The sequence below is a fragment of the Tamandua tetradactyla genome, chromosome 14, assembly GCF_023851605.1.
Source record: "Tamandua tetradactyla isolate mTamTet1 chromosome 14, mTamTet1.pri, whole genome shotgun sequence".
Taxonomy (NCBI): Eukaryota; Metazoa; Chordata; class Mammalia; order Pilosa; family Myrmecophagidae; genus Tamandua; species Tamandua tetradactyla.
This window is the reverse complement of record NC_135340.1, coordinates 86,942,709-87,003,204: the sequence shown is the minus strand read 5'-3', so window position 1 is coordinate 87,003,204 and position 60,496 is coordinate 86,942,709. Positions and strand designations below refer to the sequence as shown.

At 42.5% G+C, this 60,496-nt stretch overlaps 1 protein-coding gene and 1 long non-coding RNA gene across 2 annotated transcripts; one reads left to right on the top strand and one right to left on the bottom strand.

Moving 5' to 3' along the window:
• The first annotated feature begins 30,484 nt into the window (after positions 1-30,484).
• Positions 30,485-31,740, top strand: TMEM121 (transmembrane protein 121). The gene has a single exon (XM_077126666.1). It carries the CDS (start codon positions 30,497-30,499, stop codon positions 31,451-31,453), a length of 957 nt encoding a protein of 318 aa, XP_076982781.1. The 5' UTR covers positions 30,485-30,496; the 3' UTR covers positions 31,454-31,740.
• Positions 31,741-33,260: 1,520 nt separating this feature from the next.
• LOC143656324 (uncharacterized) lies at positions 33,261-60,290 on the bottom strand. The gene is made up of 4 exons (XR_013162458.1): positions 59,669-60,290; positions 36,743-37,219; positions 34,241-35,690; positions 33,261-33,543 (listed from the first exon to the last, which is right to left on the bottom strand). It is a non-coding gene; the product is annotated as an uncharacterized LOC143656324 (long non-coding RNA).
• Positions 60,291-60,496: the final 206 nt, after the last annotated feature.

The following is a 60,496-nucleotide window of genomic DNA, read 5'->3' as shown; positions in this document are numbered from 1 at the left end:
CCCTGAATGGCTTGTACCATGTAAGGAGGAGGGCAACGATTTTCCTTGCAGGGTAGTAATATGCTTTAAAGTCAGGCAGTTAGAGAAAGAGGCCAGATTTGAGCCACAAAAAGGTTCCTGAAAGCGACTCTTGTGCCTTGATATGAGTAGTCTTAGCTTCTCCCCTACAGAAATAAGTTTCAAAAGAGCAAGCCTCAAAATCCAGAGCTTGGCCTATATTCTTGGGGGTCTCCAATGGTTGGGAGGGTACCTACTTTTGCCCGTTTTTAATTGGGTTGTCTTTTTCTTGTTGTGTTGTAGAATCTCTTTATATATGTTGGATATTAAACCCTTATCTGATGTGTGGTTTCCAAATATTGTCTCCCATTGCATAGATTGCCTTTTTACTTTCCTGAGAAAATTCTTTAATGTACAAAAATGTTTAATTTTGAGGTAAAACCATTTATGTATTTCCTTTTTCATTGCTAGTGCTTTGGATATAAGGTCTAGGAAACTACCTTCTATCCAAGATTTATAAGATATTTCCCTACATTTTCTTCTAAAAGTTTTATGGCCTCAGCTCTAATGCTTAGGTCTTTGACCCATTTCGAGTTAATTTTTGTATAGGGTGTGAAATATGGATCCTCTTCCATTCTTTCGCATGTGGATATCCAGTTCTCCAAGAACCATTTATTAAAGAGGTTGCTCTGTCCCAGATGGGTTGGCTTGACCACCTTATCAAAGATCAATTGTCCATAGATAAGAGGGTCTATTTCTGAATACTCAATTAGATTCCTTTGGTCAATATATCTATTCTTATGCTAGTATCATGCTGTTTTGACCACTGTAGTTTTGTAATATGCTCTAAAGTCAGGTAGTGTCAACTTCCTACTTCAATTTTCTTTCTCAGAAAATTTTTAGCTATTTGGGGCATCCTGCCCTTCCAAATAAATTCAGTTATTGGTTTTTCTATTTCTGCAAAGTAAATTCTTGGGGATTTTAATTGGTATTGCATTGAATCTATAAATCAATTTAGGTAGAATTGACATGTTAACTATATTTAGTCTTCCAATCCATGAACATGATATGCACTTCCATTTATTTAGGTCTTCCATGATTTCCTTTAGTAAATTCTTGCAGTTCTCTGTGTATAGGTCTTTTGTGTCCTTAGTTAAATTTATTCCTAAGTATTTGGTTGCCATTATAAATGGAATTTTTTTCTTGATTTCCTTCTTAGATTGCTCATTACTAGTGTGTAGAAATGCAACTGATTTTTGGGTGTTGATCTTGTACCCTGCTACTTTGCTGTACTCATTTATTAGGTCTAGTGGCTTTGCTGTAGATTTTTTTTGGATTTCCAACATCTAGTATCATGTTATCTGCAAACAGTGAGAGTTTTGCTTCTTCCTTTCCAATTTGGATGCCTCTTATTTCTTTTTCTTGTCTAATTGCTCTGACTAGAACATCCAGCACAATGTTAAATAACAATGGTGATGGGGGGCATCCTTGTCTTATTCCTGATCAGTGTTTATCCATTGAGGATGATGTTAGCTGTGTGTTTTTCATATATTCCTTTTATCATTTTGAGGAAGTTCCTTTCTGTTCCTATCCTTTGAAGTGTTTTCATCAAGAAAGGGTACTGAATTTTGTCAAAAGCCTTTTCTGCATCAATTGAGATGATCATGTGGTTTTTCTGCTTTGACTTATTGATATGGTGTGTGGTAGTTTAAAAGTGCTGTGCACCCCAGAAAAGAGATGATTGTTTAATCCTGATTCAGTATTTAGGGTGGAAACCCTTCTGATTAAAGTATACCCATGGAGATGTAATGCTCCCAGTTGTGGGTGAGGCCTTTGATTAAATTATCTTTTTGAAGATGTGGCATGCCTTATTGTGGTGTGGTCTTTTGGTTAGATGGAGATGTGACCCCACTCATTCAAGGTGGGTCTTGATTAGTTTACTGGAGCCCTTTAAAAGGGAAACATTTTGAAGAGACCTCAGATGTGGACATAGTCACAGATGTTTGGAAAAGCAGATGCAGAACAGTTGCTTCAGAGCTGATTGAGACATGGGTGTTTCAAGAAGCTTGGAGTGCTGATAGAGAGCAGGTGCCTAGACATAGGCCCAGTCCAGCAGACATTGCCAGATGCTTTCCCATGAGATGTTAAGCAAGCCAGACACCAGAGTTGTGCCCTGAAGCAGCTAAGTGAATACCCAGACACTTAGAAAGGAAACCACTGGCATCAGAAGCTGGAAGCAAAGGAACTGGGAAGAAGGACCAGCAGATGCCAGCTACGTTCTTTCCCAGATCGGCCTTCTTTGAGCCAAGGCATCTTTCTCTGGATGCCTTAGGACAGATTTATGGCCTTAGAACTGTAAAATTCTAACTTATTAAAAACCTTTTTTAAGAGCCATTCCACTCTGGTATGTTGCTTTTGGGCAGCATTAGCAAACTAATATATGGTGTCTTACACTAATTGATTTTCTTGTGTTCAGCCAGCCTTGCGTACCTGGAATAAATTCTACTTGGTCATGGTGTATAATTCTTTTAATATGCTGCTCGACTTGATTTCAAGTATTTTGTTGAGGATTTTTGTATCTATATTTGTTAGTTTGCTAGCTGCCACAATGCAATATACCAGAAACAGAATGGCTTTTAAAAAGGGGAATTTAATAAGTTGCTAGTTTACAGTTCTAAGGCCGAGAAAATGCCCAATTAAAACAAGTCTATAGAAATGTCCAATCTAAGGCATCTGGGAAAGATACCTTGGTTCAAGAAGACTGATGAAGCTCAGGGGTTCTCTCTCAAGTGAGAAGGCACATGGTGAACACAGCCAGGGCTTCTGTCTCAGCTGGAAGGGCACATGGCAAACACAGCATCATCTGCTAGCTTTCTCTCCTGGCTTTCTGTTTCATGAAGCTTCCCAGGAGGTGTTTTCCTTCTTCATCTCCAAAGGTTGATGGCTCGTGGACTCTCTGCTTTATGGTGCTGCAGCATTCTCTGCTCTCTCCAAATCTCTCTCCAAAATGTTTCCTCTTTTATAGGGACTTCAGAAACTAATTAAGACCCACCCAAATGGGTGGAGACAAGCCTCTACCTAATCCAGTTTAACAACCACTCTTGATTAAATCACATCTCCAGGGCAATGATCTAATTACAGTTTCAAACATACAATACTGAATAGGGATTAGCAGAAACGGCTGCCTTTACAAAATGGGATTAGGCTAAAACATGGCTTTTCTAGGGTACATACATATTTCAAACCAGCACAATATTCATTAAAGAGATTGGTCTGTAATCTTCTTTTCTTGTCATATTATTGTGTGGCTTTGATGTTAGGATGATGTTGACTTCACAGAATGAGTTAGGTAGCATTCTTCCCTCTTCAATTTCTTTGAAGAATTTGAGCAAGATTGGTACTAATTCTTTCAGGAATCCTTGTTAGAATTCACATGTGAAACCATCTGGTCCTAGACTTTTCCTTTTTGGGAGCTTCGTGATGACTGATTCAATCTCCTTATTGTGATTCGTTGTTGTGGTTGTCTCTTTCTTCTTGAGTCAATGTTGCTTGTTCATGCCTTTCTAAGAAGTTGTCCATTTAATCTATGTTGTCAAGTTTATTACCATACAGTTGCTCACAATATCCTCTCATTACTTCTTTTATATCTGTGGGGTCAGTGGTTATGTCCCTCTTCTGTTTCTGATTTTATTTATTTGCATCTCTGTCTCTCTTTTTTGTCAGCATAGCTAAGGATGTATCAATTTTATTGATTTCCTCAAAGAACCAACTTCTGGTTTTGTTGATTTTTTTCTATTATTTTCATATTCTCAATTTAATTGATTTTTGCTCTAATTTTCCTTATTTGTTTCCTTTGGGATTAGTTTGCTGTTCTTTCTCTAGTTCTTTCTCTAGTTCTTCCAGGTGAACATTTAATTCCTTGAGTATTGTTCTTTCTTCTTTTTTAATATAGGCAGTTAGGGCAATAAATTTCCCTCTCAACACTGCCTTTGCTTCATCCCACAAATTTTGATATGTTGTGTTTTCATTTTCACTTGCCTTGAGATATTTACTGATTTCTTTTGTAATTTCTTCCTTGACCAACTAGTTGTTTAAGAGTGTGTTGTTTAGTCTCCGTATATTTATGAATTTTCTGGCCCTCTGCTATTATTGATTTCCAACTTCATTCCATTATAAACTGAGGAAATGTTTTGTATAATTTCAATCTTTTTAGATTATTGAGACTTGCTTTGTGACTCAGCATATGGTCTATCCTTGAGAACGATCCCTGAGCACTTGAGAAAAATGCGTATCCAGCTGTTGTGGGGTGTAATGTGCTGTAAATGTCTATTAAGTCTAGTTAATTTAATGTATTATTCAAAATCTTTGTTTCCTTATTGATCCTCTGTCTAAATTTTCTATCCATTGATGAGAGCAGGGAATTGAAGTTTCCAAGTATTATTGCAGAGGTATCAACCTTTCCCTTCAGTGTTGTCAGTGTTTGCCTCATGCATTTTGGGGCACTCTGGCTCAGTGCATAAATATTCATGATTGCTATGTCTTCTTAAAAAATTGTTTATTTTATTGATACATAGTGTCCTTACTTGTCTCTTTTAATTGTTTTACTTTTGAAGTCTAATTTGTGAGATATTAGTATAGCTACCCCTGCTTTTTTCTGGTGTTGTTTATATGAAATATCTTTTCTTTTAGGAGTAGTTTAGAAACCAGAATTTAGACATCTGGGTGTGCTCACTGCTTCCAGGGCTTCACCGCTGCCAGGCCTTCTTAGTAAACACATACATACACCTATATCTGATTCTACATCTACATCTGTCTACCTCCCTACATATCTATCATCTATTTATAATACATAGTCAAAGTTTATCTATATCTACCTATTATCCCTTTGTAATTTATATTCTATTTCTAAATAATCTATATATAGTCATAATTTATCTATCATCCATTTATGCATTTAATAATCTATTATATTACCATGAGTTTCCACTGGTACCACAGGGTTTATTCTAGCCTTCCCTTTTATCTATTTATGACTCTATTCCCTGACAGTGAGAAGCCTGTATCCCCTCATACTTAATCTTTTTACTTACTTGTTCCATTTCTAACCCCCCTTCACCTGTGCTAAGTGTGCTGTTGAAAGCTTGGCTCCCAAAAAAGGGGAGAGGAAAGGCTGGAGAAACAGGAAGATAAGTCCAAATAAATGAATATATATGTGTTAGTTACATTCAGTTGTCAACTTGGCCAGGTGAGCATACCTAGTCTTGTTGCTGCGGACATAAGCCAATGGTACGTGAACCTCATCTGTTGCTAATTACATCTGCAGTCGGCTAGGAGGCGTGTCTGCTTCAATGAGTGACGTTTGACTTAATTGGCTGGTGCTTAAATGAGAAAGCGCAACGTAGCACAGCTAAGCAGCTCGGCATTCCTCATCTCAGCACTTGCATCTCAGCCCAGGCCTTTGGAGATGCAGAAAGAAGTCACCCCGGGGAAAGTTGTTGGAACCCAGGGGCCTGGAGAGAAGACCAGCAGAGACCACCTTGTGCCCTCCACGTAAGAAAGAACCTCAGTGGAAAGTTAGCTGCCTTTCCTCTGAAGAACCAACAAAATAAATCCCCTTTTATTAATAAGCCAATCCGTCTCTGGTGTGTTGCATTCCGGCAGCTAGCAAACTAGAACAATATATTAGTTTTATTTTTTTACACCGGCATGCACTTGAAATGTATTAGCCTTTTAATATATTGCTAAATTATATTTGTTGATATTTTGTTTAGGAATTTGCCTCTATGTTCATGAGTGACACTGGCTTATAATTTCCTTTTCTTGTTATGCTCATATCTGGTTCTGGTGTTGAGTTAGGATGACTTAAAAAATGAGTTAGGGACTATCCTCTGACTTTCCAGTCTCTAAACAAATTATTTTTTGGTAAAATCCAATTATTTCCTTTTTTGATGTTTGGAAGAATTTATTACTGAAGGCTTTTGGCTTGGAATTTTCTTTGTGGGAAGGCTTTTGTTAATGGATTCCACTTCTTTTATTATTACAAGATTATTTGATTTTCCAATTTTTTATTGTGTCAGTTTGATAAGTTGTATTTTTAAAGAGACTTGTTTATGACATCAACAATTTCAAATTATTGCTTATATAGTTGTCCTAATTTTCAGTGTGCTTGAAAAGAGTTGATGGGTGCAGTGTTCTATGTGTGTCAGTTAGGTCAATTTTGTTCTATGATGAAGAGACACTTGTAAAATCTACTGTGATTGTAGACATGCCTATTTTTCTGTTTAGTTGCCAACTTTTGCTTTCTATATATTGAAGCTGTGTTACTGGGTGCACATGAATGCAGGATTGCTATATATTCTTTGTACACTGAGACGTTCATCATGAATTTACCCTTTTCTCTATTGATTCTTTTTGCCTTAGTTCACTTTGCTAATAGAGCCACACAAACTTTCTTTTAGTTTGTGTTTGCATTGTACCTCTTTTTCCATTCTCTTATTTTAAACCTTTCTCATACTTATTTTAAATGTGTCTTATACAGAATATATTTGTTTTATGATTTAATCTCTTGACCCATTTGCATTTACAATAATTACCAGTATATTTGGATTAGATTAAATATATTTGTAGTAGATTAAATCTACAATCTTACCATGAACCTTCATGTAACCATAATTTCCAACAATTATCTACTCCTAGCCATTTTAATAGGTGTTCAGAGATATCTAACTATAGTTTAAATCTGTATTTTTCCAAAGTTGAAATATTTTCATGCATTGCTTTGCCATCTGTACACCCATTTGTGAAATGTCTGTTCAAGTCTTTTGCCCACTTCGAAATTTTTTTTTGCTGCTTACTGCTTTCTTATTGCTAACCAGTAAGCACCTGAGAAAATGCCCCAAATCATTAGTCATTAGCGAAATGCAAACAAAACCATAATGAGATACTACTTCACACCCACTAGGGTGGCCATAATAAAAAAGGCAGGTAATAAGAAGTGTTGGTGAGGATGTAGATACATTGAAAACTTCTTACATTGCTGATGGGAGTATAAAATGATGAAGCAGGATTGTAGGAAGATGGGGGAGTAGGAAGCTCCAGGAATCAATTCCTCCACCAAAACAACTACTGAACTCTCAGGAACTACTGAGTCAACTATTTTGAAACTCTGGAGACTAGTGGAACACTGTGAAACAGCCAAGGAAGAACTGGAGGAGAAAGCTGGTATACTAGTAAACATCAGTGAATTTCACCCACCATGCAGTTACTACCAAACCCTACATCCCAGATATGTGGCAGACAGCAGAAAGGACTGTAACTCTAGTTCAGTTTTCTGGTGCCAGAGTAGGCGATCAGGACTCAGTCCTCCAAAATCCCGGGGAGTGCATTCTGATTGCTGGTCACTGCTTTTGATCAGCTACTTCAGAGGGGCCAACTCAGAAGGTGACCATTGTTCCAACTTCCTTCAGGCAAAAGCAGCAGAGAAGTCATAAAGAAGCAGCACCTTTTTTTCCCTTTCTCCTTCCATTCCCTGTTTATGAGAAAGAGTAGTTTGGGAAATTCACAAATTGACAGCACCAGCCCTCAAGTAACAATAATAGAAAAAACAAACGAAGTAATCCCAGGAGGTGGGAGCACCAGAGTTCCAGCTCTATACAAAAATTCAAAACTCATTAAGAAACAAGAAACATGGGCGAGTCACAGGTCAAAAAATGAGTTTGCCAGAAACCATCCCAGAGGATGAACTATTAATCAAAAATTTTAAATCAACTGTCTTAAATATGTTCAATGAGCTATATAGAAAGAACTAAAGGAAATTAGGAAACTGTGGTATGAATAAAATAAAAAGATGGAAATTATAAAAAGGAGCCAAACAGAAATTTTGGAACAGCAAAGTACAGTCATTGAAATGAAAAACTGATTAGATGGCTTCAGCAGTAGATTTCAACAGGCAGTAGAAAGGGTCAGTGAACTTGAAGACACAATGATTAACCAGAACCTGGAAATCAACCAAACCTGGGAGAGAAAGGAGAAGATGCTGCAATAGATGCTACCATGTAATAGAAAAGTCAAGGATCAAAGATCGCTGGCCACCATTCCCAAATACCACAATCTTTGGGTAGAAAGCATCACTTTGCTGATGCCTCAATTTTGGACTTCTCTTGGCCTCAAAAACATGAACTATAAATTTCCATTGCTTAAGCCAAACCACTGTATGGCATTTGTTTTAGCAGCTAGGAAACTAAAACACTGCTTAAAGCAATCTAAAAATTTAATGCAATCCATATCAAAATTCCATTTTTTTTCTGTAGAAATGGAAAAGTTGATCCTCAAATTCATATGGAGTTTCAAGGGGCCCTGAGTAGTCAAAATAATCTTGAAAAAGAACAGAGAAAAGTTGGAGGCTCACACTTTCTGATATACTTACTAAATTTACTATAGCTGTAGTAGCGAAAGCAGGGTGATGCTGGCATGAGGGTAGAACAGCGGAATAGAATTGAGAGTCCAGATATAAATCCACACATCTATGGACAGCTGTTATTCAACAAGGATGCAAAGCCCATGCAATGGGGAAAGGAATAGTCTCTTCAGCAAATGGAGATGGGATGACTGGAAATCCATATGCAAAAGAATGAGTGTGGAGCCCTACCTCTCACCACATACAAAAATTAATTTAAGATGGATCAATGACCTAGATTTAAGGCCTAATACTATGCTTTCACAATAAAATATAGGGAAATATCTTCAGGACCTTGTAGTAGGCAATGGATTTTTAGATTTTACACCAAAAGCACAAACAAGAAAATAAAAAGATAGAAAAAATGGCCATCATCAAAATTAAAAACGTGTGCATCAAGGGACATTATCAAGAATGTGAGAAGACAACCTACAGAATAAGAGAAAATAATTGGCCCATATATCTGATAAAAGTTAATGTACAGAACATATAAAGAACTCCTAAAACTCAACAACAAAAGGACAAATAACCAATTAAAAAAGTCTAAGGATTTGAATAGACATTTCTCCAAAGAAAATATTCAAATGGCCAGTAAGTATATGAGAAGATGCTCAGCATCATCAGCCACTAGAAAAATGGAAACCAAAACTACAGTGAGATACCATTTTTCACTCATTAGGATAACTATTCTTAAAAACATTGAAAATAACAAGTTGGTGTGGTTAGGTTCACGTGTCAACTTGGCCAGGTTTTTGGTGCCTAGTTGTCTGGTCAAGCAAGCACTGGCAAGGGCATTTCATGACTGGTAAATTAACCAGAAGGCTAGTTTATTAAATGATCAGCACATTGATTGTATCCATGGCTGATTACATCTGCAGTTGGCCAAGAAGAGTGCCTCCTGCAATTACTGATGTTTAATCTAATTAGCTGAAGGGTTTAAAGGAGAAGTCAGAAGAGAGAATCTCTCTCTCCATTTCAGCCAGTCAGCATCTCCTGGGGGATTTATTGAACACCTTCATTGGAGCTGTCAGCTCATGGCCTGCCCTATGGAATTTGAGATTATGCATCCCCACAGTTGCATGAGACACTTTTAGAAAATCTCACATTTACAGATATCTTCTGTTGGTTCTGTTTCCTTAGAGAATCCTGACTAATACACAAATGTTCTCTGCAAGGCTGCAGAGAAATAAGAATACTTGTATGTTGTTGGTGGGAATATAAGTGGTGCAGCTGCTGTGTGAAACACTTTTCCTTAGAAAGGTAAACATAGAACTACCATATGACCCATTAATTCCACTCCTGCCTAAATACCCAAAAGAACTGAAAGCAGGGACTTGGACAGATATTTGTACACCGATGTTTATCACAGCACTATTCACAGTAGTCAAAAGGTGAAAGCAACCCAGCTGTCTATCAACAGATGAATGGATAAACAAAATGTTGTATAGTCATATAATGTAATTTTATACAGCCATGAGGAGACGTGAAATGCTGATACATACTACAACATGGATGAACCTGGAAGATACTATGTTGAGAGAAACTGTGTCCTTGACACAAAAGGAGGAACATGATTTCTGTTATATGAAATACTTAGAACAAGAAAAATTATAGAAACAGAAAGCAGAATGTTGGTTACCAAGTGTGGGGAGCTGCCTAGGGCATCGGCGATCTGTCGGCCATTTCGTATCCTGAAGCCATCTTATGTACTAACCCAGTTAAGTTTCTATGTCTTCACTTCTGCTCTGCCCTTCTCGTAAATCAGCTGACCTACTAGAGCGCCAGGGACCTTTCCGTATTTCCTTTTAAATCAGCCTATAGTATCAGAGAGCTCTTCCACATCAGCATTTACTCACTTCCTCCTTTCCTTTAGTATAAATACCCTCAACCCGCCCTCAATAAACGAGACTTGATCAGAACCCTGTCTTGTCTCCTTCTGTCGCGCCTCTTGTCCCCCCAATTCTCACTCCCTCTTTCAGGTCCTGGTTCGATAGACCTGTGGGACGGGTCAACCAAGGGTTAAATGAGTTTGAGTTTTGGTATGGGATGATGAAAATAGTTTTGAAATACTGGTGAAAGTTATACAGTATTGTCAATGTACTTAATGTCAAAGAATTGTCCACCTAAAATGGCTAAAGTGATTTTAATGCCATGTATATTTTATCACAATTAAAAATAAATGACTTCTGAAAAAAATGATGCATCTGCCTTGAAAAACAGTTGGCAGTTCCTCAAAATGTTAAATGTGATATTATTATATGACCCAGTAATTCCTCAACTAGGTACATATTCAAGAGAAATCAACATATATATCCACATAAAATCTTGAGCACAAACATTTGTATCAACATTACTCAAAATTATAAAAAGTAGAAACAAGCCAAATATCCATAAAGTGATGAATGGAAAAATAAATATGGTATGTCCACTTATCTTAGTTTTCCAGAGCTGTTGTGAGAAATTCCACACAACATGTTAGCATAAACAAAAATAATTTTTGGCTCATTGTTTTAAAGGCCAGAAGTTCCAAATCTACATACTGGCAAGGCCATGTTTTCTCTCAGGGATGTTATGTTCTGGTGATGGCTTGCTGCAATTCTTGGGATTTCCTGACTTGCATTCCTGCCTTTGTTACATGGCAAGGTCCTTGGTCTTCTCCTGTGGCTTTCTTTGATTTCTGGCTTCTACCTGTCTGGTTTCTTCTTCTACTGCCTATTTCTGAATTTCCTCTCTTTATAAGGCCTCTGTAGTAAAGACAGATTAAGACCCACCATGATTCAATTTGTCCACACCTTAACTAATAACATCTTCAAGAGGCCCAATTTACAGATGGTTTCACACCCACAGAAATGGGGGTTAAATTTAAACACATTTTTTTCCTTGGGGTGCATGATTCAATCAACCACACAATAAAAAGAGTATTAGTAAGCAATAAAAAGAATAAAGTAATGATACATGCAATAATATGAATGACCCTTGACAGTATTTTGCCTAGTAAAAGAACTCAAAAACAAAAGACCACTTATTATATGGTTTCATTTATATGAAATGTTCAAAATAAGCAAATCCATAAAGACAGAAAATAGATTAGTGGTTACCTACGGGTGGTGAAACTGATGATGTTGGGGAATGGGAAATGACTGATAATGGGTCTAGAGTATGTTTACAGTGATGAAAATGTTTAAAATTGATTATGAAATCTGTGAATATACCAAAAAACTATTGGGTCATATACGTTGAACGGGTGAATTATATATTATGTGAGTTGTATCTCAATAAAGCTGTTGAAAAGTCAGTTGGCCATATTTATATGGGTTTATTTCTGGACTTCATTTTGTTCCATTGGTCTGTGTCAATTACAGCACACTGTGTCAATTACTACAGCTTTACAGTAAGTCTTGAAATCAGGTAGTGTGAATCCTCCATTTTTTTCTTCTTTTTCAAAATTGTTTTGGCTATTCTAGTTCCTTTATATTTCCATATAAATTTTAGATTTTATATAAAAGCTCATGTAGGGATTTTCATTGGAATTGAGTTAAATAAGTAGGTGGCTTTGGGTAAGAATTGACATCTTAACTATATTGAATCTACTGGTCCATGAACATGGTATGTCTTTTCATTTGTTTAGGTTTTCTATGCTGTCTTTCATCAGTGTTTTGCTGTTTTCAGCACATAGATCCTGTAATGTCTCATTGGATTTATACCTAGGCATTTAATTTTGGAGGAGTTAATAAAAATGATGTTGCTTTATAATTTTGGTTTTCAGCTGTTCATTGTAGTATATAGAAACAGGATTGATTTTTGTATTTTGACCTTATATCCTGCAACCGTGCTAACCTCACTTACTAATCCTTAGATTTTATTTTTTTAGAATTCTTGGGATTTTCTTCATAAAGTTTCATTTAATGTGTGAATAGGGACAGTTTTATTTCCTCCTTTCTAGTCATATGCCTTTTAGTTTTCTTGTCTTATTACATTGGCCACATCTACCAGTATGATGCTGAATAGGGTGGTGATAGTGGACATCTTTGCCTTGTTCCTGATCTTAGGTAAAAGCATTCAGTCTTTCATTGTTAAATATGATAGTCATTGTAGCTTTTTTTTTTTTTTTGTAGATGCCCTTTGTTCAGTTGAGGAAGTTCCCTCCTATTTCTGGTTTGCTGAGAGTGTTTATTATGGAGGGATGTTGAATTCTGCCAAATGCTTTTCTCGGTTGATATGATCATATGGTTTTCTCCTTTAGACTGTTGATATGGTGAGTTACACATTTATATTCACGTATTAAACCAGGCTTACATTCCTGGGAAATCTTCCATTTGGTTGTGGTATTTGATTATTTCTTTCTGTTGCTTGATTTCATTTGCTAATGTTTTGCTGAAGATTTTTGTGATTTCTTGGTTGTCTTTTCAACTTCTGTGTGAAACCGAAGGGAGAGATGTTTATTTGGTGCACAATTTACATTTTGGGGTGTGCATTTCCTAATTTAACTTGTATAGTAAATTTTGTTAAACACCATAAGTATGTGGAATTTTCAATAGGGTGTCTTTTCCTTTGTTGTTGGATTTTCCTGTTTTTTCCTATGCAGAATTTTTAAATTGCTTTTTTATGTTTTTATTGATAACTCTTCACACACATATATTCCATACATGGTGTACAATAGCTCACAATATCATCACATAGTTGTGTATTCATCATCATGATAATTTTTTAGAACTATTGTATCACTCCAGAAAAAGAAATAAAAAGGAAAAAAACTCATACATACCATACCCCTTACACCTCCCTTGCATTGACCACCTGTATTTCTATCTACCCAGTTTATTTTACCATTTGTCCACCCTATTATTTATTTAGTCCTTATTTTTTTTACTCATCTGCCCATATCCTGGATAAAAGAAGCAACTGACATAAAGTTTTCACAATCACACGGTCACATTGTAAAAGCTGTATCTTTATATAATCATCTTCAAGAATCGAGGCTACTGGAACACAGCTCAACAGTTTCAGGTACTTTCCTCCAGGCACTCCACTACATCATAAACTAAAAAGGGTTATCTATATAATGCATAAGAATGGCCTCCAGGATAGCTTTTTGGTAGTGTTTGAAATCTCTCAGTCACTGAACTTTATTTTGTCTCAATTCTCTCTTCCCTCTTGTGGTCAAAAAGGCTTTCTCAATCCTTTGATGCTGGGTCCTGGTGAATCTCGGGATTTCTGTCTTATGTTTCCAGGGAGATTCATACCCCTGAGATTCATGTCCCTCATAGGGGAGTAGGGCAGTGAGTTCACCTGATGAGTTGGCTTAGAGAGAGAGGCCACATCTCAGCAACAAAAGACTTTTTCTGGGGGTGACCTTTAGGCCTAATTTTAAGTAGGCATAGTTTATCCTTTGCAGGAATAAGTTTCATAGGGGTGAACCTCAAGATTGCGGTCTCAGCCTATTTATTTGGTTGTCCCCACTACTTGCAAGAATATCAGAAAATCTCCAAATGGGGAAGTTGAGTATTTCCTTCTTTTCTCCCAATCCTCCAAGGGTACCTTGCAAATACTTCTTTATTCCGTGCCCAAATTACTCTGGAATATATTGGGGCATCACACTAACCTGAACAAACCAACAAGATTTCACACCCTATTCAAAATTCCACGTACTTATGGTGTTTAACAAAATTTACTATACAAGTTAAATTAGGAAATGCACACCCCAAAATGTAAATTGTGCACCAAATAAACATCTCTCCCTTTGGTTTCACACAGAAGTTGAAGTTTTAAAATATGGACTATATCATCTTTTGCTCTGTATTCTGATTTACTTTAGTCTTATCCAGATCAGTTGCATTCATATCTCGACTCAACGTTTGATCAGTTTTTCAACTTTTTAAGCAGTTCCTGTATGGAGTATTGCTGATTTTATAGTTACAGAGCTCTAATAAATACCTGAAGTTTCTGGGAGTGACCAGGTTATGAATAAACAGCGCGGTATCTCAGAATTTAGAAATAATAGTTATAACTTCTGATTATATGTGACTCATATGCAAAATAATTTTTTATTGTATTCTAGATATTTGAAGATTATGTTATGTGACTTTGGTTTTGTTTAAATCCCACTGAGAATGTTGATATGTAGTTGCTGGCATGCAATCAATTCAGTTGGGTTCAGGCTGTGAGTTTCAAATACCCTTGCGTGGGTTGTAGTTTGAATGTCAGTTTTGTTTTCAAAGCTTTGCAGTGTTTTTTGAATATGTCCTACTTGTGCAGTACCCACTGGCCAGTCTAGGGCTTGGGAAATGGGCAAATGTGTAGTCTAGTTCTCAGGGTCTTTGTTATACTAATGAAGATGAGACCCATACACGCACAGCTTATGGTCGAGCCCAGGATTGAAAAGCAACTTTAGGAGGTCACGTTCTATAGCCCCTTCCTCTTGGTGATTTTCCAGGCACTTTCTAGTTGTCTGGCACTCCCCTTTTCAGTCCTCTGGACAGAAATCTGGGCTCTCCTGCACATTCCCTGAAACTGCACCTGCGTGTTTGCCCAAGCAGTGGGAGGACAGAGGAAGGGAAAACATGGAGATTCATTCTACCCTTTTGGGATCACTGCTCCTCTGACTGGAGAGAAAAGTTCCTTTCCCTCCGCATTTTAGGGGCTTATGAACCCCCTTTGTCACTACTGCAGCTGTGATGGGGTTTCCTAGGGGTTGCAGCATGAGAGGATAGAGAAAAGTAAAGCAACAACCAAGAAAAACAAAAAACTAAAATAAATCCAAACAATTGAAAACCCGAGAACTCCCCAAGGGGTTCTACCACTTTCTGTGAGCATGAGGAGACCCCTTTCCTGGGTCAGAACTAGAGGGCTTTCGTTGGAGCTCTCTCTGTCTACCTCCTGGTCCTCATTTCAGGATTTTGGGCTCTCTTGAGTCCAGGCTAGGGAATATGGGAGAAAAACCAGGAAATTCTCCACCAGTTTGGTGGTAATTCAAATTCTTGCTCCCCCACCCCCAATCTTCCCATTACTATTTACTTTTCAGGGATCTCAAATACTTCATGCATACTGTCCAATTTCAGCAGCTGCACTCAGTGGGAGAGACAAGGTTGAATATATTTACCCCATCTTATCCAAAACTGGAACCTAGGAGATGTAAAGAACAATACAATGAACAGAGATAAACCTTTGATCCAGATTCAGGAGTTCTTACTATTTTGTCCCATTTATGCTATATGTATTGGTGTGTGTGTGCACACACGCGTGTGTGCATGCACATTTTATTCCGGACATTTGAAAATAAGCTGCAAGTATCATGATAGGTCATCATAAACGTTTCACGCATCTCCCAAGGATAGGGACAGTCTCCTATATAACTACAATACTATCATCACACCTAAGATGACTTCAGTAATTTTACACAACATCTTTCTTTTGGTGTGTGCTTGAAAGATACATTTTTCCCTGTCTTTTTACCATCTATAGTCTCATTATTTAAATGTGTCTCTTATAAGCAGAATTTATTTTGATTTTTTTTTTTGAACCTGATTGATCATATCGGAATTTCAACTGGAGCATTTAATCCATCTACATTACTGCTGATGTAGTAGAGTTTAAATCTGCCATCTTTTAAAGGTTTTCTAATTTTCAACTGGAGCATTTAATCCATCTACATTACTGCTGATGTAGTAGAGTTTAAATCTGCCATCTTTTAAAGGTTTTCTAATTTTCCCTCTCTTTGCTTGCTGTGCTAGTTTATATCTGTTATATACCCCCCAAAAGCCTCTGTCCTTTTCATCCTTCCTTGTGGGGGCAGGCCTAATCTTTTGATTAGGTTGTTTCCATGGAGATGTGACCCACCAATTCAAGGTGGGTCTTAATCCTTTATTGGAGTCCTTTAAGAGGTTTCAGGGAAAGAGAGAGCTTAGAGTGAAATGCCTTGGGAGAAACCAACAATGACCCAAAGGAAGCCCAGTAACATTATGGAGAGAAAGACCAGCAGACATTGCCATGTGCACTCCTGTTTGCAAAGGAACCCTGGATGTGAACGGCCTCTCTTCAGTAGAGGTATCTTCCTTTTTTTTTAACATGGGCAGGCACACCGGGAATCAAACCTGGGTCCTCTGGCATGGCAGGCAAGCATTCTTGCCTGCTGAGCCACTGTGGCCCGCCCTGGAGGTATCTTCTTGTTGATGCCTTAAGTTGGACATTTCCATGGCCTTAGTATATTGTAACTTGTAACTTAATAAATCCCCATTGTTAAAAGCTAATCCATTTCTGGTATATTGCATTTCAGCAATTTAGCAGACCAGAGCAGATTCTGTTTGCCTAGAGAACTCACTTGTCTTATTTCAGGTTGATTTTTTAAAATTCCATTAGTTTCTTTCTATATGTCTAGAAGTCATACTTTCTGTTATACTCTTTTAGTGGTTAGCATGGAAATGACAAAATAATTCCTTAATTATAAGAGTTAATCTCTAGCCTGCTCTCCATTTCTCTCTTGCTTTATATGCTGTTTTGCATTTTAATTTCATGTTTTTAAACATGTTATTTATAAATGTTATTACTATTATACAGTCCATATTCACTTAGATCTTCCCACATACTTTTTACTTTCCTTGCCCCCTGATTTTATTTCTGGAATTTTCTTTACCTGAAGTGTGTCCTTTAGGCTGTTTTGTTTTAGTGCAGGTCTGCTGTAGCAAACTGTCTTGGTTTTTGTTTCAAGAAAATTGTATTAGTTTCCTAGGGCTGCTGTGACAAATTACAGAAACTTAGTGGCTTGAAGCAACAAAAATTTACTGTCTTACTGTTCTGGAGCTCAGAAGTCTCTCTGGGCTAAAACCAAGGCTGGTTCCTGTGGGTGGCTCTGGGGGAGAATCCTGGCCTTTTCCAGTGGGTAGAGGCCACCTGCCTTCCTTGGCTTGCAGTTCCGACCTCCATTTCCAATGGCAGCAGCACAGCATCTTCAAATCCCTTTCTGACTCTCTTATCTCTCTCTTAAAAGCCCCTTGTGATGACATTAGGCCAACCAGATAATCCAGACTAACCACCCCCAATCCACCCTTAACACAATCACACCTGCAAAGTCTGCTGTGTGGTACAGGCCAGGCATCCACAGGTTCTGGGTGTCTTTGGGGCCTGTTATCCTGCCAACCACAGTGATTGTTTTCTTCCAACAGATTAAAAGATATCATCCCATTGTCCCATGGTTTTCACTGCTGCAACAGAGAAATCAGATGCCAGGTGAGTGTCTTCCATTCCATACATGGTGTTGGCTTAGAGAGAAAGAGGCCACATCTGAGCCAGGAAGGAGGTTCTCGGGAGTGACTCTTAGGCCTAATTTTAACTAGGCTTAGTCTATCCTTTGCAGGGATAAGTTTCATAAGGGCAAACCCCAAGATCGAAGGCTCGACCTATTGATTTGGTTGTCTGACTGCTTGTGAGAATATCAGAAATTCTCCAAATAGGGAAGTTGAATATTTCCCTCTTTCTCCCCATTCCCTGAAGAGGACTTTGAAATACTTCTTTATTCACTGTCCAAATCACTCTGGTATTTATCGGGGCATCACACTGACCTGTACAAACCAACAAAATCTCATGCCCTATTCAAGATTCCATGTACTTATGGCATTCAACTAAACTAACCATACAAGTTAAATTAGGAAATGCACTACCCATACTATAAATTTTGCACCGAATAAACATCTCTCTTTCTTTAGTCTCATGCAGAAGTTGAAGTTTTAAAATTTGGATAATATCATCATTTACTCAGTCTTCTGATATAGCTTAGTCCTATCCAGATCAGCTTCATTCATATTTCTACTCTATGTCTGATCACTTTTTCAACTTTTGAAACAGTTCCTACATGGGTTACTGCTGACTTTCATAGCTTCAGAGCTCTAACTCTGAGTCTCAGTTGTCACATAAATAACCCAAAGGTCTTGGGAAAAACCATGTTATATAGAAACAGCTTGGTATCTGAGAATTTAGAATTAACAGTTACACCTCCTGAATATATGTGACTGCTGTAAGAGCTTACAATCTAGGACCCTTTACGATATGCCCCAACTTGATGCCCCATGCTTTCAACTTTAGTTCACCAAAGTTTTATATTATAGTTAGTCCCTATGATTGAGGCATGATAATATTTGTGGTTTTTGTTCCTGACAGTTCATTCAACATACAGCTCTTATGGTTCATTCATCTAGCTGCATGCCTCACAAGTTCATTCCTTCTTGCAGCTGCTCAATAGTCCATTGTATGTGTCCACCGTAGTCCCCCCTTTCATTCTTCAGTTGTAGCACCCTTAGGCCACCTCCATTCATTGTGGATCCCGAACACGGCCACCAGAGACACCAGTGTGCAAATGTCTATTCACGTCCCACACTCAGCCCTTCCAGGTCTATACTGAGCAATGGATTTCAGGATCATATGGCAAACCCAGCCTTAGCCTCCTGTAGCACCACCACACTGCTCTTCAAGGGGCTGTGTGAGTGTCTTCCTTTTGAGACCATCTGACTTTTAAAAATATCTAACAGCTTTTGGCCATGAGCCCCGGCGAGTGCGGTGGTGACCGGCGGCAGAGCGGCCCGGCGGGTGGCGGAAGCTGCGTGGGTTGCCCCGTGACAGCGCCAGGGGCCCGAACGGTGAGCGCACTGTGCCTGCTGCTCTCCGTGGGCTCGGCGGCCGCCTGCCTGCTGCTGGGCGCCCAGGCTGCCGCGCTGCAGGGCCGGGTGGTGGCACTCGAGGAGGAGGGGGAACTGCTGCGGCGCCGGGGACTGCCTGGCACCCTGGCCGCCTGGGCCGAGCCGCACCTGGAGCGCCTGCTGCGCGAGAATTTGGACGGACTAGTCAAGCCTCGGACCATTCAAGAAGCCCCATCTGAGTGTGTCTGCCCACCAGGGCCCCCTGGACGGCGAGGCAAGGCTGGAAGAAGAGGCGACCCCGAACAGCTACTAGGGGAGTAGAAACGATACAGAACAGCTCCCGGAGCCACGACAGAGATCAAAAAGACAGCGTACCCCATCCTGGAACGGCTGACTGACTGGGAGAACCCGCTCCGGTGAGATCGCCAAGGGGTGCGGGCTTCCCCGGGCGGGGCGGCAAGCGGCCGGAGACCCTCCCTTCCTCCTTCCTGGGCCAGCTGGCAGAATTGGGCAGGCGGTCCCCTGAAGCCGTGGCGGCTGGCGCCCCCCCCCCCCCACGCAGCCCCCCGGACCAACTGAGAGAATTGGATCGGAAATCCCCAGGCTGCGGAGAACAGTGACCGGGGGGGGGGGTCCCTTTCCAACACGTGACTCCCCGTTCTGGCTGGGAACGGTGCACTCTCCCGGGCCATGGCAGCTGGCGCCCTCCCGCCACGCTTGGCGCTCCGGGCCGACTAGGAAATTCGGACAGGTGCTCTCCCGGGCTGCGGCGGCTGGCGACCCTCCCCGCGTTTGGACCCCCGGGCCGGCTGGCACTCTTCCAAGCCGCTTCGGCTGGCGAAACTCCCCCACGGCGAGTTTTCCAAAGTTAAAGGACCCACAGCACCTTTTACTAGTGGGACCCGCAGACAAACGTGTGCCACGAGCGCCACCTACTGGGCAGGATAAGAAAAACAGAACCCAGAGATTTCACAGAAAAATCTTTCAACCTGTGGGGTCCAACACCCAGGGAAATCTGACTAAATGCCCAGACACCAGCAGAAGATAACGGATCACGCTCAGAAAATTGAAAATATGGCCCAGTCAAAGGAACAAACCAATAGTTCAAATGAGATACAGGAGCTGAGACAACTAATGCTGAATATACGAACAGAAATGGAAAATCTCTTCAAAAACAAAATCGATAAATTGAGGCAGGACATGAAGAAGACATGGGCTGAACAAAAAGAAGAAATAGAAAAACTGAAAAAACAAATCACAGAACTTATGGGAGTGAAGGATAAAGTAGAAAAGATGGAAAAAACAATGGATACCTACAATGATAGATTTAAAGAGAAAGAAGATAGAATTAGTGATTTGGAGGATGGAACATCTGAATTCCAAAAGAAACACAGAAACTATTGGGAAAATAATGGAAAAATTTGAGCAGGGAATCAGGGAACTCAAGGACAATATGAACCGCACAAATATACGTGTTGTGGGTGTCCCAGAAGGAGAAGAGAAGGGAAAAGGAGGAGAAAAACTAATGGAAGAAATTATCACTGAAAATTTCCCAACTCTTATGAAAGACCTAAAATTACAGATCCAAGAAGTGCAGCGCACCCCAAAGAGATTAGACCCAAATAGGCGTTCCCCAAGACACTTACTAGTTAGAATGTCAGAGGTCAAAGAGAAAGAGAGGATCTTGAAGGCAGCAAGAGAAAAACAATCCATCACATACAAGGGAAACCCAATAAGACTATGTGTAGATTTCTCAGCAGAAACCATGGAAGCTAGAAGACAGTGGGATGATATATTTAAATTACTAAAAGAGAAAAACTGCCAACCAAGACTCCTATATCCAGCAAAATTGTCCTTCAAAAATGAGGGAGAAATTAAAACATTCTCAGACAAAAAGTCACTGAGAGAATTTGTGACCAAGAGATCAGCTCAGCAAGAAATACTAAAGGGAGCACTAGAGTCAGATACGAAAAGACAGAAGAGAGAGGTATGGAGAAGAGTGTAGAAAGAAGGAAAGTCAGATATGATATATATAATACAAAAGGCAAAATGGTAGAGGAAAATATTACCCAAACAGTAATAACACTAAATGTTAATGGACTGAATTCCCCAATCAAAAGACATAGACTGGCAGAATGGATTAAAAAACAGGATCCTTCTATATGCTGTCTACAGGAAACACATCTTAGACCCAAAGATAAACATAGGTTGAAAGTGAAAGGTTGAGAAAAGATATTTCATGCAAATAACAACCAGAAAAGAGCAGGAGTGGCTATACTAATATCCAACAAATTAGACTTCAAATGTAAAACAGTTAAAAGAGACAAAGAAGGACACTATATACTAATAAAAGGAACAATTAAACAAGAAGACATAACAATCATAAATATTTACGCACCGAACCAGAATGCCCCAAAATACGTGAGGAATACACTGCAAACACTGAAAAGGGAAATAGACACATATACCATAATAGTTGGAGACTTCAATTCGCCACTCTCATCAATGGACAGAACATCTAGACAGAGGATCAATAAAGAAATAGAGAATATGAATATTACTATAAATGAGCTAGACTTAACAGACATTTATAGGACATTATATCCCACAACAGCAGGATACACCTTTTTCTCAAGTGCTCATGGATCATTCTCAAAGATAGACCATACGCTGGGTCACAAAGCAAGTCTTAACAAATTTAAAAAGATTGAAATCATACACAACACTTTCTCGGATCATAAAGGAATGAAGTTGGAAATCAATAATAGGCAGAGTGCCAGAAAATTCACAAATACGTGGAGGCTCAACAACACACTCTTAAACAACAAGGGGGTCAAAGAAGAAATTGCAAGGGAAATTAGTAAATATCTCGAGGCGAATGAAAACGAAAACACAACGTATCAAAACTTATGGGAGGCAGCAAAGGCAGTGCTAAGAGGGAAATTTATTGCCCTAAATGCCCATATCAGAAAAGAAGAAAAGGCAAAAATGCAGGAATTAACTGTCCACTTGGAAGAACTGGAGAAAGAACAGCAAACTGACCCCAAAGCAAGCAAAAGGAAAGAAATAACGAAGATTAGAGCAGAAATAAATGAAATTGAAAACATGAAAACAATAGAGAAAATCAATAAGACCAGAAGTTGGTTCTATGAGAAAATCAATAAGATTGATGGGCCCTTAGCAAGATTGACAAAAAGAAAAAGAGAGAGGATGCAAATTAATAAGATCAGAAATGGAAGAGGAGACATAACTACTGACCTCACAGAAATAAAGGAGGTAATAACAGGATACTATGAACAACTTTACGGTAATAAATACAACAATTTAGATGAAATGGACGGGTTCCTGGAAAGACATGAACAACCAACTTTGACTCAAGAAGAAATAGATGACCTCAACAAATCAATCACAAGTAAAGAAATTGAGTTAGTCATTCAAAAGCTTCCTAAAAAGAAAAGTCCAGGACCAGACGGCTTCACATGTGAATTCTATCAAGCATTCCAGAAAGAATTAGTACCAACTGTCCTCAAACTCTTCAAAAAAATCGAAGTGGAGGGAAAACTACCTAATTCATTCTATGAAGTCAACATCACCCTCATACCAAAACCAGGCAAAGATATTACAAAAAAAGAAAACTACAGACCAATCTCTCTAATGAATATAGATGCAAAAATCCTCAATAAAATTCTAGCAAATCATATCCAACAACACATTAAAAGAATTATACGTCATGACCAAGTAGGATTCATCCCAGGTATGCAAGGATGGTTCAACATAAGAAAATCAATTAATGTAATACACCATATCAACAAATCAAAGCAGAAAAATCACATGATCATCTCAATTGATGCAGAGAAGGCAATTGACAAGATTCAACATCCTTTCCTGTTGAAAACACTTCAAAAGATCGGAATACAAGGGAACTTCCTTAAAATGATAGAGGGAATATATGAAAAACCCACAGCTAATATCATCCTCAATGGGGAAAAATTGAAAACTTTTCCCCTAAGATCAGGAACAAGACAAGGATGTCCACTATCACCACTATTATTCAACATTGTGTCGGAGGTTCTAGCCAGAGCAATTAGACAAGAAAAAGAAATACAAGGCATCAAAATTGGAAAGAAAGAAGTAAAACTATCACTGTTTGCAGACAATATGATACTATACGTCGAAAACCCGGAAAAATCCACAACAAAACTACTAGAGCTAATAAATGAGTACAGCAAAGTAGCAGGTTACAAGATCAACATTCAAAAATCTGTAGCGTTTCTATACACTAGTAATGAACAAGCTGAGGGGGAAATCAAGAAACGAATCCCATTTACAATTGCAACTAAAAGAATAAAATACCTAGGAATAAATTTAACTAAACAGACAAAAAACCTATATAAAGAAAACTACAAAAAACTGTTAAAAGAAATCACAGAAGACCTAAACAGATGGAAGGGCATACCGTGTTCATGGATTGGAAGACTAAATATAATTAAGATGTCAATCCTACCTAAATTGATTTACAGATTCAATACAATACCAATCAAAATCCCAACAACTTATTTTTCAGAAATAGAAAAACCAATAAGCAAATTTATCTGGAAGGGCAGGGTGCCCCGAATTGCTAAAAACATCTTGAGGAAAAAAAACGAAGCTGGAGGTCTCGTGATGCCGGACTTTAAGGCATATTATGAAGCCACAGTGGTCAAAACAGCATGGTATTGGCATAAAGATAGATATATCGACCAATGGAATCGAATAGAGTGCTCAGATATAGACCCTCTCATCTATGGACATTTGATCTTTGATAAGGCAGTCAAGCCAACTCACCTGGGACAGAACAGTCTCTTCAATAAATGGTGCCTAGAGAACTGGATATCCATATGCAAAAGAATGAAAGAAGACCCATCTCTCACACCCTATACAAAAGTTAACTCAAAATGGATCAAAGATCTAAACATTAGGTCTAAGACCATAAAACAGTTAGAGGAAAATGTAGGGAGATATCTTATGAAACTTAAAATTGGAGGCGGTTTTATGGACCTTAAACCTAAAGCAAGAGCACTGAAGAAGGAAATAAATAAATGGGAGCACCTCAAAATTAAACACTTTTGTGCATCAAAGAACTTCATCAAGAAAGTAGAAAGACAGCCTTCACAATGGGAGACAATATTTGGAAATGACATATCAGATAAAGGTCTAGTGTCCAGAATTTATAAAGAGATTTTTCAACTCAGCAACAAAAAGACAGCCAACACAATTACAAAATGGGAAAAAGACTTGAACAGACACCTCTCAGAAGAGGAAATACAAATGGCCAAAAGGCACATGAAGAGATGCTCAATGTCCCTGGCCATTAGAGAAATGCAAATCAAAACCACAATGAGATATCATCTCACACCCACCAGAATGGCCATTATCAACAAAACAGAAAATGACAAGTGCTGGAGAGGATGCGGTGAAAGAGGCACAGTTATCCACTGTTGGTGGGAATGTCAAATGGTGCAACCACTGTGGAAGGCAGTTTGGCGGTTCCTCAAAAAGCTGAATATAGAATTGCCATACAGCCCAGCAATACCCTTGCTAGGTATCTACTCAAAGGACTTAAGGGCAAAGACACAATCGGATGTTTACACACCAATGTTCATAGCAGTGTTATTTACAATTGCAAAGAGATGGAAACAGCCAAAATGTCCATCAACAGACGAGTGGCTAAACAAACTGTGGTATATACATACGATGGAATATTATGCAGCTTTAAGACAGAATAAACTTATGAAGCATGTAATAACATGGATGGACCTAGAGAACATTATGCTGAGTGAGTCTAGCCAAAAACTAAAGGACAAATACTGTATGGTCCCACTGATGTGAACCGACATTCGAGAATAAACTTGGAATATGTCATTGGTAACAGAGTCCAGCAGGAGTTAGAAACAGGGTAAGATAATGGGTAATTGGAGCTGAAGGGATACAGACTGTGCAACAGGACTAGATACAAAAACTCAAAAATGGACAGCACAATAATACCTAATTGTAAAGTAATCATGTTAAAACACTGAATGAAGCTGCATCTGAGCTATAGGTTTTTTTTTTTTGTCTGTCTGTTTGTTTGTCTTTTTTTTTTTTTTACTATCATTATTACTTTTATTTTTTCCTCTATATTAACGTTCTATATCTTTTTCTGTTGTGTTGCTAGTTCTTCTAAACCGATGCAAATGTACTAAGAAATGATGATCATGCATCTATGTGATGATGTTAAGAATTACTGATTGCATATGTAGAATGGCATGATTTCTAAATGTTGGGTTAATTTCTTTTTTTCCGTTAATTAATAATAAAAAAAAATCTATCAGCTTTTAAGATTTTGTATTTGATTTTTTTTTCTCTAAATAATGCTGGATGTTTGTTGGACTGCTTGAATCTGTGGTTTGGTACCTTTCAACAGATATGGAAAATTCTTGGCCATCTTCTCTTTGAATGTTGCTTGTGCCTGATTTGGTTCTCTCTTTGGGATTCTAATCACACAGAGATTAGGGATTTCACCGTTCTCTTTCTCCTATGCTGTCCTCAGTGTGTCTCATCTTCTCATCTCTGTGCTTCATTTGCGATGGCTTCTTCTGGTCTTCCTTCAAGTTCATGGAATCTCTTTTCGGTTCTGTGCAATCTGCTCTTAACCCTTTCTCAGATTTCTTAATTTTGGTTATTGTGTTTAGCACTAAACTTTCTTTTCAGTTCTATTTTCAAATGTGTTCTTGCGCACTGATGGTTCCTAGTTCCTGTCAAATTATCCAAGCTCATCTTTAGTTCTTCAACCCCAGTAAATATGGTGGTGTTTAGACTGCCGCTGGTAATTTTTGTGCCTGCTGGTCCCTGGAGGCCAGTCCATGAAGTGCCTTGTGTTTGAAATTGATGAATGATTTCAGGCCTAGAGCCGAGGCACTTTCTTCAGGGAAGGGCTTCTGATCCTTCTGCCAGGCACCAAGGGCACCACCAAGTTCAGTCAAAGCCAAAGACAGGCAACGAGTCTGCCCCTGCAGGCCTCTCACAGCCCTCCTTGGGACACCCTACCTCTCCAGGACAAGGGGACTTGAGGTAGCCGACTTGAGGTAGCTGCCCAGCAGGTCCGAGGCCTGGACCTCCTGCGCCCCTGTGTCTGCTCCCACCCGCCAAGTCTTGGATCATTGCCTGGGGATGTGGGAGGTCATAGGGTAGGTGGTCTTGCAGGACCACCAGGAAGGAGCTGGAAGCAGCAACCACAAGGACCTGGCTGCTTCCCATAGGGATGGAGTGGAGCGCTGGGGGCCGGCCCCTACTCCCAGCACCTGGACTTCCAGCCTTCCTGGCATGCTGGTGCCTGGCCCTCTACAGGTACCCTCTACGTTCAGGAGGTGGAGACAAGGCAAGCTGGCCTTGGACTGGACGTTGGGGGCTGGCTGTGCACAGGGCTCTGAAGCTTGCAGATTTAGGCTGAATATTGGGGGCAGCAGGGGAGAGGAAGAAAGGCTGCTGGGATGGGCAGCTGGCCTGCGGGTAGGGGGCAACTGGCATAGGGGTGGGGGCAGTCCCTCCCTGCCAGTGGAATGAAGAAGACAGGGAGCACGTGGTGAAGGTTGTGAGGAGGGCACAAAAGGGTGGCGAAGGGCTTTGGGCCTCCTCAGTCCCAGCCCACAGCCCAAGCTCTCCTCCCAGATCTGCTGGGGGTGGGCTACTGGAGGGTAGGGTTGCTGGTGTCACACACTGCCTGGGTGGGACCTACAATTCTGTCCTCCTTCCTCAGCACTGGCCAGGTTGGCCCAGGCCCTGGGCTGCCCCTCCTAGTCCCACGTGAGGCCATGCCACCTGGAACCTTTGGTGGCCTGAGATGGGTGTCTAGAGGCCTTGCTGAGGTAAACCATATATGATGGGGTTTCCGGGCCCTTCCTGGGGGCCCGTCAGCCCTTCTTCTGCGTGACAGCATGTGTGTGAGTGTGTGGGGTTCTGGTTTCCCCAGCCTGCCACCCTCAGGGCTCACCCCATAAGCCCCTCACAGCTTCTGTCTGCCTCTCATGGATGACCCCGGGTGGCCTCCGGTTGGCTCTTCCCTCTAGCCTCCACTGCACCCCCAAACCAGTGCTGACCCAGGGTTGTGACCCAGCCCACCTGCAGGACCCAGATACCTCTGCAAACTGGCTACCTGCAAAGACTGGCTCACCAACATGGGCTGACTGCTGGAGGCTATGTCTGGCTCCCCTGTTCCACAGCGCTGGGGTACCAAGAGCCCCTTCTCTCTCTAACCTCAGCCTCCTTCTATGTTAAAGGGCAGCAGGGACACTTCTGGGGGTGGAGAGCCGTGCAGGCACACCTGGCTCAGCAGGCAGTAGGTGTGCTCTGCTCCCAAGCCTTCTGGTTCACATAGAAAGGTGGCCTCCAGAGGTGAACAAATTGGGACACATGCAGATCACTTGGTGAGAACTCGGAGGAAACTCAGGGCGGGGAAAAGAGAAGCCTGAGCTGCCTAATCAACCTTGCCCCCTTGACAGCCTGGAGAAGAGTTGGAAGCCGTGCACCTCCCCCTTCCTGGGCCCTTAGGACAAGCCCAGAACGGCTGATATTTCTTAATGTAGGGGATACAGGGCTAGCCGGGGCCAGGACCTGTGTGGAGGCCCCACCTGCGCATCTTATCCTATTCCCACGGTGGCCCTCCCCCTAGACATGCCTGACTTCCACCCAGGTCCGGTGGGGCCAGCTGCAGCGAGCCCCACAATCCGCGGCCGCTGGGGATGGAATCCCGCAGGCCGAAGTTGAATGGAGTCTGCAAGTCCTGGCGGGCGGCCTGGGTCCAAGCCTGGGGGGCTGAATAGGCATTTCACAGTGTGAACGACTCTGAGCGGCGGGGGCGGGAGGGTGCACTCTAGGGACATCCGGCCTCTCACTGCCACCTGTGCAGGGTGCTCTCTCCCAGCCCGGCGCGGGGTATACAGGCCGAGGGGCGCGGGGCGGGGCTTCCCGGGCCGGGGCGGGCACAGCGCGCGGCCGGCGGGGTGCAGGGCGGGGGGGTGGGGAGGAGCCGAGCGCCAGCCAAGCGCGGCCTCCGGCCCAGCGCAGAGGCGCGCGGCAGGGCCGGCAGGGCTCGGGCGGCAGCATCTGGCCAGCGGCGCGGTAGGTGCGGGCCGTCCCGGGATGGGCGGGCCGGGCAGGGGCTCGAGGCTTCCGCCGAGCTGGGAGTGGGCCCCGCGCCGCTGCCGGCCCGGCCTGGGCGACCGCCCTATCCAGAGGCCCGCAGAGGCTGTGAATGCGGGGCTGGGGGCGAGGTGGTCGCTGCAGGAGTGAGGACTGGGACCGGGAGAACCGGGCACCAGGCCCTACGTGGGGGTAGGGGTGGGAGGCGGGAGAGGGGAACCATTGGTGGGGGGAGAGAAAAACAGAGACGCAACCTGCGGGGAGCAGCTAAATCCGCTATCCACCATCTCCGTCCTTTGGGGGCGGGGGTCGGAGAGGCAGCAGCCCCTTCCTCTCTCCCAGCCTTTCATGGGCACTGGGGGGGTGGTGGTGGTTCCGGGGTGGGGGCCCCTGTGAGGCAGGGATGCAGGTTGGTAGGAGCAGCGATGAAGGGCCTGGAGGCTCCACAGTCTGTTTTGTAAGTTCCGGCAGGGTTGGGGGCTCTTGGCCCGGCGGAGAGACGCCTGGGCAGGGCGGGGGAAGGGTGGTCAGGCCTCTGCGAGTTGGCCATCACGCTTGTCACTGACCAGTCACCAGAGCCCAGCACTCAGCCAGCGTCTGACGACCAACTGACTGCGGGGTACAGCCTGGGGAGAGGATGAGGAGGGAAGGGTGAGAAAAGCTGAGAGCGAGGAAAGGCCCCAGGTGAAGGTGTTGCCAGAGGCCCAGGTCAACCCGCGGTGGGCTGCCTGAGTCCCCTCTGTCACTCCAGCGAAATTAGAAGTAGAGCGAGTGTGCAGGTGGGGAGCAGGAGGTCACTAAGCTGAGGAGACAGGGATCAATGGCCTCCCCAAGTCCCTCAACTTGAGCTGTTGGGGCTCCCAGAGTGCCTTCTGGGAGGCGGGAGTTGGCGGGGTTAGGGGTGGGCTGTCCTGCTGGGTGCCTGGCCTGAGTCTTGCCCAGCTCAGGGGAGTGCGGTGTCAGCAGGGCCGGGCCTGGCGCTAGACAGGCACGAGTGACATCAAATTTTACATCCTTGTCTAGACAGGGCAGTAAAGGGAGGACCTGGCCAAGGGGAGCTGTGGAGCCAGGGGGGAGGGGGGCAGGGATGAGCTGGCCGGCTGGCTGCGAGCCGGCAGCCGGGTTCAGGTTTCATGTGGGAGGTGGATGTGGCACAGCTATGACAAGCAGTGCCAGAAGTGGCGAGGCAGGCGCAGGGGGCTGTACACAAGGTGAGAAGTGAACAGGCAGGGGCCCACACCTGCAAGGTGAGCAGGGCAGTTGTGTGAGGGTGCTGGGTTGTAGGGTGGAGTCATGCACAGCAGGAGATAGACCAGGGCGAGGAGATGCATTTAGAAGGGGATGGGGAGCCACGTGGGGTCTGGGTGGGAGCAGGGCAGGGAATGGTCCAGGTGGAGGAGGGGCTGAGACTGAGGAGCCACAGCAGGGGCAGATGAGGGGGCGTGCAGCGTGCAGCCAGGGAGAGGCTCCTAGCTAGCAGATTTATCAGGACACCAGTGGTCTTTCTTGGGGAAGAAAATCTGCCCAGAAACCCTCTCCCGAGGGCTTCCTTGGGCCTTTGACACCCTGAAGCCCGTCAGTGCGCGGGCTCTGTGCTCAGCAGCCTGATGGTGAGCGCAGAGGGCAAAGAGGAGCCCTGCGGCCACACAGAGCGGAGGGAGCAGGACCCCGTCTCTGGCCAGCGCGGCACCGGCAGACGTACGGGACGCCCAGAGCCCTAGCGGGAAAGGCCTCGGGCCAGCTGCTGGGGGTGGGGCAAAGGCCGCCAGAGCGCGGAGGGATGGCGGCGTGGGCCCGGCAGAAACAAACCACCAGGGATCGGGGGGCGCGCGCGGCAGGGAGAAGCCACTTCCGTTCCGTTTCCTTCCTGCGGTGGCGGGAAGGAGGTCTCGGGTCCCTCAGGCGCGGCTGCAGCGCCCCCTAGCGGGTGCGCCCAGCGATCCGGTACTTCGTGCGCGCACCGGCGCGTGCGTACCCCCGAGGCCCTCCGCACCTCTCCGGGGTTGAGCTCCCGGATAGGAAACGCACGGCTAAGGCCCAGCCCGTCGGGCTCCCGAGCTTCCCAGACCGCCCTCACCCTGTCTCCTCTGGTCGTTCTCAGGTGTCGAACTCGCCGGCTGGGGGCCAGGGCGGACTCCGCTCAGGTGGACCGGCCGAGCGCCGGGTCGCACCGCGCCATGCCTGCGGGCTGAACGCCGCCGAGCGCCGCCGCCGCGCTCCGGGCCGGCCGCAGGGCCTCGCCTCACCTCGGCGGGGGCCCACCATGGTGCTGCCGCCCCCGGACCGGCGCCACGTGTGCCTGACCACGCTGGTGATCATGGGCAGCATGGCTGTCATGGACGCGTATCTGGTGGAGCAGAACCAGGGACCGCGCAAGATAGGCGTGTGTATCATCGTGCTGGTGGGCGACGTGTGCTTCCTGCTGGTGTTGCGCTACGTGGCCGTGTGGGTGGGCGCCGAGGTGCGTACGGCTAAGCGCGGCTACGCCATGATCCTCTGGTTCCTCTACATCTTCGTGCTGGAGATCAAGCTCTACTTCATCTTCCAGAACTACAAGGCGGCGCGGCGCGGCGCGGCCGACCCCGTGGCGCGCAAGGCGCTGACCCTGCTGCTGTCGGTGTGCGTGCCGGGCCTCTTCTTGCTGCTAGTGGCTCTGGACCGCATGGAGTATGTGCGCACTTTCCGCAAGCGCGAGGACCTGCGCGGCCGCCTCTTTTGGGTGGCGCTTGACCTGCTGGACCTGCTCGACATGCAGGCTAACCTGTGGGAGCCGCCGCGCACCGGGCTGCCGCTGTGGGCCGAGGGCCTCACCTTCTTCTACTGCTACATGCTGCTGCTGGTGCTGCCGTGCGTGGCCCTCAGTGAGGTCAGCATGCAGGGCGAGCACATCGCGCCACAGAAGATGATGCTCTATCCGGTGCTCAGCCTCGCCACCGTCAACGTGGTCGCCGTGCTCGCGCGCGCCGCCAACATGGCGCTGTTCCGCGACAGCCGCGTCTCCGCCATCTTCGTCGGGAAGAACGTGGTGGCCCTCGCCACCAAGGCCTGCACCTTCCTGGAGTACCGCCGCCAGGTGCGCGACTTCCCGCCCCCGGCGCTCGCCCTGGAGTTGCAGCCTCCCGCGCCGCAGCGCAATTCGGTGCCGCCGCCCCAGCCCCTGCACGGCCCGCCGGGGCGTTCCCACGGGCCCTCGCCCACGCGGGACGCCCTGGACACGTGACAGGGGCCGCGGAGACCCGAGGGACGCCCCTGAGCGGGGACGGGCTCCCCCGGGGTGTCCGCTGCAAGCGCCTGGGCCACCCCTTCATCTCAGGAATCCCTCGGGCCACGGACCCTCAGGCCCTTGCGGGAGCGGAGTCACACAGGCCCTGCCCGCCGGCCCATCCGGGAGGGCAGGGAGAGCACTGCGGGCGGAGGTCCGGGTCCTTTGTGGAAGCCACTGGCCCCAAATTTGGAGCCACGGAGGCCTCTGCCATTTTAAAGACTCATGTTTACAATTTTGTATTCAAAGCCTCAAGGCTCTGCCTGTTTCATGGTCCCCGCCTCTAAGGACCAGGCCGGAGGGGCACTGGCAAGAAGGAGGGTGTGGAGGGAGCAGAAAGGGTAGTGTGTGGTGGGGGGTGGCCATTTTCGGACTCCGGAGTCCCTGGTGGGTGGCTGCTGTGCCCCTTTCCCTTCACTGTACCCACCTTTTGGAGTTCCTTGATCTGAACTCACTGCTCTTCCTGGGATACCCTGACGCCCCCACTTTAGCACGTCCGGGGTCCCAAGTCCATGTCCTTAGCCCTCACCCCCAGGCCTGGAAGTGCCCAGTGGACCTGGTCCTATCCATCTGTGGAAACCCCCACTCTGCCCTAGGGCTCTGCCAGCTCAGAACAGCCCCATGCGGTCAGGCCCCAACTTTGCTCCCAGTTGGACAGAGCTGCCCAGGCCAGGACCACGTCTTGTCCCCACCTCATCCTTGTTTGGCCCTACCCTGTCTTGGGCAGCTCTAGGCCCGGCCACACCACCCTCTGGCTGGCCAGAGGAAGCCTTAGGTGTGCTGTCCATGGTTGGGGCCCCATTCTCTGGCGCTGGCATGTGGCACTGAAGGGGACCCACCATGCCCATGGCTGTTTGGAGGTGATCATTGGATGAGCGATAGGTGCATCTCACCATCTCGTGCTGGGCATGTGCTCCTTGCATGACTTCCACTTCTGCGCTGTGCCAAGCACCGCCATCCTTTGTACAGGTGGGCAGAGGAAACTTCCTATCCTTGCTGAGGTTTTCCTGCCTGTCTGGGACCACTTCCAGAAAGGACGTCGCTGAGGGGGTCTTTCCGAAACCCCCCCCCCCCCCACAGCAGCAGCTCAGGTTGTGGCTGGTGGGCCGCATGCCCCCTCACCCCCACCAATGAGACCAGGGGCTGATGCCCACTGTTCCTGTTACATGGGGGGCAGCACCTACCACGGCGGGACTAGGGACCGAGGGACTGTAGTCAGACTTATGGCCCGTTTCTGTCTTCTGGGATCTCCTTGGAAACAGGGAGGGATCTTGACCCCCATTCCAGCCTACCATTTCTGGTGTCCCGAGGTTCCTGCTGGGACCAATGGGACAGAGGAGCCAGCCTCCTATTTTCCTCTTTCTCATTCATTGGTTCGTCAACTCACAAATATCAATGAACATTTACAGTGGGCTAGCCCTTGTGGAGATATGATCCCCAGCTAGGCAGAGGCCACCCCTGCCCACGTGGGAGATGGACATGAGGGTGATGACCTGCTGGGGTGAGCAGCAGGAGGGAGGCGGGTAAGGAGCAAAGAAGAGCAAGGAGGTCTTCCTCATGTGGGCAGGCCAGGAGGTATCCTGGTGGGGAGGCCGGAAGAACCCTGGTGGAGGTCCCAGGTAGAGACCCAGAGGAGGAGTGGGCTGGGTGTGTGGGAACCCAAAAGAAGCAGGGCGAGTTGGGCAGGGGCAGGAGTAGACCTGGGCTTTGTATCAGTCAGGGTTCTCCAGAGATACAGAACCAACATCTATAGCATATGTGTAAGTGTAAAGAGATTTACTTGAAGGAAAAAGTAAATCCTGCCTGGCTCCCTCAGTGTGGGGACTGGCAAGTCTGAAACCTGTAGGGCTGTTGGCAGGCTGGAAGCCAGGCAGGAGTTGGGGCTGGTATCTTCCCCGGGAAGCTTCAACTTTTGCTCTGAAGGTCTCCAACTCTTTGGGTGAAGCCCACCCGCAGGGCTGAGGGTCATCTCTTCCACCTAAAGTCCGCTAAGTGAAGATGCTAATTCCTCAGATAAAGTCCTTCAGGCAGCATCCTAGGGATATACCCTGCTAAGCAAATGCGGGAGATAGGTGTGAGAGGATGTTAGCTGAGTGGTGTGGGAGGAGGTCACTCTGGGGGCACTGCCAGGGCATTCTGCTGAGAGGTGGGTGAGGGGTGGAGTGAGGTCAGCAGGGGCGTTGGTCCCAGGGGAGGGGGGGGGTCACGATCCATTGGTTGTGGGGGTAAGGTGAGGGGTGGAAATCAGGGTGCATTCCAAGGTCTGTACGGCTGTACAGCCAGGCAAGGCATCTCCTGAGATGGGGGCTGCAGTGTGGGGGACACATGAGTTTTGCAGGTGTGAGAATCCAGAATTTCACCTGGGCTGTATTGAGTTTGAGGTGTCTGTAAGGCACCCCCGTGGAGATGGCAGGTAAGCATTTGGATGTTTGTGTCTGTCCTGGAAGGTTCTGGTATTGGATGTGGCCACCAAGAGAGACAGGAATGGAGATGACAGATGTAGGCCTGGGGCACCTCTAGAATCATGTGTGGGTGGGCGGGGGAGGGGTGGGCAGGGGAAGTAGGGGAGGCGGTGGCTGCCCTGAGGGAGTTGTGCACAGAGAAAGCCTGTCAGGCTGCTAATGCCTTGGACCAGGCCAGTTTCAGTCGGCTGTGATGTAGAAGCTCCTCTTAGCTGTGCTGAAGGGTGAGTGGGGGAATGACGGCATGGACGGTGGGGAGTGGGGGGGTGGGATTGTCACGGACCTGACAAACGGGCTGTGTTCAGGTGCTGTGCTTGCGCTGAGCTCAACCAGCCTTCGGTATCATCTGCCCTTGCAGCCCCCTCCTCCCAGGTGAGGTCACATGCCTCCTCTTCCACCTTCCCCCTGAACCTCTGCAGACAAGGGAGTCAATCAAGTCAGAGAAAAGAAACACCATCTCCAGGTACACTAACTTGAACTGTCCTGGGCAGAGATGTCCCTTTCCAGAGGCTGTGTGGAAACCATTTCTTATGCATACACGTTCAAAGTCCTGGATCTGGAGTCTCCCTACTCATTGTGACGTGTCCCGGCTCTGGTTCTCCCTTCACCTGGCTCTCAGGCACCCACTAATCCTGGTTCAAGAAGGTGCTAGCCTGATAATCTACTCCAAATGAACTCAAGAGCTAGTTTGCTTCTAAATGCCAAGAATAGAGAGTAACCCTGAGGACATTTGTTGTCTCACTTATGGAGAAGTTTGAGGCAAGACCTTCTAGGTTGGCTTAGCCATGTCAGGGAGGACCTGGACTCTCTTCTTCTTGATGCTCTGCCATTTAGGGGGGTTCTTCCTTGAATGTCCCAAGGGGGCCACAAAAGCACTAAGCTTCATATCCCCTGAAAAGCAGCATGCAAATGCGGAGAGATGTGTTTTAGATGCATCTTCTAAATTTTTTCTTAGAAGACCCTGGCATGCATCCCTTCAGGTCCCATATCCAGAACTGGTTTCCATGGCAATCTCTGTACTGACCCCTGGCAAAGAGGAAATGGGGTTATACTACTTGCAAGATGGCAACTGAGCTGGCTAGTTTTGTGGATGCTTGCAGGAGAAATAAGCCTCTAGGGTCAGTGATGCAGCCATTTATTATGGCACAGCAGATGGCATGGGCATGGGTTTGTTGACTCCTCTTGCCCTGCCATCCCATGGGGGAGACACGGAAGCCCAGGTATAAGCTGCACATGCAGTGGGTTGTGTTATGCAGCCGATGGGAGCACACTCCCCCTCTGACGTTTCCCAGGAGGTTCCAATATGGCATCAAACCTTTTGCGGGCACCAAATACTCTGCAGCTTGGCCCCAGTTCGTCTTGTGCGGAAGCTATGAGCTCACAAACTGCTTTTGACCACATTTAAGCCACATTCATGATCAATTCCATTGCTGAGATTTTCTACATAATGCTGGCACATAGTTAAGTCCCTAAATAAAGGATGTGTCCAATTAAACTACACAAAGGCAGTCCAATCTCCAGCTCCATTTCGTGCGCTAAGCATTTCCCTTCCTAGGTGATTTAAACAGCAAGACCCAAGCACACGAGCCCTGCAGAGCTCTGTGCTGCCGCTCAGCTGAGGCCTGTCCTGGCTGAAGATCCACTTGCCTTCATCTGCACTGAATAATGAGGGACCTCTCAGGTCCCCTGGAATGATTGGGAGTGGGGGGTGGTCAGACTCTTCTTTCACCTACCTATGGAGAGACAGATTGGAGTATTGCAGACACCTTTGGTCACTCAAAAAAGTTAAGAAACATTTGAGTTTCTGACACTTCACCTTCCATTCAAAAGCACATTTACATTTTTTCTGCAGAAAAATAGCCTCATAGTAATAAAAACTCAACTTGGCAGAATTGAACCCGCTTATCATAAGTCATATCTAAAATTTCACATTCTCGGATTCATTAAATCACCAGTGAAATAATAGTAATGATAGTGGTTCACTAATTGACAGCCCTGGAAGAAAAAGTCATAACACATTAATTGCCCAATTCATAATGGCTGGCTTCTTGGGATTCCTCTCTGCAGTGGTCCCATGCTGAGGGGAAGGCAGGCTCAAAAGCCACTGTGCCTCTTGGGGCTGGAACATGATGGCTTGACTTTGTAAAAACAAGGTAACTGGCATTTAACCAGAAAAAGACTAAGGAAAAAAAATCCACGCCCAAATCACAGGCTTTCAGGGAGGGCTCTATGCTGGTGGGGTTTAGCCTGGGGTGGAGCTTGGCTAAGCAACCACAGCTAGGAGCTGACCGCCACTGGGTTCATTAGGTGGAAGGAGGTGGACGGCAACGGCAGCCCGAGAGGTGGGAGGAATGCAGAAGACAGCAGAACATTCAGGGGTACTGTTGAGGGATGGGGAACCCTGCTCCGTGTTCCTGTGGGTGTGGCCTAACTGAATAAGCATGGGTCTTAAATTGGATCCTGGAGGCCTTCTAAAGAGCTAGGGAATCACAGAAGCAGGAATGAAGAAGACATCACCACGTGGTGGGAGGCAGAGGTAAGGGCCAAGGAGCTCCAAGGACTGTGGCCAGCCAGCCCTGGAACCCCCTGGGGGGGGGGGTAAAAGCAGGTTCGACTGAGACAGTAGATTCTTGTTTAAACCAACCACTGTGAAGGATTTGTGATATCAGGTCAGACAAACTAAGACAAGGGGTATTAGTTCAAGGGGCTTTGAAGAAGGCCATCAGGCGCATAAGTGGGGGCCTTTGCAGGGACTCCCGGTACCACACCTTTCACGGTAACAAACCTCCATTTTCTCTGGGATCACCCCCGTGCCTCTTAGCCCAAAGTTTTACGTGGAATTGACTCATCCTTGCTGCTGTTAGATGGACTTGATCGGTCAGTTAGGAAGATGCATTAAGAACCCACTCTGACAGTGGGCTTTTCACTTTCTCCTTGAGAGACAGACCTCCAAGGTGACAGTGGTTAAACAAGGCACAAGTTCATTTTTCTCCCACAAGCAAGCCTGGGCAGGTCGTGCTTGAGAGTCGCAGGCTTTTCCCATCTTGTTGCTGAATCTTGTTCCTAGTGTTCTCCGCTGTAGGATGGTCAGCGCTGGTGTGGTTGAAAGTGGATTCTCACACCATCTCTCTGGGAAGCTTCGTAGAAGCTGGCCATGGGCCACATCGTTTATGCCCTGCTGTCCAGCGGGTGCACCAGGCTGCCAGGAAGGCCAGGCAAAGAGTCTTAATCTTGGGTGTCCATGGGCCCAGGCGAAATTCTACTACGGGGGAGGGAGGGCAAACTGTATTGAGACCACTTAGTAGTTTCTGAAAGAACAGGGTTGATGCATCTTTTTTTTACTTTACTAGGCTTTTATATATATAATATAATATAGTATAGTATAATATATATAATATATATTTATTTAAGAAAACAAACAATACACTTAGAACCACCCCAAAATGGATATTTTAGTTAACATATCCATAGGAATATTTAATAAGGTATCCAAGTAATCATGGTAAAACCTGTGTTTGCGCAGTAAGTTTTATAAATCAATTTAAAATTAAGGCAATAAGGAAAAAATCTACAAATTCAGACATCAGAGTTTCTTAAGTCCTAAATGTTAAACACTAACGTAAATACCATTTGATCAGTGTCAAAACTGAATGTTCTAAAAATATCAAGTAGAAAGTTATTACAAATATCTACGTTGCTATAGTAATGACCTGTGTTACTGAACATTTTCCTGATTTCAGGAAAATGTAAATATTTTTACAATACACATATGAAGATCTTAACCATAAAAATGGATATGTTAGCTTATCCACAGGCATATTTAAATAAAATATCTAAATAATCATTTTAAAGCCTGTTTGTACAACATGTTTCATAAACCAATTTAAAACTAAAGTGAGCAAGGAAAATATCTACAAATACAGATATTAAAGTTTCTGATATTCTAAGTATTAAACATTACCTTAAATACCATTTTATCAAAACTCTATAGTTAATTCCCAGAATATCGAGTAGAAAGTTTTTACAACTATCAGCTTTGTTATAGTAATGACCTGTGTTACTAAATATTTTCAAATTTTTGATTTCAGTAATCTATCTTATCTAATATTACTACAGCTGCCTATAGTTGTTAATGTTTTATTTTATTTACGTATGCTATATAGTTAGGTCACATTTCATTATTTTTCCATGTAAGTATCCCATTTTTGCAGCACCATTTGTTGAATTTTTGCTTGTTTGTTTTCTTTGTTTGCTTGTTTGTTTTTTGGGAAGTGCTAGGATCAGGAACCGAACCCAGGTCTCCCACATGGCAGGTGAGAATTCTATCACTGAACTATCCTTGCACCCCCAATGTTTTTTTTAATATTAAAATATTTATACAAAGCAAAGAAAGAAAAAAAGCAATAATTTTCAAAGCACACTTCAATAAGCAGCTACAGAACAGGTCCCAGAGTTTGTCATGGGCTACCATTCATCATCTCAGATTTTTCCTTCTAGCTGCTCCAACACACTGGAGGCTAGAAGTAATATTAATATAGTGATTCAGCATTCATACTCGTTTGTTAAACCCATTTTCTCTGCTGTACCTCCTCCCTTAATTCCTCTCCCCCTCTATAGGGAGCCTTGGGGAATGCCTGTTCTGACTCTCTCATGCTGAGAAGGGGCGCCAACCCTGAAGGTCAGGGGAAAGCAATCAATTGACAGTTCTGAAGAGGCTGGTCCCTTCGGGTTTCAGGATTAATCTGACCTAGGAACCCACTGGGAATTATATGTTCCAGGAAGGCAAACCTAGTACTTGAAGCCTTTATAGCGTCTCAGTTTGAGCCGCAGGTGCTCTTAAGAGTCCACAGAAGGGATGTTGATTGGGGTTTAGCAAACTATGACCATTACCACTCTCGAACTGCCTATTAACTATTGGCCAAAGCATGCATTTTCCCCCATATATCCCTCTACCATTGACTCCTTGTCCACTATCGAACCATTGAAATAGTTCATGTGAAAACTTATTTATAATCATAAATTTAATCATTGGAATGCATGGCACTAAACATCCCTTTTCAGCCATAGTCACCTTGAATACGGCAATGTTACTTAAAAATACGCTAATTAGTTACCATCACTTCTATCCATTTCCTTGCCATTTAGATTCACCCTCTTGGGGTAGCCTTTCCTCCGTCTCTAGTTCTGTGTATCTGTAGGTCTGCTATAGTCTGCAGTGTAATCTCTGAAATTACCTTTATCAGAGTCATAATAGTGAAATCATATAGTAGCCGACTTATTTCACTTAGCATTATGTCCTCAGGGTTCATCCACATTGTGATATGTTTCAAGACATCATTTCGCCTTCCTGCTGCATAATGTTCCAATCATGTATATATCACATTTTCTTTATCCACTCCTCTGTTAATGTACATTTGGTTATTTCCATCTTTTGGCATTGTGAATAGTGCCACTATGAACATTGGTGTGCAAATGTCTGTTCATGTCCCTGCCTTCAGTTCTTCTGGGTAAATACCGAGTATTGGTATTGTTGGGTCATAGGGCAACTCAATATTTAGTTTTCTGAATTATTGCCAAACTGTCTTCCACAGTAGCTGCACCATTATACATTCCCACCAGCAGTGAATAAGTGTCCCAATTTCTCCACATCCTGCCTGACATTTGTAGTTTCCTGTTTGCTTAATAACAACCATTCTTATAGGTGGGAGGTAATATCTCATTGTCGTCTTAATTTGCATCTCTCTTATAGCCAATGAAGATGAGCAGCTCTTCATTTGCTTTTTAGCCATCTGAATTTGCTCTTCAGAAAAGTGCCTGTTAATATCCTCTGCCTATTTTATAATTAGTTTGTCTGTTCTTTTGTTGGCATGCTGTATAATTTCTTTATGTACACAGGATATCAAGCCTTTCTCTGATATGTGGTTTCCAAATATTTTCTCCCATTGAGTTGGCTGCTTCTTCATCTTTTTAAACAAAGTCCTTTGAGGCACAGAAGCTTTTAATCTTAAGAAGTTCCCATTTGTCTATTTTTTTTCTTTTGCTGCTTGCACTTTAGGTGTAAAGTTTAAGAAGCTACTCCTAGGTCTTGACGATGTTTCTCTGCACTTTCTTCTAGAAGTTTTATGGTACTTGGTCTTACATTTAAGTCTTTAATCCATTTTTAATTAATTTTTTATAGGGTGTAAGGTAAGGGTCCTCTTTCATTCTTTTGGCTATTGAAATCCAGTTCTCCCATGCCTATTTACTGAAAACACTATTCTGTTGCAGGTCAGTGGATTTGGGGGCTTATCAAAGATCAAATGTCCATCAATTTGGTGGTCAATCTCTGCACTCTCAATTCTATTCTATTGGTCAGTCATCTATCTTTGTGCTAGTATCATGCTGTTTTGACCACTGTGGTTTTGTAGTAAGCTTTAAAGTCAGGGAGTGACTCCTCCCTCTTAGTTATTCTTTTTAAGGATATTTTTAGCTATTTGGTGTCTCTTTCCCTTCCATGCACATTTGATAACTGGATTTTCCAAGTTGTCAAGGTAGGCTGTTGGGATTTTGATTGATAGTGCATTGAATTTGTAGATCAATTTGGGTATAATTGACATCTTGACGACATTCAACCTTTCCACCCATGAGCATGGAATATCTTTCCATCTATTTAGGTCATTTTCAATTTCTTTTAGCAATTTTTTTTGGTAATTTTCTGTGCATAAGTCTTTGACATCCCTGGTCAAGCTTATTCCTAGATACCTGATTCTTCTGGTCATTATTTTGAAGGGAATTTTTCCTTAATTGTCATTTCAGATAGATCATTACCTATGTACAGAAATATTACTGATTTTTGTCAATTAACCTTGTATCCTGGTGCTTTGCTGAATTTGTTTATTAGCTCAAGTAGCTTTGCTGTAGATTTCTCAGGTTTTTCTAAGTATAGGATCATGTCATCCGCAAATAATGGAAGTTTTACTTCTTTCCTATTTGTTTCCTATTTGGATGCCCTTTATTTCTTTCTCCTGTCTAATTGCTCTAGCTAGCACTTCTAATACAATGTTTAATTATGGTGGTGACAATGGGCATCCTTCTCTCATTCCCAATCTTTGGGGGAATGCTTTCAATTTCTCACCATTTAGTATGATGCTGGCTATGGGTTCATATATGCCCTTTGTGATATTGAGAAAGTTTCCTTTGATTCCTAACTTTTGTAGTGTTTTTATCAGGAAAGGATGCTGGATGTTGTCAAATGCTTTTTCAGCATCAATTGATATGATCATGTGATTTTTCCCTTTTGATTTGTTAATGTGTGCTGTATTACATTGATTGATTTTCTTATGTTGAACCACACTTGCATTCCTAGTATGAATACCACTTGGTCATGATGTTGATTCTTTTAATGTGGCATTGGATTCACTTTACTATTATTTTGTTAAGAGTTTTTACATCTATGTTCATTAGGGAGATTGGTCTGTAGTTTTCCTTTCTTTTAGCATCTTTATTCAATTTTGGTATAGTGTGATGTTAGCTTCATAAAATGAGTAAGTTAGCATTCTTTTTTCCACAAATTTTTGGAAGAGTTTGAGCAGGATTGGCAATAGTTTTTTTTTTAGAATATTTGATAAAATTCTCCTGTGAAACCATCTAGATAATCCTGGGCTTTTCTTTGTGGGAAGATTTTTAATGACAAATTGAATCTCTTTCCTTGTAATTGGTTTGTTGAGATCTTCTATTTCTTCTCGAATCAGTATAGATTAGTCATGTGTTTCTAGGAATTTGCCCATTTCATCTAAGTTGCCAGTTTGTTGGCATATAGTTGTTCATAATATTCTCTTGTAATTTAAAAAATTTCTTCATACGCTTTAGTAATACCCCCCCCTCTGAGTTCTTATTTTGTTTATTTACATCCTCTCTCTTTTTCCTTTGTTAGTCCAGCGAGGGGTCCATCAATTTTGCTCAAAGAGTCAACTTTTGGTTTTGTTGATTCTTTATATTGTTTTCCAGTTTGTTTATTTCTGCTTTTATTTTTATTATTTCTCTTTTTTTTTTTTTTTGCTTTAGGGTTAGTTTGCTGTTCCTTCTGTAAATTCTCCAGGTGAGCAGTTAAATCATCAAGTTTTGATGTTCTTTTTTTTTTAATTTTTTTGTTTGTTAATAATTCAAAATATGTATATATTTTTGTAAAAAATAACATATATACAAAAAAGCAATAAATCTCCAAGTACATTTTAACAAGTAGTTATAGAACAGAGTTTGAAGTTTGGTATGGGCTACAGTTTTGTGATTTTTCATTTTTTCTTCTAGTTGCTTCAGGGCACTGGAGATAAAAAAAATGTCGATATATTGATTCAGCAGTCATATTCATTTGTTAAATCCTACCTTCTCTATTATAGGCTTCCTTCTTTTTTTTCATGAAAAATAGCATATGTACAAAAAAAGCATTAAATTTCAAAGTACAATGCAGCAATTAGTTGTAGAACAGATTTCAGTTAGTATAGGTTATAATACCATAATTTTTAGGTTTTTGTTTCTATCTGCCCCAAGGTACTGGAGACTAAAACAAATATCAATATACTGATTCAGCACTCATACTCATTTGTTAAATCGCTGTATAACTCCACCATCATCTGATCTTTCTTCCTCTCTTTAGGGGCATTTGGGCTATGGCCACTCTAACTTTTTCATGATGGAAGGGGCTGTCAATAATATGGGATAAGGGGATGGAACTAGCTGATGTTCTGGAGAGGCTGGCCCCTCTGCATTTCAAGGTAGGTTTCTAGAAAGTTACTCTGGTGCATGGGACCTTTGTAGAATCTTATATAATGCCTTAGGTATTCTTTAGGATTGGCAGGAATGGTTTTGGTTGGGGTTTAGCAAGTTATGATAGTAGCAATGTCTAACGGGAACTTGGATAAGAGTGACCTCCAGTGTAGCCTCTAGACTCTATTTGAACTCTCTCAGCTACTAATACCTTATTTGGTACATTTGTTTGCCTCCTTTTGGCCAGGATGGCATTGTTGATCCCATGGTGCCAGGTTCAGACTCATTCCTGGGGATCATCTCCCATGCTGCCAGGAAGATGGATGTCGTGTCTCATGTAGGGGAGAAGGCAGTGGTTTCACTTGCAGTTTGGCTTAGAGAGAGATGCCACATCTGAGCAACAGGAGAGGTCTTCCAGAGGTGACTGTTAGGCATACCTATAGGCTAAGTTTCTCTGCTATATACATAAGCTTCACAAGAGTAAGCTTCAAGATCAAGGGCTTGACCTATTGATTCGTGTGTCCCTAATGTTTGACACAGTATCCAGGGTCTCCCTGATGGTAAAATTTAATAGTTCCATATTGTTTCTCACATCCCTCAAGGGACTCTTTGGTTATCTGCTCAGTATACTCTGGGATGTATCCAGCCATAACATTAAGTTATACAAGATTAAAAGCCCTCATTCTTATTTTGGGCTCTCTGTGTTTGGATTGTTTAAATGAGTTATCCAGACAGGTTGAGTTAGATTATGTGCTACTGAAAATTTAGGTTCTGGACAAAATAAACCTTTCTTACTTTGGTCTCAAAGAGTAGGTGAAGATCTAAAATACAGGCGATGTCTTCCTTACCCCTGTGCTCTGAATTACTTTAATCCTGACCTGATCAGCTTTGTTCTTAACTCTGAATACCCAGGTTATATGTATGTAAAACAGCCCCTCAAAGTCCAGAAGTAACAATTACCAGTCCGGACTAAATGTGACTGCTGTAAGAGTTTACAATCTAGGCCCCAGTTTTCTTATAAGTATTTTCTAAATGAGATCATATCATATTTTCTCCTTTGTTTCTGGCTTATTCAGCCTCACCAAATGTCCCTTAGGTTCATTCGCATCGCTGTATGCCTCACAACTTCATTCCTTTTTGTAACAGCACAATGTCCAATCATATGTATTCACCATTGTTTGCCAAACTACTTCTCAGTCAGTGTGTTTTCAGCTACCCACATCTGCTGGGCCTCATGTATAAACTCTAAAGTTAACAGTCCATCAATTTTAGATAATTTCATTGTTCCCAAGAGAAAGGTAGCCAATAAACACACACCCTCATCAAATAGAAAATTCAAACCTCCCCCTAACTCTTGTCCCTCCCCACATTATGTACCCCTGGAATTGCTGCGGCACCGTTGATGTTTTCCTGTTAAACATAGCCCATAGTACACAATAGCATTTCCCCCATACCCCGAAATTATACACTCTTTGTACAAGATTCATACCTTTGCAGTAGTTCATGCAAGAACTTATTTATACTTGTGATAATCCATGGGACACATGAGTCTATACAACTCCTTTCAGTCATGTTCACCTTTAATATGGTAATATTACTTATAGACCCAATAGTGAGCCACCTTCTAACAATTTACTTATAATTAAGTTCAACCCCATTAGCTAACTGTTCATCCTTCTCAAGCTTCTGTGTATCTCTAGGTCCCCTATGTCCCATATTGTAAACCTCTGATTTACCTTTACTATGGTCATGAAAGTGGAATCATACAGTATCTATCATTTTGTGTCTGGCTAATTTCACTCAGCATTATGTCCTCAAGGCTCATCCACCTTGTCATGTGATTCAGAACGTCATTTTGTCTTACTGCTACATAATATTCCATCATAGGTATATATCACATTTTATTAATCCATTCATCTGTTGTTGGGTACTTGGATTCTTTCCATCTTTTGGCAATTGTGAATAAGACTATTATGAATATAGGTGTGCTAATCTCTGCTTGTGTCACTACTTTCAGTTCTGTGTATATACCAAGTAGTACTATATTGCCGGGTCATAGGGCAACTCGATATTTAACTTTCTGAAGAACTGCCAGACTGTCTTCCATAGTGACTGTAGCATTATACATTTCCACCAGCAGTGCTTAAGTGTCACAATTCCTCTACATCCTCTCCAAAGTTTGTAGTTTCCTATTTGCTTAACAGCAGACAATCTCATAGGTATGAGATGGTATCTCATTGTAATCTTGATCTACATTTCCCTTTTAGCTAATAAAAATGAGCATCTCTTCATGTGCTTTTGAGCCATCTGTATTTGTTCTTCAGAAAAATGTCTACTCATATCTTTAGCCCACTTTAAAATTGGGTTGTTTGTTCTTTTGTTGTTGAATTGTATGATTTCTTTATGTATACAGGATATCAAACTTTATCCGATGTGTGATTTCCAAATATTTTCTCCTATTGAGTTGGCTGCCTCTTCACCTTTTTGACAAAGCCTTTCAAGGCACAAAAGCATTTGATTTTGAGGAGTTCCCGTTTATCTATTTTTTCTTATGTTGCTTGTGCTTTGGGTGTAAAGTTTAGGAAGCTACCTCCTATTACTAGGTTTTGAAGATGTTTCCCTACATTTTCTTCTAGGAGCTTTATGGTACTGGTTCTTATATTTAGGTGTTTGATCCACTTTGAGTTAATTTTTGCATAGGGTGTAAGGTAAAAGTCCTTTTTCATTTTTTGGCTTTTGGTATCCAGTTCTCCTATGATCATTTATTGAAAAGACTATTTTGTCCCAGTTCAATAGATTTGGGGGCCTTGTTGAAGATCAGTTGACCATAGATTTGGTGGTCTATTTTTGCATTCTTGATTCTATTCCATTGGCCAATCCTTCTGTCTTTGTGCCAGTACCATGCTGTTTTGACCACTGTGGCTTTATAATATGTTTTAAATTCAGGAAGTGTTAATCCTCCCATGTCATTCTTCTTTTTTAGGATGCTTTTAACTATTCAGGGTCTCTTTACTTTCCAAGTGAATTTGGTATCTAGCTTTTCCAAGTCTTCAAAGTAGGTTGTTGGAATTTTTATTGGGGCTGTATTGAATCTGTAGATCAATTTGGGTGGAATTGACATCTTAATTACATTTAACCTTCCTATCCATGGGCATGGAATCATTTTATCCATGAGCATGGACTTTATTCTTGTTTCTTAATGAAGGCATTTAGGACAATAAATTTCCCTCTCTGCATGGCCTTTGCTGCCAATAAGTTTTGATATGTTGTATTATCATTGTCATTCATCTCCAGATACTTACCAGTTTCTCTAATAATTTTGTCCTTGACCCACTGTTTATTTAAGAATGTGTTGTTTAATCTCTCTATATTTGTGAAAGCTCTGTTTCTTTGGTGATGTTTAGTTTCCAGCTTTATTCTGTTGTGATCAGAGAAAGTAGTTTGGATAATTTCAATCTCATTAATTTATAAAGACTCAGTTTGTGTCCCAGCATGTGATCCATCCTGGAGAATGTTCCATGTGCACTAGAGAAGAATGTATATCCTGGTGTTTTGGGGGCGTAATGATTGATATATGTCTTTTATCCCATTGTTTCGGTTTTCTCTATCTAGTTGTTCTGTCTATTGTGGAAAGTGGTGTATTGAAGTCTCCCACTATTACTGTTGATATTTCTGTAGCTCCCTTCAGTTTTTCCAATGTTTCGTCTCATGTACTTTGGTGCTCTTTGATTGGGAGTGTACACATTTATGATTGTCATTTCTTCTTGGTGAATTGTCCCTTTTATTAATATGTAGTGTCCTTTGTCTCCTATGATGTCTTTACATTTAAAGTCTATTTTGTTTGATATCAGTGTAGGTACTCCTGCTTTCTTTTGGTTACAGTTTGCATAGAAAACCTTTTTCCATCCATTCACTTTCCACCTAACTGTGTCCTTTAGTCTAAGATGTTTCTCTTGTAACAACATATAGATGGATTATGGTTTTTAATCCTTCTGACAGTTTGTCTTTTAATTAACATTCAAAGTAATCACTGCAAAAGCAGTTCTTAACTCTACCATTTTATCCTCTAGGTTTTATTTGTCAGATCTATATATTCTTTTCCTTTTCTCTTAAATCACCATCACTAATATTCTTGAATTTTGTGCCCTCTCCCAGACTTTCTCCTGCCTTTTCTTTTTCAGCTGACAGGACTCCTTTTAGTTTTTCTTGAGGGCAAGTCTCTTGTTGACTAGTTCTCTCAATCTTTGTTTGTCTTTGAAGATTTTAATCTCTTCCTCAATTTTGAAAGATAACTTGGCTGGATAAAGAATTCTTGGCTGAAAGCCTTCCTTGATAAAGATCCTAAATATATCATACCACTGCCTTCTTGCTTCCATAATGCCTATTGAGTAATCCAAAGTCAATCTTATATGTTTTCCCTTGTATGTAGTAGATTACTTTTCTTATGCTGCTTTCAGGAGTTTCTGTTTTTCTTCAACACCCAACAGTGTAATTAGTATGTGTCTTGGTGTAAGCCTGTTCAGATTCATTCTATTTGAAATTCCTTGGGCCTCTTTGATTTGTGTATTTATGCCCTCTATAAGGGTTCAGAAGTTTTTCCAGATGATTTCTTCAACTAACTTTCCCAGACATTTCCTCTTCTCTTCTCCTTCTGGGACACCAATGATTTTTACATATGTGCACCTTTTGTGTCTATCATTTCCCTAAGATCCAATTGCATTTTTCCATCTTTCTTGCCATTGATGTTTTTGTGTGCACTAGTTCAATTGTTCTTTCTTCTAGCTCTCTTATTCTTCTTTCTGTTTCTTCAAATCTACTATTGTGTGTCTCTAGTATATTTCTTATTTGGTCTACTGTATCTTTCATTTCTGTGAGCTCTGCCATTTTTCTATTTAACCTCCCAAATTCTTCTTTATGTCCTTCTAGTGTCTTCCTGTTATCCTTTATTTCTTAATGAAGAAATAAATATAAATATCCAGTGTAGTTGTTTCCTATTCTGTATCCCCTCTGGAATTTCAATTTTGTCATTTGGCTGGGCCATTCCTGCTTGGATCTTCATGTGCTTTGTGACTTTTCTGTTATGTTTGGGGCATTTGATTATCTTGATATTGTTATTTTGCAAGTTGGTTTCTTTCACTGTTCTAGAGTTTTGTATTTTCTTGGTTTTCACTGAAGGTTTCCTTTTGCACTTGTTTGTCAGTTATTCTTCACCAAATTAAGATCTGGATCTCACATAGGGGATACAATTCAACTTGAAGGTCTATTAGAAGCCAGGCCAGGAAGCACAGGTAATTCAGTGGCAGAATGGCTGCCCACCATGCTAGCGGCCCAGACTCCACTCCCAGCCTGTGCATGGCTATTCTGTTCTCATCCCTTATCTTGTTTCATGGAGCAAGAGTGAACTCACTGCACCTTGCTTTACCATCTTCCAGGAAGTCCTACTTTATTAGGTTTTTAATAATTATTTTCCCAAAGAACTCACATTAACTTACATCCTCACCAGTGTATGTGAAGTCCAGTTTTGCTCCACCTCATCATCGAACACTTGGTATTGCCATACTTGTAAACTTTTGCCTGCCGATAGGGCTTACATAGAATCTACTTGTTTGAATTTGTATTTCTTTGATCATTTTGTATATTTACTGGTTATTTATGGTTCCTCTTCTATGAATTGTCTGTTCATATTCCATTTTTCTATTACATTGTTTTTTTCCTTATTGACTTGGAGGAATCCTGCATGTATTCTGGGCATAGATAATTTCTTTTTCTTTAATCCAATCTCAGGTGCAAAGGGTTAGAGGGATCATTATCCTTGGTTTATGCTAATACTCCCTTCACTTGTTCAGGTGGCGTCTACATTTATTTACATATGTCTTTAATTTGTTATATTTACTAATGTAATAGGCATCTGCAAGCCCACAGCCCCAAACAGAAACTAGAATCTTGACAATACCCTATATGTGCTGCCTTTACAGATCATCCATTTGGTTGCACCTATTATTCCTTTTTGTGTCTGAGTAGTGTTCCATAATGTGGATGCAGCAGTTTACTTATCCATTCATTCACTGACGTTCATATAGCTTCCAGTTTTTCATGATCATCAATAGAATTACTGTAAACATTCATTGTACAGGTTTTTGTGTGAACATAAAATTTCGCTTTTCTAGGGTAAACACATAGACATGGGATTTCCATTGTACATGGTGACTGGATGCTTATAAAATATTGCCACGGTGTTTTCTAGAGTGTCTGTGCAGTTTTACATTCCCAGCAGAGGTCTGAGGGTGTTCTTGTTGCTCCTACCCCTTGTCAGCACTTGGTATCATCAGAATTCTTTGTTTTAGCCATTCTTATTGTGGTGTGATGAGATCTTATCATAGTTTTAAATTGTATTTCCCTAATGGCTAATTATATTGAGTATCTTCATGTGCTTATTTGCCATCTGCATATAATTTTTGGTGAAGTGCCCATTCTTTTTCCTATTTTTAAATTTGATTGTTTTCTTACAATTTATCAAAAATTTTCTTTCACCTAATCCTGTGTCATGAACAGTTTCTCTGGTACCCTTTTTTTCTTTTTCTTTTCCTATTTTTCTTTGTTGTTGTTGCAAACCATAGTCAGTTTTATTTAAGTAGTTAGACTTTGGAAATTATGGGAATTAAATGGACTGAGTCTTTTTCATCCCAGTGATAACAGGAATAGAAATCTATACTAGAAATAAAACAAGCTGAAATAATAAAAGAACTGGGCATGCGCCAAATATTTTTGGAGAAAATATTACAGAATGTACAAAGGGATGCTGGTTACTCAGAAGAGCCAAAGATGTGGGATATTTTTGAGCCAGTCATAGATTTTAGGGGCCTGGAATGGGGCAATTTGGGGTAGTTTCCTCCAAACTAAGTGGTTGGAAAGGTGGGTGGGTTTTTGTGGGGCAGAGGGAGTAGATACAGATCTGAGCTGTATTTGGAAGGCCAGGGATGGTTGCGAGTGATGGTATAGGATCCTTGTATAGGATGGTAGAAAATGGGCTCCTTTCCCATAGCTGGGAGATGCAGCCATGAGGTTTGGCCTAGAGTAGTAGAAATCTGCAGAGTCCTGACAGGGACCTCCTCCACCCTGGGGTGGAGGAACCCCACTGAGGGTGCACTTCTCCTGAACTCTGGACTTCAAAACCCAAGCATCTGGTAGATTAGTGCCCACTCTGCCTGTGCGCACAGTGTCTACCTGAGTGTCTGTGAATTAGCATCCACTTGGCCCCATTCCATGGCGTCTGCCCCGAGCATCCCATGGATTAGTGGCCACTCTGCCCTGTGTCCACAGAGTCTGCCACGAGCATCTGGTGGATTAGCACCTACTCTACGCTGTGTCCACAGTATCTGCCTGGAGTGTCCTGTGAATTAGCACCCATTCTGCCCTGTGTCCACAGTGTCTGCCCCGAGCTTCCTGTAGATTAGTGCCCACTCTGCCCCGTGTCTGCAGTGCCTTCCCCGAGTGTCTGGTAATTAGCACCCACCCTGCCCCATGTCCACAACATCTGCCCAGAGCATCCTGTGCATTAATGCCCTCATGTTCCTTGTCCACGGCATCTGCTATGGGTATTCCAAAGATTTATGCCAACTCTGCCCTGTGTCATGGCATCTACCCCAAGAATCCAGTGGATTAGTACCCACTCTGCCCATGTCCACAGCATCTGCCCTGAGCTTCCCATGGATTAGTGCCTATTCTGCCTATGTCCACAGTGTCTGTCCCAGTGTCTGGTAGATTTGCTCCCACTCTGCCCCATGACCACAGCATCTGCCTCTAGCATACCATGGATTAGTGCCCATTCTGCCCTGTATCCACAGCCTCTGCCCCAAGTGTCCTGTGGATTAGCGCCCACTCTGCCCCAGACCTACTCTGCCTGTGTCCACAACATCTGTCCCAAATGTTCAGTGGATTTGTACTCACTCTGCCCCATGTCCAGGGCACGTGCCCTGAGCATCCTGTGGATTAACACTCACTCTGCCCCATGTCTGCAGCATCTGTCATGAGTCTCTTGTAGATCAATGCCCACTGTAGCCTGTATCCACAGCATTTGCCCTGAGTATCCCCTGAATTAGCGCCCACTCTCTCTGATGTCCACAGTGTCTGCCATGAAGCACCCACTCTGCCTCAGGTCCACAGCATCTGCCCTGAGCTTCTGGTGGATTACCGCCCACTCTGTCCCATGTCTGCAGCATCTGTCCCAAGAGTACAGTGGATTAGCACCCACTGTGGCCCATGTCCACAGCATCTGTCCTAAGCATCCAGTGAGTTAGTGCCCACTCTACCCGGTGTCTACAGCATCTTCCCTGGGGCAGGGTGGGCTCCACTTTTTGTTGGTTGAAATTGTCCCTGTCATCCCAGCCCCTGTGTCTAAATTCTCTGAAGGAGAGCTGCTACTTTGCACTGGGCCCTACCCCACCCTTTCCTGAGGGAAGGTATGACCTTTAGGGAACTATCTCCTCTCCCTAATTAGTTACTTTGTCTCTCAGTCAACCCTACTTCTGAGCAAGGCTGAAAAGAGAGGAAGCAGGTTGTTTTCTTAATGGGCTGATTTAAGAAAAAAAGAAAAAAAAGGAAAAGCTTTCCTCAGAGCTGACCCTCAAGTTCCTGGGTTCACCAATCAGAGTCAGAGCTGGTCCCTGGATTTATGTGTACCTTTTCGTGGGTCATGGCCCTTTTCCAGCAGTCTGAGCTTGGCCAACTCTAGATGCCTCTGTTTTTTTCCCATGAGCTCTGCTCCCTCCCTGCTGGGAGTGTTGATGAAGCAGAACTCCTGGTTTCTTTCTTGTTTACATTGTAAATCTATCTGTGATTGGAGCTGGTATTTAGCAGTCTGAATTCATTAACGAGATCCACAATTGTAGTTGGCTGAGCTCCATTTTCCTTGCCCCTAGTATGGAGGGCTTCTGTTTCCCAGGAGGGAGAAACACTGAGTCGGCTTGCTGTGCCATCTGAAGGAAATCAACCTTAGGAGCATGGGCATTTACTTACATCTGCAATTTATCTGGCCTAGTCTTCCACTCATTCCTGACTGGCTTACAATGTACATCTAGTCTCTGAAGAACCTTTAACATTGTTTCAGACAGTTCCTGGCTATTTACTAGCTGCCCTGGAGGAGAGAGTAAATCATAAACCTCCCTAAGTGGCTGTATTTCTTCTGACCAACTGTAATATCTTAGTATTCTTTCATCAACAGGAAAAAATGAACTATGCTGATGATAGGGATCAAAGATAAGAGGTATGGGGTGTTTTAGATTTTCTTCTTTTTTTTATCTTTGGAGGAATGAAAATGTTTGAAAATTGATTGTGGTGATGAACTCATAATTGTAGGACAATATTCCAAGTCATTATTGCATACTTGGGATGGACTATGTGGCATGTGAATATTTCTCAATAAAATTGTAGTAAAAAAGAAACTCTAAAACTGTTGTCCCAAGTGGCTGTTCTACTTACATTTTGTTGGCAATGTATGAGTGATCCAGTTTTCCTACATTCTTGCCAGCATTTTTTGTTGTCACATTTTTTCCCCTAAAATTTGTAGGAATTATGATGGCTGTTTAAATGCGCAAAGTATTATTGTAATTTGCATTTTCCTCATGGCTAACAAATTGGAGCATCTTTTCATGTTCTTATTTGCTGAACAAATGGAATGTCTGTCCCTGCTTTTGGCCATTTAGTAACTGGATTATTCTTTTTTCTTGTTGAATTTTGAGAATTCATTGTTGTGATAGTTCGAACCCGTGTGGACTCCAGAAAATATCACGTACTCAAGTCTATTCCATTCCTGTGGGTGTGGAACTATTGTGGATTGGACATTTTGATTAGGTTATTCTAGTTGAGGTATGCCCCAAGTAGGTCTTAATCCTCTCACTGGAGTCCTTTAAAAGAGCATGAAACAGACAAAAGGATAGAGAAGCTGAAAAAGACAGAAGCTAAAGTAGAAACACACAGAAACCCAGAAGGAAAACCACAAACAGACCAACCAGAAGTTGAAAACAACAGAGCCCAGGAGAGCCAAACCAGCAGAGGCCACCACGACCATCCCAGATCATCAGTCTTTCTTCAGGAAGGCAGTTTCATCCTGTTGATGCCTCGATTTGGACATTTTCACAACCTCAGAACTGTAAACTTGTAAGCTAATAAATCCAGCCAGCCCATTTTTGGTATACCACATTTTGCCAACTTAGCAAACAGAAATGATTGATATTCTAGATATTGTGTTGAATATGTGATGGCAGCTATTTCTTGCCAAGCTATGGCTGCTCTTTTTGTCCTCTTAACAGGGTTTTTGGGTACAGTTTAAAAAATTATCATAAGGTCCAGTTGGTTGTCTTTTATTTTTATAAGTCATGCCTGTGGTGAAAATCCTAAGAAAGCTTTGCCTGGTCTTTGATCTCAAAGATTTTCTACTGTTTCTGTTTCTTTTAAACTTTTTTTTAATTGTATAATATGACATATGTACAAAGCAAAGAAATAAAAAGCAGTAGTTTCCAAAGCATTCTTCAACAAGTAGTTACAGGACAGATCCCAGAGTTTGTCATGGGCTACCATACAATCTTCTCAGATTTTTCCTTCTAGCTGCTCCAGAATGTAGAAGGTTAGAGGGCTTAAATATTTTTTTATCATCACAATTGACTTTTTTCCTTTTTTTTTTGTGAAAAATAACATATATACGAAAAAAGCTATAAATTTCAAATAACAACACCACAATTAGTTGTAGACTATATTTCAGAGTTTGACATGGGTTATAATTTCACAATTTTAGATTTTTACTTCTAGCTGCTCTAAAATACTGGAAACTAAAAGAGATATCAATTTAATGATTCAGCAGTCATATTCATTTGATAAATCTTATCTTCTCTGTATAACTCCACAATCACTTTTGATCTTTCCATCCTCCTCTTTAGGGGTGTTTGGGCTATGGTTATTCTAAATTTTTGATATTGGAAGAGTCTGTTACTAATATGGGGTAGGGAGATGGAACTAGCTGATGTTCTGGAGAGGCTGGGCTAAGTTTCAGGACTTATCTGGACCAGGGACCCATCTAGAGGTTTTAGGCTTCTGGAAAGTTATTCTAGTGCATGGAACCCTTGTGGAATGTTATATATTGCCCTAGGTATTCTTCAGGATTTTTTGGCTGGAATGGTCCTGGTTGGGAGTTGGCAGGTTATGATAGGTAGCAATGTCTACCTGAAGCTTTTGTAAGAGCAACCTCCAGAGTAGCCTCTTGACTCTATTTGAACTCTCTCTGCCTTTGATACTTTATTAGTTATACTTCTTTCCCCCTTTTGGTCAGGATAGAATTGTTGATCCCTTGGTGCCTAGTCTGGATCCATCCCTGGGAGTCATCTCCTACATCACCAGGGAGACTTTCACACCTGGATGTCATGTCCCATGTAGGGGGGTAGTCTACTGTTTCTTTTTGTAAACATTTTCTCTTTATCATTTCACACTTAAGTCCATCATCCATTTTGAGGTTTAGATTGAAGCTCACTTACTCTGCCTATAGTCATCTAAGTTCCCAAGCACCATTTGTTGACAGGTCTATCCATTATCAAATGATATGTTTTTGAACTTTTGAACAAATGCCATGGGGCCTTTCACTGTTGAAGTTTACTTTTAGGTGCTCCAATCTGGCTCACTAATAATGTGTCTACATACTCATTAATTTGATACTTTCTTAATTACTTTGTTAGTAAGACAGTAAACATAAAATTTAGCATTCAATCTGGATATGTTATTGATTTTTTAACTTTATTAATGAGAAGGGGTACACTTAAAACTATGGCAGACGATAATTTCGAAGCAGAACTCTCCATACTGACCTGGCATAGTTGGCCATTCCGACATTGTTGTTGATCATAATTTTTTTTCGATCATTTGTGGTGAAAATTTCAGTAACAATTTTCATGATCATTCGCTGTATGTTTTCTCTAAATTCCACTTGGGCAACTGAGTCTTCAAAGTATTTTACTGTACTAGTTTGAAGCTGTTATGTACTCCAGAAAATCCATGCCTTTTTGCCTGATCCAATCTTTTTTGGGCAGCCATGTTTCTTTTAATTTTGATTCAATATTGTGGGGTGGAAACTTTGGATTGTTTCCTTGGAGATGGGACACATCCAACTGTGGGTGTGGCATTTTAATTAGATGGATATTTGACTCCATCCATTCAAGTCGGGTCTTGATTAGTTTACTGGAGTCTTTTAAATTCAGAGACATTTTGGAGAAAATACAGTTGCTTAAGAGCTGACAGAAATGCAGATATTTGGAGAAGCTTGGAGTGCCAACTGAGATGCCTAGTCACAGACACTTATAGATGCAAAGCCCAGCAGATGTTGCTATGTACCTTTCCATGAAATGCTAACCAAGCCAGAACCCAGTGTTGTGACCTGGAGGATCTAAGTGAAGGCCCATAGACACTTAGAGGAAACCACTGGCCTCAGAGCTGGAAGCAACAGAACCAGGAACAAGGATCAGCAGATAGCAGTCATATGCCTTCCCCTGTGACAGACATCAGCTTTTTTTGAGTCAAGGTATCTTTCTCTTGATGCCTTAGTTTGAACATTTTTATCCCCATCTGGGAATTCCTGATAGTCTCACAAGCAGTTGGGACAATGAATTCAATAGACTGAGCCCTCAGTCTTGGGGCTCACCTGTATAACATTTATTCCTGAAAAGGAGAAGCTATGCCTATTTATAATTTTACCTGAGTCATCCCCAGAGAACTTCTTTTGTTGCTCAGATGTGGCCTTTGCCTCTAAGCCAGTTCAACAGGTGAACTCACTGCCCTCCACCCATGTGGGACATGATCCTAGGGGTGTAAATCTCCCTAGCAATGTGAGACAGGACTCTGGCATCATGGAATTGAGAAACCCTTCTTGACCAAAAATGGGAAGAGAGAAATGAGACAAAATAAAGTTTCAATGGTTGGGAGATTTCAAATAGAGTCAAGAGGTTATCCTGGAGGTTATTCTAATTCACTACATAGATATCCTTTTTTTAGTTTATGATGTATTGGAGTGACTAGAGGGAAGTGCCTGAAACAGTTGAACTGTATTCCAGGTGGCCTTGATTCTTGAAGATGATTGTATAACTACATAATTTTAAAAATGTAACCATGTGATTGTGAAAATCTTGTGTCTGATGTTCCCTTTATCAAGGGAATGGACAGATGAGTGAAAAATATGGATGAAAATAAATAAATAACAGGAGGGTGTGCCTGTTTGATGCTATTAGGTGCCTGAGAAGAGCCTGTGCTTTAATCTTCATTCAGTATTTCTGGGCGGGATCTTTTTTATTGTTTCCCTGGAGGTGGGACCCATCCAATTATGGGTGGTAACTTTTGATTAGATGCTTTACATGGAGATGCATCTCCACCCATTCAAGTTGAGGTTGCTCTCTGGAGCCCTTTAAGAGGGAATTATTTTTGGAAAGAGCTTTAAAGCCAAGATAGACAATAGGACCAACAGAGCCCATACAACCAAGGACCTTTGGAGATGCATAAAGAAAACGCTGCTGGGGAAACTGTTCTAGTCTGCTAGCTGCTGGAATGCAATATATAAGAAACGGAATGGCTTTCAAAAAGGGGAATGTAATAAGTTGCTAGTTTACAGTTCTAAGGCTGAGAAAATGTCCCAATTAAAACAAGTCTATAGAAATGTCCAATCTAAGGCATCCAGAGAAAGATACCTTGGTTCAAGAAGGCCGATGAAGATCAGGATTTCCCTCTCAAGTGAGAAGGTACATGGTGAACACAGTCAGGGTTTCTCTGTTGGCTGGAAGGGCACATGGTGAACATGGCATCATCTGCTAGCTTTCTCTCCTGGCTTCTTGTTTCATGAAGCACCCTGGGAGGCATTTTCCTTCTTCATCTCCAAGGGTTGCTGGCTTGTGGACTCTCTGCTTTGTGGTGCTGCAGCATCCTCTACTCTCTCTAAATCTCTCTCATTTTCCAAAATGTTTCCTCTTTTATAGGATTCCAGTAAACTAAACAAGACCCACCCAAATGGGTGGAGACACATCTTCTCCTAATCCAGCTTAACAACCACTGTTGATTGAGTCATATCTCCAGGGAGATGATCTAATTACAGTTCCAAACATACAGTACTGAATAAGGATTAGAAGAAATGGCTGCCTTTACAAAATGGGATTATGATTAAAACATGGCTTTTCTAGGGTACATAAATTATTTCAAACCAGCACAGAATCCATTGAAGAAGGTTGGAGAGAAAAATAACAGACATTGCCATGTGCTTTTCCAGCTGAGAGAGAAACCCTGAATGTCATCAGTCCTTTTAAGTCAAGGTATATTTTTCTGGGTACCTCAGTTTGGACATTTTTATAGAGTTGCCTTAATTTGACATTTTCATGGCCTTAGAACTCTAAATTTGCAGCTTCATAAATTCTTCTTTTAAAAGAAGTTGTTCCGTTTCTGACATATTGTGTTCCAGCAGCTTTTACAAACTGAAACAGATTTTGGTACCAAAGAAGTGGGGTGCTGCAGTTTGCAAATACCAAACATATTGGAACAACTTTTTAAATGGGTAAGGGGACAATTCTGGAAGAGTTGTGAGGAGCTTGATAGAGAAGGCATAGAATGTTTTGAAGAGACTGTTGATATAAATATGGACTCTAAAGGGACTTCTGATAAGGCCTTAGATAGAAATGATGCACGTATTATGCAAACTGGAAGGAGGGTAACCATTGTGTTAAAATGGTAGATAATAAGGCAAAATTGACTACTTGGTTTAGATGGAAGGCCAATTTTAAAAGCCACGAACTTAAATATTTAGAATAAAGGATTTCCAAATTAAATTTGGAATGTGCAGCCTGGTTTCTCCTTGCAGCTTACAGTGAAATATGAAAAAGAAGAGATAAGTTGAGAACTGAATTCTTAGGTATAAAGAAACCAGAAATTAATGATCTGGAAAGTTCTGGGCTTCTAGAAAAGGAGACCCCAGAGAATAGTGCCCCATGTGAGGATTTAACCAAACATGGAACCAGTCAGCGATTTCAGGAAAATCCAGGATTGGAGATGGAGATATCTAGGAAGAATTTGTGGCAAGTCCTACTATGGTCTGATGGTTATGACCCCAGTATACTGCATAGAAAACCAACAAGAGTGTTGCAGGATCTGTATAAATGGAACCACTGCCATTCTGGACTAAAAGGAACAGAAAAGGGACAAATTGAAGGAAAAATAACTTCAAAGGCAGAACTATGAAAGCGAAAGTCTGAAGCTAAGAAACCTCAGGCCAGGAGAATGGACACACCCATGCATTTGGACAGGGTAAGTTTGCCCTAAAGGCAGAGGGTGGGCCTCTCGCTTCAACGTTCTGGAAGAGTTGTGCTGCCTCAGGCCTGGGAGTAAGTGGAGCACATTCCTTGGGGATTGGGGAGAGCCTGATACCAGCCCATTGTTCTGGAGGGGTTGAGCATGTGTCTCAGAGATGGCAGAGAGCCTGGGTGCTGCCCCAGTGCTTGGAGTGGGTGGACCTAAGAAGAAGGTTGTCTTCCCAATGTCCCTCAAGGTTGCATTTGGAGGGAGCTAGACCACTGTGTAGGCCCTTAGAAAGGGTGGGACTGCTATTTTCTAAAGCTCTGAGGATAAATAACTCTCAGAAATCTAATGGAGTTTGCTCTGCAGGTTTTCAGAATTGTTTGGGTCTGATGACCCCCGTGTTCCTTCCAGTTTCTCCCTATGGAAATGGAAATATGGCTCCTATGACTGTCCCTCCTTTGTATACTGGTAGCAGATAACTTGTACTGAGTTTTACAGGTTCACAGACAGTGTAAAATTTTGCCTTATGACCGACTGCATGTAGCTGCCTTCGATGAAATTTTGTACTGTTTCTGACTTTGTATTATATTTTTATTGTTACTGAAGTGGTTTAAGACTTTCTAATATTCTTATGGAATGCATGTATTTTGCATTTGGAAAGAAAGAAGGTGTCTTTCCATGTGGAATATGCCTGTTTGAAGCTTTTACACACTGCAGAAAAGCCACGTCTTTTAATCCTCATTCCATATTGCTGGGTGGTATGTTTTTTATTGTTTCTATGGAGATGGGACAACCCAACTGTGGGTGGTAACTTTGACTAGATGGTTTCCATAGAGATGTGTCTCCAGCCATTCAAGGTGGGGTTGCCTACTGGAGCCCTTTAAGAGGGAACCATTTTTGGAAAAAGTATTAGAGCCAACAGAATCAACAGAGCCCACACAGCCAGAGACTTCAGGAAAAGAAAACCCTCCTGGGGAAACATTGAAGAAACTTGGAGAGAAAACTAACAGACATCACCATGTGCCTTTCCAGCTGAGAGAGAGAAATCCTGAATGTCATCGACCTTGAGTCAAGGTATCTTTTCATGGACATTTTTATAGCCTTGCCTTAATTTGAACATTTTCATGACCTTAGAACTATAAACTTGCAATTTATTAATAAATTCTAAACATTTATTATTAGAACTATAAAATTGCAATTTATTAATAAATTTATAAATAAAATTAATAAATTATCATTTAAAAAGCCATCCCATTTCTAGTATATTTTGTTCTGGCAGCTTTTACAAACTAAAATAGGGGGTAAGCGGTAAAAAAAAAGGGTAGATTGCAATACTGGTGGTCAATGAGAGGGAGAGTTAGGGTGTATGAGATGTATAAGTTTTTTCTTTTTTAGTTTTTCTTTTGGAATTATGAAAATGTTCTAAAAATGATCATGTGATGAATGCACAACTACGTGATGATATTGTGAGCCATTGATTGTATCTATTAATGGACTGTATGTGTGTGAAGATATCTCAATAAAAATATTTTTTAAAGGATGCCATGTCAAGGGGATCTGATCCAAAATGATAGAAATTCATTTTTTCTTCATCTGGCACATCATGGGTAGGTGTGCATTAGGTATCAAATTTCTCTAAACATGGTATCATCCAGCAAAGTACCTTTTACTCCTTTGGATTGTTGTTCCTGTGAAGTCTCTGGGTAGAAGCTGTCTCTTGGCCTGAGTGATTTTTCACTTTAGAGTGAGCTTGCTCTCACTCTGTCAAGATTATTTGTATTCTAGAGCATGCACAAACATCAACATGTGGGTTTCTGGAGCAGCAGAAAGACTCAACTGGTAGCTACCACAAGAAGAAACAGATTAATCTGTCTTTGACTGTGTAGACTCTTGCTGCCCCTCTGCACCTCGCAACTCTTTTCATAGGGAAGAGAGGCAAATGGGAGTTGGGCTACCCCAAGGCAGAGACATATCCCTGAACCCCAGGGATTACTCTCCAGGTCGACCCACTGCCACACCCAGTGGTTGTGACCTAATGCCATCAGGTGACCAGGTGACCCACCCAAGTCTGGATGCCCAGAGCCTGGAGGCAGTTTCAAGTTGCCTGTTAAGACCTCCCTAAGTGACACGTGTCCTCAGAAGATGGTTCAGACCTGGATTTACTGAATCTATTCCCTTTATCTGTATGATATCCATTTTGGCAGATGACATGGAGCTGCCCTTGAGACTGGCAGAGGGCCAGGGGACCCTTAGGAGGTCCCATATTCCTTCTTGGGCTCTGGAAACTCCTGAATTCAGCCCATGTTCTCAAGGTTGTCCCTCATGGTGCTCTTTCTCTTCTAAATTTGTGATTCCCAGGAGGCAGTTGCACTATGGGAAAAGAATTTTGGTGCCTGGCTGGGTGTTCTACAGCCTGAAATTTGGTGGTGTAAGACACATCATCCACAAGCAACTCAAGAAACTTCTCAGGCCGAGACATCTGCCATTGATG

Bases quoted from the DNA above. Each gene is read 5' to 3' on its own strand.
- TMEM121 (XM_077126666.1), top strand. From the start codon at position 30,497: ATGGTGCTGCCGCCCCCGGACCGGCGCCACGTGTGCCTGACCACGCTG.